The sequence below is a fragment of the Dromiciops gliroides genome, chromosome 3 (assembly GCF_019393635.1).
Source record: "Dromiciops gliroides isolate mDroGli1 chromosome 3, mDroGli1.pri, whole genome shotgun sequence".
NCBI classification, from domain to species: domain Eukaryota; kingdom Metazoa; phylum Chordata; class Mammalia; order Microbiotheria; family Microbiotheriidae; genus Dromiciops; species Dromiciops gliroides.
The window spans coordinates 2067501-2118801 of NC_057863.1; the positions used below are offsets into that span (position 1 = coordinate 2067501).

Consider the following 51301-nt stretch of genomic DNA (forward strand, 5'->3'; position numbering starts at 1 on the left):
GAGTTCCGTAGTTGTGGGGACACACCCCCATTGGAGGGGTTAGGTCAAGCTTTGCCCAGAAGGTGGTCTTTGAGCTGAGTCCTGAGGCAAGTCTCCGAGGGGGAGGTTAGGAGGGACTGCATTCTAGGCATGGGGAATAGTTAGTACAAAGGCAAAGTGATGGGAGCTTTATAGTGGTGTGTGGGCCTCAAGGAAAAGGCTGCTTTGGCCGTACCACAGATTGCAAGAGAGGGAGCGATGCCTGATGGGGCTGGTGAGAGAGGTTGGAGCCAGGTGGAGCAAGGCTTTAAAAGCTCAACAGGGGAGCAAGTGGACTGGTGACTGATGAGGGTGAGGAGTCGGGGTGGGGCCAAGGGCTTTAGGAAGAGAGGAGGGTTTGGGTAGAGGGATCGTGGGGTCTGCTTTGGGTACAGTGAGTGTGAGAATGGGAGCCAGTCTGCGGTGGAGGTGGGCCCGAGGCCCCTGAAGCTCACATTTGGGCTGCCAGCCTCTCCAACCAGCCAGAGGCTGGCCCTGTGGGTCTGTTCTTGGCTGTCTGTGCTCCCCAGGGAAACAGCAGGTCCTTCCCCATAGAGAACAAGCCCTTTCACGAGCGTGTCCCCATACAATCAGGGCCGCACAGTCTGCGGCCTCTCCCCTTCAGCTTCTCCAAGGGCACAGGGAAAGAGGTTGGTCCCATGATGTCAGGGCTATGGGGAACTCTGAGGCGGGTGCATCTGCGCTGCGGCTTCTAGTCTTAAAGGGTCCCCTGCAAGTGAAACAAACTGCCAGGGATCGCGCAGCCAGTGGGTGTCAGAGCAGGGACTCAGGCAGGTCTTCATGGTGCTGAGGTTGGCGCCACTTTGTCCAGACGGATGAGCCAGAAAGTCATTTTCACGGACTTTGGAATGTGCTGCAATTTGCTCTTGGAGGAAATGTTCCTCCTGGATTCTTTTCTAAGATAGGCAGGAGTCATAGAATTTTAGAGGTGGCAGGGAGGTACCTGAGGCCATCATCAGGGGCAACTCTAACCTGAGCCCCATCCACTAACCAGCCTTTATTAAGCACCTCCTGTACACTTATTAAGTACCTCCTGGGCACTTATAGAATACCTCCTGTGCACTTATTAAGTACCTTCTGTGCACTCATTAAGTATCTCCTATGCACTTATTAAGTATCGCCTGTGCACTTATTTTATTTTTTCCCTGGGGACAATGAGGGTTAAATGACTTGCCCAGGGTCACACAGCTAGTAAGTGTCAAGTGTCTGAGGCCAGATTTGAACTCAGGTCCTCCTGAATCCAGGGCTGGTGCTTTATTCACTGTGCCACCTAGCTGTCACCCCCCCCCCCCCCGTGCACTTATAAAGCACCTTCCGTACAGTTTTTTGTGCACTTATTGAGTACCTACTGTGCCAGGCCCCGGGTATACAAATGATGAGGGGCCATCGAGCTTCTGCCTGCAGATCTCTAGCGCCTCCCTTTCCACACTGGGATGTCCGGCCTCAATGGGTTTCTGCACCTTCTGCTCTTTAGGACCCAGTAGAACCAGGTGGCTCCCTCTTCTCGTAAGAGCCTTCTGAGAGCTAAAGGCAGCCTTCTGTCCCTGCCAGTTGTAATGTAGACACCCCCTTTCTTTGACCAGTGAGCCCAGGTGACTTCAAAGCATGCTGACAAGTTGGTGAGGCCAGGATGGGATGAGAAATCTGACTTGTGTGATCCACAAAGCGGTGACCGAATAGGAATTTGCTTTCCCAAACCTCTCCCTCCTTCCCTCCCCCTAGCCCTTAGGATCAAGCTCAGTGGCCCTGGGGCCCTCAGTCTATGGGGGACACATGCCTTAACCCCCAGAGAAAGGGAACCTATTTAGGTGAGTGTTGAGGGAGTGACAGGAGCTTGTGGGGTGGGGTAGAGGAGGGGCCTCCCAGGGCCTCTGGTGGGAGGCAGCAATGTGAGTGAGGGCCCCGGGCAGGAAGAGTGAGGCAAGCTCTGGTGACAGGCTGGACGAGGGGGATGTTCAGGGAAGCTGAGATCACCCTGGGGGGCCTTGAATGCCAAGCCGAGCCTGATCCTGACCTCCCATGTGTTCATCTAGAGGGCTGTCGCCCTGTCCTCTGCAGTAACCACCTCATTTCTGCTCTCCAGCTCATCTTCCAGGTGACCCCACTGAGTGGGCAGCAGTGGGCGGTTGTGCTGAAGATGTCCTTGCCTGTCATCTTGCTGGATGAAGGGCTTAAGTACCTGTCCCGAAACCACCTGAATGGTGAGTGCTGTGGGGGCTGCTGAGGCATCAGGGCCCTTTGGCTCCTCACCAGGCACTGGGCCCTGCTGGGTGACCCCCACCCGTTGCCTGGTCCCTTGCTTGCTCTGCTCATGCTGCCTCTGTGCCCATGCCTGCCTCCAGCTCTGGCCGACGGCGGCTGCTAGAACAATTCCTCTCCTACCTTTGGGGAGCCTGGGGATCCAGGATTGCCTCGGGGACCCCCCATCTCCAAACAATGGTGCCCACAACCCCTTGCCACAGGAATGGCCTTTCTGAGTGGGGGGCCATGGTTGAAGGGGGGCTTCAGGCCCCGAGCTGGGCCTTCTGGACCTCTTTGGGAGTGGCCCTCAATCCCCCAGTCACCAGATTGGGGAGAGCCTGGATGATTGTCACCGGGTCCCCACTAAGATAGAGCTTGGCTGCTCAGAGAAGGAGAAAGATGGCAGGAGTTATAGAAGGGCCCTGGCCCAGCCCCCTGCCCACTTCGGCCTCAGCTTCAGGCAGGGAGAAAAGTTGTGAGTGGGGACCCTGCCCCACAGGACCCTTTATTGGCAAAGACCACGGAGCTGGTTCCAGGCAGCAGCCAGACTTGGGCGTCTGAGGAAGGCGTCCAACAAGGAAGGCTGGGATGTCTGACTCAGCCAGACAGACCTCTGTCATGGGACCATGGGCTTTCAAAGCTGGGAGAGGCCTCTGTGATGGTCTAGTCCAGCCCTGACCCTCACACACATGCTCAGTGTCACATACCCAGTAAGTGCTCATCCAGCTTCTTGGAGACCCTCCTGACGGGCAGCACCCCCTCAGAGCAGCCTCTCTTTGGGAGGAGTTTTGCCTGGCCCAGGGCTCAGGTTCCTCCCCCCCCCCCAGTCCAACAAACAGGACTAGACAGAAGGGTGGGGCTTCATCAGTGCAGTCAGTGGGGAGCATTTGTTAAGCCCCAGGCACTGAGCTAAGTATCAGCACAGAGTCACAGCCCACAAGCCTGCTCTGGCCTAAATTCCCTGCAGGCTGTTTGTTTGACACCTCAGATGGGGTGACCGGCCAGCTTTTGGGAGAGGGATTGCCCAGCAAGCTCCCCAGACCTAGAGGGCTGAGCTGACACCGGGACCCCTGGTCTCCCCCTCTCCCCACGTCTCAAGAGGAAGCACAGAAAGAGCTGAAAGGGGGTTTAGGCATCATGGAGCCCACTCTGACTCCTTGGGCCGCGGCCGGCTGTCCAGGCAGGCTTCTGAGAGATGGGGGGGGGGGTTTCTGCTGCTCTGAAGGACCCAGGGCCACTGAGCCAAACTAGGCCAGGGTCCCGAGCGCTGGGGGAAGAGGGGATGAAAATGAAGGGAGGAATAAAGGCGCTCCCAGCTGGGTCTGAGAGCAGGGTTCACAAGGAAGGAGGCTGGAGATGGAGAGGCCAGAGCTAGGAAGAGCCCCCTGGCCGTCCCCCCTCCCCTGACCTCCCAGCCAGGTCTGGCCTCTGGGCTCAGGGCTCAGCAGGCAGCACCACAGGAGCCCTGGGGCTGGGGGAATCGTGGGCACGAGTTTCAGGAGCCACGATCCCTGGGATCCTGGATACCAAGTGGGCCTGTGCTGCCCCCTCCAGCTCTGACCTGTGGTCAGGGCCTCCTGGCCATCGACTTTTGTGGGGATCATTGCTCTAAGTGTGGGATCCACGTGGAAAAGACAGGCCTGCCTAGAAGGGGCCCAGGGGTGGAGCCTCCCTGGGCCTGGAGTGAGTGTGTCTGAGAGAGCTCAGCTGTACCCTCCCCATCCTCCCCCAGGCCCTGCCCCACTCTCCTTCTGGGGTTGATTTGGGGGCCCCAGGCCTGATGGATCACAGTAGCTTGCTCACTGCCCCCACCTGCACTGCCACACCTCATCCGCCTCCCATGCCTGCGCTTGGACCACATCCTTACGGTCCCTCATCCTCATGGCCGCATCCTCGGCTCCTCTCTGAGTGTCCCTGTCTCTCACCAGGAATCCTCAGGACAGCCTCCCAGGCATGGAGCAGTCATCCTCCCCCAGGACCTCCCCTGGACACCCCACAAAACCCGGTTGGCCTCTGCTCTAGTTTTCTCCTTGTGCACTCTCTTCCCATGTGCCCCAGGTTCAGCCCCCAGACCCGAGGGTGCAGGGGCCTTGGGGCCAGCCCTGGGAAGGGGGCCGCCTCCTCCGGGGGCAGCAGTGGCCCATCTTGAGGCCTGTGGTCCCCTCCACCCACCCAGACCCAGGGAATGTGCAGGCAGGATCCAGGGCAGGAATGTCCCCAGAGAGCGGGCCCTTGGGGCTACACAGAGCTGCGGCTTCATTCCAGACGATGAAAATAACTTCCCCTCCCACAGTCCCGGCTGGCACGGCCACTATCTGGCTAAAAAATATTGACTTAAAACCAACAAAACCCTTGCCCGACTTTCCGCTCTGGCCTCTTTGGAGTGGTCTCAGCAGCTTCTCGGGGCTCCTCTGTGAACCTTCCTGAGCTTCATCCGGGGCCTGGGGTCATGTGGCCTCTGGGCAGGGTCCCGCCTTACCTGCTGTCACCCATCTGCCCTGGCAGCCCGCAGCACCATGGGCTCTGGGGAGGGAGGCCCTGGGGGACAACAGCCTCTGGGATGCCTGACTGGGGCCATGGGTGGGAGGACAGACTGGGCCCAGGTGAGCACTGGGCAGGAGTCAGGGGTCTGCCTTGAGCAGTGGCCTCCTCCTGGATTGAGCCAGTTCTGGCCGCCCCAGAGCGAGGCCTCTCTTGGGAATAACTCTGGGATTAATGGGGAGCCTCTCAGAGACCAGTGGGAGTGAGAGACAAGATACCAGTCTGTTCCCAAGCCAGCCACGAGGCCTTGTAGGGAAGTAAATTTCCCAGCATGCTGGTGACTGGTCCAGACTCTCTCAGATGATTTATAGGGGAGGAAAGAAAACAGAGAAGAGCTAATCCCCCAGACTCGGCGGAGGCCCTTCCTGAGTCCTCCAGGACCCCTCCTGCCTGCTCCTTAGGGGCGCCCCCCGCCCCCGCTCTGAAGAGAGAGGACCTGGCTTGACTGGAACTGAAGTGTCAGAGGGCAGAGGGCCACATTCCATCAGGCTGGGGTGGTTAGATGGGGGGGCCACAGCAATAGGGAGGGTTCTTGAGAAGAAGAGAGAGGAAAGGAGAGGAGAGGAAGGATAGAAGTCATGTTTAAGGACAAGCTGGAAGCTGAGGGGGAAGGAGGGGAGGCAGGTTCACTGTCCATGTGCAGTACCCAAGGGTGCTACCCAGGGGCCCTACCATTGATCTCTGAAACCCTGTGAAGACTGGAGTGTCAGTGAATTCAGAGGTCATCAAATGACCAGGCTTAAAGGGCCTGGCTGGCCAGGGAGGGCTGCGGGGCCCTGGATGGCAGTCAGGGTCCCCCAGGACTCAACAGGCTGGAAAAGGGGCCACATCCTAGAAGAGGAGATGGAGGGGAGGAAAGGAGGAGGGACCCCAGAAATAGGCAGCGGGGATGTGATGAGGACCCGGGGCTGCGCTGAGTTGTTCATAGAGGAGGATTGTCTGGGAAAGGTGGAGTTGGGCCACAGGCTGCCGTGTTCAGTTCTGGGCAGTGCGCTTTGGGAAGCGCGTGGGACCTCAGTAGCTTACCCACCAAGAACTGGGGTTGTTCAGCCTGGAGGAGAGAAGATTTGGTGAGGGTGGCATGATAGCCAAGACACAGAGCAGAAATCTTGGCCCTGAGGGAAGAACCCCAGAGAAATGTGGCTGCACAGGGAACTCTTGTACTGACCCAGATTTGGGAAGTTGCTTTTGGCTGAATTTAAGGGAAATTTTCAAGACACTTCAGGCTCTTCCAAAGTGGAGTGGGCTGCCCTGAGAGCTGGGGAGTCCCTCCATCTCTGGGCATCTTCGGGCAGAGGCTGAGTGACCACTTGGGCCCAGGATGTTGTAAAGGGGGGTTCTGAGTCAGAGAGCCAGGGATTGGTCATTACCCTTTGGTTTGAACTGCAGGTTTTCACCCCCCAACCTCAGGCAACCAGAGCTTTGGGTGAAGCTTAGGAGGAAAAACCCCTCTCCACACTGGGTTTATATATGCACAAAATAAAATGTAGAGGATTGTAGAGGAACCCAGTGATCTCACAGGAGGGTAGCCCCATGACCAAAAAAACCAAGTTCATGCATCCCAGGTTAAGGACATCTGAACTAGGTGGTCACTGAAGTCTCTTCCAATGTGAGGTTGGTGGTTGTGCGTGTGTGTGCATGTATGTGTGCGTGTGTGTGTGTGTGAGAGAGAGAGAGAGAGAGGGAGGGAGGAAGAGACAGAGACAGAGAGACAGAGAGGGAAGGACAGAGAGTGGGAGGGAGGAAGAGAGAAGGAGAAAGGGAGAGAGAAAAGAGAGGGAGGGAGGAAGAGAGAAAGAGAGAAGAAGAAAGGAGAAAGAGAGGAAGAAAGAGGGAGGGAGGGATAGACAGAGACTGAGACAGAGTGCACAAGTGCGCACTGGGCTTGGCATCTGAAAGACCAAAGCTGAAACCCTACGCTGGACACCTTAACTAGGAGGTCCTGTGAGCTCAGTTTCCCTGTCTATAAAACGGAGATAAGAGTGCCCACCTCACAGCAAATGCTCCAGTGAGATCATGTGTGTGAGGGGGGTTGCAACCCTTAATGCTCTGTGTAAGTCTCAGCTTAGGTCTGGTGTGTATTTTAACTCTGATTTGGGGGTTCTCCCCAAATACGTTTTTCTCTTAGAAGAAAAGAACCGGAAATGATGGATGCGACCCCTGCGCACTCTCACTTTCTGCCTGAAGCCTCGGGGGCTGGCTCTGCGGTCAGCGTTCAGTCGGGCAGCTCAGCGGCTGGCCAGTGAATGCCTGAAAGCAACATTTGGATCCTCTGGGTTCCTGCCCCTCCAGTTTTGTTTGTTTGGAGATTTTGTTCGCATGTGTCTGTAGCCCCTGCCCTCCTTAGGGCTCTGCCTCTCCCATGCTTGTGTCTCATCCGTAGTCTGTCTGTCTCTCCACCCCACCCCTATCTCTCTGATAGTCACCTTCCATCTCTCTGAGCCTGCTCCTCTGTGTTGCTCTCTCTGTCTCTCTCTGTCTCTTTGTCTCTCTGTCTCTGTCTGTGTCTCTGTTATCTTTGTCGTCTCTGTCTCTCTGTCTGTGTCTCTCTCTGCCTGTCTCTTTCTGTCATCTTTGTCATCTCTGTCTGTCTCTGTCTCCCTTTGTCTCCCTTCTCCCCACCCCACCCCCATCTCTCTCATTGTCCCTTCTGGTCTCTCTGGGCCTGCTTCTTTGTGTGGGTCTCTTGCTCTTTCTTCCTCCCTTGGAGGCCCAGGTGTGAGGCTGCTCATTCTCTGGGAGACCTGAAACCTTCCTGGGTTCCTTCTGCCCCCAGAGGCCTTTCCAGGGCTGGCTCGCCAGTGGGCGCACTGGTGCCAGACCTGCAGGCTCTCTTGGCCTTGAGGGGCCCGTCCCTGCAGACCCCTGAAGGTTAGTTTCAGAATTTTTACTCAGTATCATCGCTTCACAGCTAGAAGGGCCTCAGAGGGCCTCTGTGCCAGGCCTCTTTACAGGTGGGGAAGCTGAGGCTGAGGGAGGTGTCTGGACAGGAGTAGGGGCAGAGGCAGGCCGTGCACGCCCTCCTTACTGAGGAGCAGTTGGAAGGACTGGGCCGCTCCCACTCAGAATCTCCACCCCCAGAGCCAGCATGCCCTCTCCCCTGAGCCTCTTTGCCTGTTTCCTTTGCTCGGCCCCTGGAAAACCCCTTGTTTCCTCCCACCTTGCCCAGTGGCCAGGGTTCTCTTGAGGTCCTTGGGAGAACCCCCCCCCCATCCCCAACCATGGTCCTCCTGGGAGCTCCTTCCTGGAGCCCAGCAGAGGTGGCAACATCACCCATGAGACTCTGCCTAGCTGGGCCCTCAATCCCAAGAAGACCCCCCCACTCCCCCTCCCCAGAATAGCTGCTCCCAGCTCTTAAGGAAGGACCCCCCACTCCAGCTGGGGGGCTTCTGGGGGGCCTGTGAGTATAGAAGCAAAGAGACAGAGGCTCTCAAGCCCAGGCCTGGGGGTGGGGTGGGGCTGGTGTCTCACTCACCTCCACCCAACCTGCCCAGGTGAGCCCTGTGGCACCAGCCTCTGGCCTCTCCATCCCATGCCCAGCTCACCTCTGGTGTGGGAAGAGGGGGCCCAGTGTGAACCTAGGGACAACTGTACAGACTGGCTTAGGACAGCCCAATGGCCAAGGCCACACAGACCACCAGCGCGTGCCTGCGACGTTCTTTGTTCACTCACATGGGAAAGACTCAGCAACACCAGCCCCCGATCCTCGGGGGCCTTCTGGAGACAGCGGCACACTGCTCACCGTCCCTGGCCCAGCCTGTCGGTCTGTCTCTGCAAGCAGCTCTTGGGGGTCATGCCTGGGCTCTGCACTGCACCCACCACCATCTCCAGCTAAGCTCTAGCCCTTCCCCCCCACACTGCCCAAGGCCTGGAGCCTGACCCTGCTTCTGTATCCAAGCACTTTTGTGACCTTTGCTCCTGGGGCGCCATCTTGCCTAGCCGTGGGTGAATGGACGGAAGGAGGCCGGCAGAGGCTCCTGGGGTTTAGATTCTCTACAAAGCTGGGAGGGGAGCGGAAGAATGGAGAGGACGCCCAGCCCGGCTTCCTGCCTTGAGCGCCTCTGGCCAATGAGACCTGGCTTGTCCTCCTCCTCTGGGAGGCCCCTGTACCGTCCAGGGGGGTGGGGAGGGGCTTGGGAAGCCACCTGGGTGGGGGGGGGCATCTCCCCCTGCGCTCCCCTCCTGTGAGGACAGAGGCAGCTGCAGGGGAGGGAGCAGGAGGGGCAGCAGGCTGGGGAGGGGTATGGCTTCCATTCCCTTGGGCTTGCCCTCTGTCCCACCTGGGGCACCGGCCCCCCGCTGAGCCTCCCCACCAAAGCCTCAGAATCCCCAGGAGAGCCTGCTGCCTGCCCCCAAGACTGCAATAGCTGGTGTTGGAGGAGGAGCACGAGAGAGTTTGAGGGGGCAGGACGAGGAGGGGAGCCGACGGCAGGGTACAGGAGTGGGGCGCTTTTCGAGCCCGGGGCCCGGGCCCAGAGAGCTCCAGGCCTTTGCCAGGGGAGGTGGCATCATTCTGAGGATGAGGGCATTGTGCCAAGGAGGGCAGTCTCTTCCATCTGCTGAGGCCGGCGGTCCTCAGGAAGTCAGACTCCTGTCCCAGACCCTCAGGGCTGGGTGAGCCCTGGGGGCGTGTGTGGGGAAGCCCAGGGTCCAGCTGTGAGCAGTTGGAGAGGAGAGCCTGGGGAATGGGGGGGGATGGAGGACTAGGATCCCCGAGATCGAGTCCCCATCTGAGGTCCGGAGAGTGGAAGCAGGGCCCCAAAGCTCCAGAATCAGGTGCTGGGCGCTGGAGCAAGCAGAGTATTCCAAACCACCCCCACCGACAGGGAGGGGGGAGGGGGCGGGGCCTCCCACCGCCTCCATCGCCAGTGCTTCCCCCCTTGCTTGTGGGCAGATGTCTTTCCTTAAGCAAAAGAAGCCCCAACTTGACAAAGGTCACAAGTAGACTTTGGTCCTAGGCCTCCCGCCACTCCTCCTGTAAGCCCGGGCAGGGACCAGGCAGCTGCCCCAAGCTCCGAGCTAGGGCTCCCCGACGCTTAGCAGCCATCCCCGGTGGGCAGCTCCTTTGAGAAGGGGCCCAGGGGAGGTGTCCTACCCTGAGCAAACCCGAAGACCCCAAAGCTCTCTGCACCTCCTGCCCCTTCCCTGCACGGCCACTTAGACTGTAAATCAGTAGGGAAGTAGGAGCCAATTTGGCTGATTTCTTTACACACGTTCTTTGAGGACCACCCAGGTTCCATGGTGTGAGGATACAGAGACTTTTGCACAGCGACATGAATGAAAAATAGCACATTGGGTTCAAAAAGCCAACGGCCCAAATGGGCGAGAAGGGGCGCGTCTGGGCCGCTGCCGGCAGGGGTGCGGCATGTGGCGGTGGTGCAGGGAGGCCGGGGCAGCTGAGGGGACTCATGTGGGCACCAGAGTCCGGGGACCCGGGTCTGTGCGTACAAGGACTGGCTGAAGAATTTGGGCGTGTTGGTTCTGGCCCGCAGGGGCCGTTCTGTGCAGGACGGATCTTCTGTTCTGTGGCACCGAGCTGAGGAAGGACTGGCGGGTGACTCTCAGTTAGAGGAAAAAGAAAAGCTCTCCATGCCTGGAGGTCTTTGAGGCAGATGGGCTCCAGGGGGTTCCTACTCAGGAACAGTTGGTTTGCCATTTCCTTCTCTAAAGTCCTCATTTTACAGATAAGGAAACTGAGGCAGACAGGGTGCCGTGACTTGCCCAGGGTCACACAGCTAGTCTGCAGATCTGAGGCTGGATTTGGCCTCAGGGCTTGGGCACTCTTTGCACTCTGGCGCCCCCTAGCTGCCCCATGGTTTGCACCAGATGACGCCAAGGCTCCCTGTAGCTCTGAGATTCTGTGACCGCCACCTGCCCCAGGCGTGTTGGCTTGGGTGCAGGATTCTGGTTCTGAATTCCTTTCTTGGAACTCCAAGTTCAGGCAGCAATCCTTTCAAGGAATCTTCATCCTCTCATGGGTCTCAGGAGTCCTTTGGACACTGAGCAGGGAAGGGCTCTGGGATCACTGCCCCCAGTGTACCCCAGGTCTGGGAGGATTGGGGTGGAGAGCAGGGAGCCCTGGGGGGGGGCTCAGGGAGTCTGCCCAGGTGGACACTGCTAGCTGCCCCAACAAGAAAGGTGGTTTCCTATTTTCATATGCAAAAGTGATCGTTCCTGTCCCCTGCATGTGATGTCAGTAGCCAGCTGTGACATAATGTGGTGGGGGATCTGGGGCCGGAGGGGTGCTCTGGGTTTGCACAGTGATCGGCATATACTCACGGGGTTAGAGAAATAAAAGATATTTTGCTGGGAAAATGCGTGGATGTGCATTCCTGCCTTCTTGGGGTTCCCATTCTCGTCAGCCATCCCCCAGAGCGGGTGAGGGTGGCCAGATGCCCCTGGCCCAGGACCGGGCAAGGGGCAGCTGGAGGGACCCCAGCCTTTTCCCCCACAGGATCTCCTCAGCATGGTTCCCAGAGAGGGCGGGGCACCAGCCCCCGGACTCTGCTAGAAGAGGTCCCTTCACCAAGCCCCCCTTAGTGACTGAAAGAGGACTTTCCTTGGAAGGCTCAGGGGTCACCAGGGAGACCCTCCCACTTCCCTTTCCTATTTTGTCCCTCCTTATCTCAGCTCCAGCCCTCCAGGGTTCCCCCTTCCTCCTCCTCAGATCCAGCCTTGGCCCCTGCTCACTCAGGCTGACTGTCCTCCAGCCCAGGTGCCAGGAGGTCCAGGAGAGGCCCAGAGAGCTCACCTCCAGGTGAGGGAGGAGCTGAAGTCCTTTGCTGTGCTTAAAGAGACGATGGCAGTGTCATGACGGCCTTTGTAGGAAGACGGTGATTCCCAGACTTCCCAAACACAGGCATCCCTGAATGGTGCCCAGCGCACCTGGGTGCGGTCCTTCCTGTAGGGCCCCACGGGAGGGCCCTTGGCTTCTAGGGTGGCCTACCATGCACTCTCTGAGGAGAAAGGCCGCAGCAAGAGAAGAGAGGGGACAGCTCCCCCCTGGGTGTGTCTGTCTGGACACATACTGGGAAGCCCTCGGCACTACTCAGCAGTCTGCTTGAGCTCTCCGCTGATGACAAGTGCTCTTGGGCCTGGACTGAGCTTGAGGTGTGTTTGCGGGCAGTCGGGTGCAGAGCCCAGCGAGCAGCTGGGGTCCAGCAGGAGCTGGAGTCAAGGAGGGCAGTAATGGCCGAATGGCCAGCTGGGTAGTTCTACAAAATAAGTGAGCACGTGGTGGGGGGCGGGGAGAGAAGGAGAAGGAGGAGGAGGAGGAAGGGGATGGGGATGGGGAGAAGCAGAGATAGGAAGAGAGGGAGAGATTGAGAAAGAGAGTAGGAAGAGGGAGAGAGATTGAGAGGAGAGGGAGATGAGGAGAGCAGTCAGAGAGATTGAGAGGAGAGGGAGATGAGGAGAGCAGTCAGAGAGATTGAGAGGAGAGGGAGATGAGGAGAGCAGTCAGAGAGATTGAGAGAGGACAGAGAAAGGGGGAAGGAAGAGAGAGAGGAGAGAGAACCAAAGACAGACAGAGAGAAGAGGGACAGATGGACACGGACAGAGGCAGAGAGACAGAGACAAGAGGGAAGGTCAGGAGAAGACACTGTGTGACCACTCTCTAAGCCACCTCGGTGCTGAGGGACAGGCAGGCCACACAAACCCAGAGGAGACTAGCAGGTTATCTGGCTACTTGTAGACACTTTTGGGAGTTCAGACGTGATTTCCTCCAGGGAGGTAACTCCGGGGGGCGGGAGGGGGGGGAGACACACCCCCTTGAAGGTGGGCCAGCCCCTAATCTGCCGCTTTCAGAGGTCTGAGGAACCCCTGGGGCAATGAGACTAATGTTAAATGTCCCACCTGGGACACATCAAGGCAAGGCTGCAACTTTCTGCATGCTGGCCCCAGTGCTAGGCACCAAGGGGGCAAATACAAGCAGAAAGTCAGCTCCTGCCCCAAGGTGCTTACTTTCTAATTTAGGAAGAGAACACACAAAAGAAAGCTGGAAAAAAGGGGAAGGTGGTGGTGAAGAAACCCAGGGCAGGGCCATGGTGCTGAACTCACAACTCCACCAACAATGTAGAGGTGTGCCTATCTTGCTGCAGCATCTCCAATATTGACTGTTCCCATCTTTTACCACGTTTGCCACCTGGAATCCAGAGCTTCTGAGAGGCGGAGGTAGAATGTTCTAAGCATAGTGGGGAGGGGGAGAGGCTTGAGCAAAGCCACAGATGCAGGGCACAGAATGTTGTGGATTATGGGGCAGCTGGGTGGTGTAGTGGACAGAGCACTGGGCTTCCAGCTGGAAACTCCCTAGCTGTGTGACCCTGGGCAAGTCAGCCTCGGTTTCCTCATCTGTAACATGGGGACAATAACAACACCCCATCCCGCCAGGGTTGGTGTGAAGATAAAATGAGATGTTTGCAAAGCGCTTTCTAAACTCAAGACACTATATAAATGCCAGCTATTAATTCACACGGCAAGCTTTGGGATTTGTGTTTTATCCCCAAGCTAATAGAATCGCAGAAACTCTGGGAGTGACAGAGTGACCCAGTCAGACCTTTGCTTTTGGAGTCTCCCTTGGGCAGTTTGGCAGAGTGGACTTGGCAGGAGGTTATTGGTTGTGAGGGTCTGAGCTGGGGCTGCGACTGTGGGACGGACGTAAGGGGTCGAGGACCTAGAATCTACAAGAATTGGCTCAGGCTGAGGGAAAGGGGGGAGTAGAGGAAGTCCCCAAAGCTGGGACCTGAAAGGATGGGGGCCGGCTGGGGGAAGCAGACCCGAACTCTTCAATGCCCCCAGGCTCCTTTCAGGCTGTTTCTGCTAGACTTGCGGGGGGGTTCCAGCGGCTCAAGGAGCAAGCAGCTCCCCCATCCCTCAGCATTCCCTCCCAAGGCTGGAGGCTCTTTTGGCTCTGCAGGGCTTTCAGAGGGAGTTTGAAGAGTCCGCCCACCCAGCTCTGAGCGGTGCTGACAGGCTGCCTGGGTCCTTGGGGAGGTCATGAAGGTGTCCTGGCCGTGGGTCCCTGGCACTAGAAGAGTGAGGGAGACCTGGTCCTGCTGTGAGGTTCTGACCACCTCCGACCAGAAGCAGGATTCCAATGTAAACAGTCAGCCTTCCCAGGCAAACCAAAGGTCCATGAGGGAATTACCACGTGCTTATGAGAGAGAGGGTGGGGGACTCCTGGGAAGAACAGGTCGCTAATGTTGATGCTGCCAGGGAAGCCTCCTCTATATTTGCCCATCCCCCCCAACAGCCTCACCTGAGCCCTCCCCACTCCCATCAGGTGCTCCAGCAGCTGGCAGCCTCCCCGCTGTGCAGGGTGCTGCCAGCATGATGCCCTACAAAGGGCCCTTGGCTCACAGCCCTCCTCAGCTCCAATACGTTCCAGGCTCCCTGTGGTCCTCCAGGCCAAGGCAGGGCCCTCAGCCTGAGTAGGAGGGGGGTCTGGCCCTTCCAAAGCCCCTTCCCTCATTCCCTGCTCTCCCACTTCCCAGTTCCCTGCACCCTCTGCTCCTCGGCCCTCTTCCATTCCTGCCACTCAGCACATTTAGACACGGCTGGCTTCTTGGTACCAGCTAGAGGGAAACATTGGCAGCTGTGTGCAGTGGCACAGGGGGAATAGGATGTGGCATTGGCAGGGACCTGGGCTTTATGAGACCGGGGTCAAAGAGGGGGCATGTGTTCCAGGCATTGGTGAAGGCCAGGACAAAGGGCTGGTGAGAAGGGAGGCACAGCCAAGAAGGCTAGTCTGGCTGGAGTTTGGCAGGTGGGCCAAAAGAAGGAAGAATATGGCTGGAAAGGTGAGTGAGGCCTGCTTGGGAAAGGCTTCCTCTGCCAGAGAATCCACAGGGAATCCCAGGGCCTAAGTAAGATGTGACAAGGACTGGCCCAGGGACGCTGCTGGGTTAGAAGGGGTTGTGAGGGCAGCTAGGTGGTGCAGTGGATAGAGCACCGGCTCTGGAGTCAGGAGGACCTGAGTTCAAATCTGGACTCAGACACTTAACACTTACTAGCTGTGTGACCCTGGGCAAGTCACTTAACCCCAATTGCCTCACCAAAAAAAGAAGAAGAAGAAGAAGAAGAAGGGGGTGTGGATGGAATAGTTTATCTGTCAGATTTATGGACAGGGGAAGAATTTAGGACCAAAGAAGATATAGAGAGCAAAACAAAATGTAAAATAGATCATTTTGATTATATAAAATTAAAAAGTTTTTGCACAAACAAAACCAATGCAACCAAAATTATAAGGAAAGCAGAAAACCGGGAAAGAATTTTTGCAACAAATGTTTCTGATAAAGGCTTCATTTCTCAAATATAGAGAAATGAATCAAATTTATAAAAATACAAGTCATTCCCCAATTGATAAATGGTCAAAGGATATGAACAGGCAGTGTCAGTGTCAGCATCAGCATCTGTGCCTGTGTCTATGTCTATGTCTGACCATGGCTGTGTCTGTGTCTGTGTCAGCATCTATGCCTGTGTCTGTGTCTGTGTCTGTGTCTGTGTCTGTGTCTGTGTCTGTGTCTGTGTCTGTGTCAGCATCAGCATCTGTGCCTGTGTGTGTGTCTATGTCTGCCCATGGCTGTGTCTGCGTCAGTGTCAGCATCAGTATCTGAGCCTGTGTGTGTCTATATCTGCCCATGGCTGTGTCTGTGTCTGTGTCTGTGTCTGTGTCTGTGTCTGTGTCAGCATCAGCATCTGTGCCTGTGTGTGTGTCTATGTCTGCCCATGGCTGTGTCTGTGTCAGCATCAGCATCTGAGCCTGTGTGTGTGTCTATGTTTGCCCATGGCTGTGTCTGTGTCTGTGTCTGTGTTTGTGTCTGTGTCTGTGTCAGCATCAGCATCTGTGCCTGTGTGTGTGTCTATCTTTGCCCATGGCTGTGTCTGTGTCTGTGTCTGTGTTTGTGTCTGTGTCTGTGTCTATGTCAGCATCAGCATCTGTGCCTGTGTGTGTGTCTATGTCTGCCCATGGCTGTGTCTGTGTCAGCATCAGCATCTGAGCCTGTGTGTGTGTCTATGTTTGCCCATGGCTGTGTCTGTGTCTGTGTCTGTGTTTGTGTCTGTGTCTGTGTCTGTGTCTGTGTCAGCATCAGCATCTGTGCCTGTGTGTGTGTCTATGTTTGCCCATGGCTGTGTCTGTGTCTGTGTCTGTGTCAGCATCAGCATCTGTGCCTGTGTGTGTGTCTATGTCTGCCCATGGCTGTGTCTGTGTCAGCATCAGCATCTGAGCCTGTGTGTGTGTCTATGTTTGCCCATGGCTGTGTCTGTGTCTGTGTCTGTGTTTGTGTCTGTGTCTGTGTCTGTGTCTGTGTCAGCATCAGCATCTGTGCCTGTGTGTGTGTCTATGTTTGCCCATGGCTGTGTCTGTGTCTGTGTCTGTGTTTGTGTCTGTGTCTGTGTCTGTGTCAGCATCAGCATCTGTGCCTGTGTGTGTGTCTATGTCTGCCCATGGCTGTGTCTGTGTCAGCATCAGCATCTGAGCCTGTGTGTGTGTCTATGTTTGCCCATGGCTGTGTCTGTGTCTGTGTCTGTGTCTGTGTCTGTGTCAGCATCAGCATCTGTGCCTGTGTGTGTGTCTATGTTTGCCCATGGCTGTGTCTGTGTCTGTGTCTGTGTCTGTGTCTGTGTCTGTGTCTGTGTCTGTGTCTGTGTCAGCATCAGCATCTGTGCCTGTGTGTGTGTCTATGTTTGCCCATGGCTGTGTCTGTGTCTGTGTCTGTGTTTGTGTCTGTGTCTGTGTCTGTGTCAGCATCAGCATCTGTGCCTGTGTGTGTGTCTATGTCTGCCCGTGGCTGTGTCTGTGTCAGCATCAGCATCTGAGCCTGTGTGTGTGTCTATGTTTGCCCATGGCTGTGTCTGTGTCTGTGTCTGTGTCTGTGTCAGCATCAGCATCTGTGCCTGTGTGTGTGTCTATGTTTGCCCATGGCTGTGTCTGTGTCTGTGTCTGTGTCAGCATCAGCATCTGTGCCTGTGTGTGTGTCTATGTCTGCCCATGGCTGTGTCTGTGTCAGCATCAGCATCTGAGCCTGTGTGTGTGTCTATGTTTGCCCATGGCTGTGTCTGTGTCTGTGTCAGCATCAGCATCTGTGCCTGTGTGTGTGTCTATGTTTGCCCATGGCTGTGTCTGTGTCTGTGTCTGTGTCTGTGTCTGTGTCAGCATCAGCATCTGTGCCTGTGTGTGTGTCTATGTCTGCCCATGGCTGTGTCTGTGTCAGCATCAGCATCTGAGCCTGTGTGTGTGTCTATGTTTGCCCATGGCTGTGTCTGTGTCTGTGTCTGTGTTTGTGCCTGTGTCTGTGTCTGTGTCTGTGTCTGTGTCAGCATCAGCATCTGTGCCTGTGTGTGTGTCTATGTTTGCCCATGGCTGTGTCTGTGTCTGTGTTTGTGTCTGTGTCTGTGTCTGTGCCTGTGTGTGTGTCTATGTCTGCCCATGGCTGTGTCTGTGTCAGCATCAGCATCTGAGCCTGTGTGTGTGTCTATGTTTGCCCATGGCTGTGTCTGTGTCTGTGTCTGTGTCAGCATCAGCATCTGTGCCTGTGTGTGTGTCTATGTCTGCCCATGGCTGTGTCTGTGTCTGTGTCTGTGTCAGCATCAGCATCTGTGCCTGTGTGTGTGTCTATGTTTGCCCATGGCTGTGTCTGTGTCTGTGTCTGTGTCTGTGTCTGTGCCTGTGTCTGTGTCTGTGTCTGTGTCTGTGTCTGTGTCTGTGTCTGTGTCTGTGTCTGTGTCAGTGTCTGTGTCTCTATCATCCACACCCGTGAGAATCATCTGCACAGAGATAATAACTGAATCCATGGGAGCCGCTGAGATCACCACATGAGAGAGGACACAAGAAGAGAGAAGGGCCCAGGAGAGAGCCCTAAAGGATACCCTCAGGGACTGAATGAAGATCTAGCAAAGGAGACTAAGAAGGAGCAGTAAGAGAGGGAGGAGAACCAGAAGACAGGAAGGCGGGGGCTAGAGTGAAGAGAGGATCCAGGAGGAGAGAGTGACCAGCGGTGTCGTGCGTAGGGAGCTCCCCACAGGTGCCCCCAAGCTGCTTAGCTGTATAGGGGCAGCCTCGGCTGGCTCATGATGGGTATCAGGGAAAGGACCAGAAGGGAGGGGGCAAGTGGCAGCCGGAGAGAAGGGGAGAAGAAGATGGGCGGCAGTGTCCGGGCCGCTCTGGGTGGGGAGCCCATCTCTGACACCATCTTGGCTATTAAGTGTACCATGGTCTCAGCTGTCCCCCCCACCCCATATGCCCTTGGCTCCTTCCCTACTTAGCCCCACTGACTGACCTGAGGCCAGAGCTGGAGGGGGCCTCTCAGACGGTGGAGACTGACCTTCATTTGAGCAAGAATCCCCCTAGGACATGCACAGCTGTGATCATAGAACCTGTGCTTACAGACCTCAGGTGAGGGAGAAGCTACCACTTCCTGAGCCAGGCCCCTCCATGCTGGGACAGCTATGGGTGCAATTCCTCCCTTCCCCCACCGCTCCCCACTTGGGGCCAGGAGTGCAATCCCCTTGCAAACATCTTTCCATCCTTGAAGATCCTGGCCCACTCTCCTCCCCCGCTCTGCCCCAGCTTTCTCTTCCCCAAGCTCAGTGGCCATAAGCCCTTCTCCCAGCCTTGTATGGTGGGGACTCGAGGCCCTCCAGGAAGATGTCATCCCTCTCTGGACGTCGGCCAGCTTCTCGGGGGCCTCCCTAGAAGATGAGACAAATGGGAGCCAGAGAGGCTAGGGCTTGAAAGTGGGGGCGGCCAGGCTGGTGCCAAGGACAGAAGCAGGGTGGGCAAAGAATGGAGGCCGTCTGGGGAAGAGAGAACGAGCCACTGGGGCCTCCAAGCAGGGCCCCACAGAGGAATGTCGGGCGCTCCCACTGCCGGCCCCTGACCCACTGTGGGAAGACTGGGATTGGCTCCCTGGGGGGAGGGAAGGCTGACAAGGTTGGCGGCCCCCAGGCCTGAGGCCTGTTAAATTTAGCCTCGCGCTCCCAAGGCCCCGACCATTGGCAGTCCCTCCCAGCCTTCCCTAAAAGGACCTCTCGGGCCGAGCTTGGCTGCCTGCTCTTCCCCAGGCCCTTGGGCTTAGAAGGCCCAGCTGCTCTGTCCAGGAACCAAGCTTAGTGCCGTTGGGCCCTCTGCACCCAGACCGCAGACGCCTGAGAGGGGCAGAGCCCCTGAGCTTGCATGGAGCGCAGTTATTTAGGAGAGCAGCACGAACGCCATCTCATAGAAACTGCCTGTGAGCTGTGACGTGAGAGAACGGGAGCCTTTTCTGAGCTTAGAGTCTGGAACCGGGAGAAGGCGGGAAGGGGAGGCTGAGGAGGATTTCAGGAAAACCTTCCCAAGAGTGAGAGGGGCGCCCAAGCAGCCCAAGTGGTCCCTGGAGGCAGCGACCTCCCCTCTTTGGAACTGGGGACCCCTCAATTACAGAGGAGGAAACTGAGGCTTCTCAGGGAGGGCTGCGTCCAGCGCACGCTCTGTGCTGGGGGTGGGCCCGTCGGATGAGGAGACAGCCACCTCAAGCTGTTTTCTTGTTGCTTCAATCTGGGCTCTCCAGCCCCTTCCAGCAAGTGGCCCAGAGGGTAGAGGGAGCCACCTTCTCCTGCAGGGGGCGCTCGCTGTCCTTTCTCTTGGGGGCCAGTGTCCCCTTCCAGCTCTTGACCTGTGTGCAGGCCCTGGTTTGCTCCTTCCACTCTTCCGAGGTGTTTCTACAATCGTGTCTCCCCAGGAGTCACAGGAAGGCTGTGCTCTGTCAGAGGTGTTGGCAGAGGAGCCAGCCGTGAGACAGGCAGGAGGTCCCCCAGACTGCTCCTGGGTTCCCACTCTGGTTCCCGGGGAGCACAGCAGGGCATCTGGGGGGCAGACATGGCGCCCCAGGCAATCTCTAAGCCCAGACTGCAGTCTGCAGTCCCTGTCTGCACAGGGCATGACTATGCACATTGGTCAGTGCCTCCTCCCTCCTCTGTGCCGCCTGACTTCAGGCTCACCCAGAGAACAGGGGCATGGGAGGCCACCGAGGTGGCCCCAAACCCACCTAAGCAGGACAAGGGGAACTTCCTGTTTGGCAGAACGGAATCTAGAAGCTCCCGGGGCTTGAATGGGCTGCACACGGGCAAGTAGACAGAGAGGCCGGCCAGGGCCCAGAGCAGACCTCTGCCTGCTGTCCTCAAGAGTGAGGCTGGAGTCATCCTCCACCTGCGGCCTCCCAGTGAGGGGCAGGGCAGGCGCTGAGGTCGAGCAGTAGGGCAGATGCCAACCTGGCAATGGGCACCAGGCTCATGCCCAGAGTAGTTTGTGCCAGGCAAGGTAAGGCCTGCAGAGATAACTTCCCCCATGCCCCAGACAGGTGGAGGAATCTGGTCAAGGTCCCATGGCTCCACAGTCACAGGATCTGAAGCCAGAAATGTGGATTCTAAATCGACAGCCTTAGGCACAAGGCTCAGGAGGCCCCTGGGAAGCCTTGTGCTCCATCTGATAACCCGGTCCTTCGGCATCAGACCAGGGCTTAGGAAACCTCCCCACTTCCTCTCCGAGTTAAATGCAGAGGCCTAGGTCCAGACCGTTGCGGGGCGGGGGGGGGGGGGGTTGGTGCTGGGCCCGGACCAATGATGGATGGGTGGGTGGCATCAGGCTCTCGGGCCTCTGGCCCCGGATGTTCCTATTTTGGGGACAAGCTTATCTTGCCTCAGCTGCAAAGCCCCACTGACCTTTTCCTGTGTCTGACAACCCAGGCTTCCTGAGAGGCCCAGCCCTCTGGGCTGCTGGGAGACAGGAGCGAGCAGCCCCAGCTGCTTCAGCAGGGCCTGCGTGGCCCCAGGAGGGCTGCCCCCCCCCACCCCTGGCTCCACCCCCTGTGCCTATAGATGGAAAGTTATTTGTCCGACAAAGTGACAAACCCCCAGGCTGTCTACATCTGTCCCTCAGTCCCGGCCCGAGCGAGGAGGGCACACGGGCTGGCCAAGGGTCCCCCCAGGCTCCATCAAGCTGGGCCCCAGCAGGACGGGCCCACCAGGTCAGCATGCAGGGGCGGATCGGGACCAAACTGTCAGCTTTCTTCTTCGAATATGACACCCCCCGCATGGTGCTGGTGCGGAACAAGAAGGTGGGGGTCATCTTCCGCCTCATCCAGCTGGTGGTCCTCATCTACGTTATAGGGTAAGGACCAGGGGCCCCACTCGCCCAGAGCTCAGCTGCTCTCCAAGGAAAGGTGGGCGTGACCTCTTTCTGGGCTCCATCCCCCCGCTGGGGGTCTGACCAAGGAGCACCTACCTCTCTTTCCATCTGGCAGCAGCTCCTCTTTCTGAGAGACCCTGGGGTGGCTGAGCTGGGAAGGAGCCATGAAGGGCTGCCTGGCCCAGCTCCTTCATGGGTACAAACTAGGAAACTGAGGAAGGGGGGCACTCATCTCCCACGCCAAGCCTCCTGCTTGTCGGAGGGGCCCCTCTGTGGAGCCCAGGGCTTCCTTCACTCCTCGGACATGACCATCCAAGGCCTTTAGAGTCCTCAGATCAAAGCGCTGCTGCTGGACCATTGGCCGGGACCAGAAGTGGGGGCACTCATGGGGGTCTTTGCTTGTCTGGGGCCAGCTCTTTGCTGGTCCTGAGCAGGACGGGAGGAGGCATGGGGGCTATGGCATCTCAGGCTTAGCCTAGAGCTTCCTGATGCGGAGACCTGGGAGAGGGGAGGCCAGCAAAGTTTGGCTCAGCTGCCCTGGGCCAGCCCCCCCCCCCAGGTGCTGACTCATGTGCCTCACTTTGTAGCCAAGGGCTTCACAAGGGCACAAATGGACCATGGATGGGCTGCCTCCACCAGCTCTGGCCCTGGTGACCCAACGGGACTGCCCAGTTCAGCTCACTAAGCCGACAGACTGACGTCTGAATAGGGCTTTCCATGATCTCATGGACCCTTCACAGCCCCATGTGTGGGTGTGGGTGTGAATGTGTGTCCCTGTGTGCATGCATGTGTGTACACACACACACACGGACCTGACAAACATTTATTAAGCGCCTACTATGTGCCAAACATCTCTTTATTTGCCCTTCCCATCCCCCAGGAGCTGGCTGATATTATTCAGCTTTTAAAGATGAAGGCATATGGTGAGCAGGGAAGTTAGGTGACTCGTCCACAGTCACACAAGATAAAGGCTGAGAACAGGAAACTGAGGCCCCCTCTGCAGCCTAGAGCCCTGCAGAGTCCTGAGAGGTGACACAAGGTCCCATGGGCAGGAGGTACCCAAGGCAGGACTCCCACCCAGGTCTTCCCCTCAGGGGTCCACATAACTCTAGGTGGCAGAGAGGAGGCACCTGCATGGGTAGAGAGAATGTCCTCACTCGGGAGTTCCTGATACCAATGGAAATCCCAGTCCAGTCCCGATCCCTACAAGAAGTAAACACTGCCCAACACGTTGGACTTGGGGGTTCAAGACGAGTCTTGAGGGAGACCAGGGAACAAGGTGGTAGCTTCCCTCCCCTGGGTCCTGACAAGGAGGTGCTGGCTCCTGCCCTGATGACACTAGGCTGGCCATTGGCTGTCTCGGCTGCAGCAGTGACCTGGCTGTTATCTTTTTTTTGTGGGGGGGGTGAGGCAATGGGGGTTAAGTGACTTGCCCAAGGTCGCACAGCTAGTAAGTGTCAAGTGTCTGAGGCCGAATTTGAACTCATGTCCTCCTGACTCCAGGGCCGGTGCTCGATCCACTGCGCCACCTAGCTGCCCCCGTCTTAACTTTTTAACCTGCCAAGTTCCTGCCGGGGCAGGCACAAAGGTGGCAGCCAGAAGCTGCCCTGCTCCTTGGGGGGGGGACCCCCAGAGCGCCACGCCAGACCGGGGTGGGGCCAGGAGCAGCAGGAGATGAGGCAAAAAGCTAGGACTGGGCGAATGCTCGGGGACAGCCATCCCGTGCCCCTACCCCCAAGGCCGGCATCCGTCTGTCTGTCCGTCCGTCCCGTAGCACAGCCTCACCACTACACAGCCTGGAGGCCCTCCATCCCGGCGGCCGCGCTTCTCAAACCTAGACTGAAGGCAATCGTCCGGAGGGGATGTGACGGGCGAAGGACAGCCGGGGGAGCCACAGGGAGAAGAAGCTGCTGCCCCCTTCCTGCCGGTCCCCCAGCTCCCTCTGCCTCTCTCTTGGGCTCCTCTCAGAAGGAGGCTGTCCCTGGGAGCTGGTTCCTCTCTCGCAGCAGCCCCCTGCCTCTGATCTCAGCAGCACAACAAGGAAGCCACAGTTCTGCACAGCTGACGGCAATTTCCTGGCACCTCGAGGAGAAATAAGCCACAAGGCGAGAGAGCTTTCAGCTTAACCCCTTCCCTGCTGCATCCCCAGCCAAGTCACAGGGAAGGGGCAACCTGACCACCACTTCCCCAACCCCCTCATTGCACAGAGGAGGAAGGCAAGACCCAATGATGGGAGCGAATTTGTCCAGGGTCACACAGCCTGAAACTCGGGTCTGCTGCTTCTACAACCCTACCTACTCCTTTCTCTTGTCTGGTCCTTGAGGCTCTGGGGAGGGTAGAGTTAAAGATCTGATTGCCCCCCTGCCCTGCTCTGGGCAGGTTTTCCCACGGCTGTGTCCTTCACCTCAGGCAGCATCATCTCCAGACCCATTCTTAACTTCTCATCTTCACTTGCACTGTGACCCTCACAAACACACCCCTAGAGTGAATTCTCCTGGACTTTCCACATACCCAGACCCCCTCCCCAGGGTCCATCTCACCTCACATCCCACCTCCTCCAGGAAGCCTTCCCAGGTCCTTCAGTCCTTGCTAGTCTTTCTCTCCCATGAGCTTCCCCAAATCTTGGGGTCTGGAACACACAACTGAAAATTGTGTCCCTAGGTCATTGATTCATCAGCTGTGTTCCCTCTGCCCAATAAGTGGAGCGAGGAGAGAGTCAGGGATAACATCTGGAGCTTCTCATCACCCACCAGCTGTGTGAGCTCATGTGTCACTTCATTTTGTTTAGCCTGGGTTGCTTTTAACCACGAGGGGGAACACATGAAGGTGTTTAGTCATTAGGACCTTGTTTCTCTACATCAGTTCTTCCTCCACTCAGCTATCAAAGTGATTTTCCTAAAATGCAGGTCTGACCATGTCACCCTCCCCCTGTCCCCCACACTCAATAAATGTCAATGGCTCCCTATTACCTCCAAGAGCAAATATGAACTCCTTTGTTTGGCTTTTAAACCCCATCAAATTCCTTTTCATACTCTCAGTAATCACTAGAGATCTAGCATATTTAACTTTACTAGAATTCTACTCAGATCTTTAACATGCTTGTGTTTCCTTTTTTGTTAGATTTTTCTAAGTCAGAAAGAGATATTAAGGTACCCAGCTTTATTGGTGGGTTTTTTTGCTATCTATTTCTCCCTATAATTTGATTCTTTTAAATATTTAAATGCCATGCTATTTGGCAAATATATATGTGTATATATATACACATTAGAAAGTATTGATATTCCATCATATATGGTGCCTTTAGGTATCATGTGGTTTCCCTGCTTATCTTTTTTTTTTTTTAACCATGCCCATTTTTGCCATGGTCTTGTCTGAGGTCATGATTTCCAACCTTGCTTTTTCAAATTCACCTATGGTAGAATACATTTGGCTCCATCCCCAAGTTTTAACCTCATGTGAATATTTGTTTAAGGTATGTTTCTTGTTGGATTCTGCTTTCCAATCCATTGTGCTACTCTCCGCTATTTTGTTGGTAAATTTATCCTATTGACATTCATTGTTATGATTGTTAATCATAGTATTACTTCCATCATAGTCTCTCATAATGTTCCTTTTTTTTTTGTCCAGACCCTATTCTCTGCAAAGAAGAAAATCAGGAAAGAGAAGAAATAGTGTCAACATGAATAGGATTAAACTGGACCTTTTCCACATCACTTTCTCTCCTCTCTTCACCCAACCCAGATCTTGATGACTGTTTCTTATGCTTTTTTCTTTCCTATTAATCCCCTTTTATGAACCACGCTCTAAAGCTGGTAGCATTTGTTTGATTGCATTGCTTCTCCAGCTCTACCGTTCTTAAAACACCATCTTCTCCTTTACTGCCCTTGTCTGTTTCCCGGTTGAATTTAATACATCTCTACAACCAAACTCTCTCTATGTGTAGTCAACCCTCCTTTCCCAGTTCAGAAAAGAGTCAAGTTTATGTTTCCTCTCCTCCCAGCCTTCTCCATATTTGTATACTTCCTGGTGTGCCTCAGTTATGAGAAAACGAATTCTCCCCTCTCCTAATTTCTTCTCCAGCATTCCTTTCCCCTCCCTTTCTATTTCTCTCTTAAAAGCAAACAAAATGGAGCAAAACTATCCTTAGGTCTCTTTTTAACCCTCTCTGTGATCCTTGAAGACAATGGGATTCTAAAGGGACACTTTTTCTTCTCTAGTTAGAATGTGAGCCTCTGGTCATCATTCAATTATTCAAGTGTATTTGTTCCAATTGTTCAAATATATTTTCCTTTCTAGGTTTCTCTTGTCTCCTCTGTTTACATTTCAGAGTCTGCCCAACTCTACTCTTTTCATCCAGGGTGCCTGGAAGTCCTGGATTCTATTAAAAGTCATTCCCTGGGACAGCTAGGTGGCTCAGTAGATAAAGCACCGGCCCTGGATTCAGGAGGACCTGAGTTTAAATCCAGCCTCAGACACTTGACACTTACTAACTGTGTGACCCTGGGCAAGTCACTTAACCCTCATTGCCCCGAAATAAACAAACAAACAAACAAATAAACAGATAGATAGATAAATAAATAAATAAATAAATAAATAGGTAAATAAATAGAAGTAATTCCCCACTACCCACAACCACAGGATTATAATTCAGTTTTACAGGATGAGATATTCTTGGCCGTAAAGCTTTTTCCCTTTGTCTTTTGGTATCATATCACAATATTTCTTCTTCTTTATGGTGGTTGCAGTATGGTCTTGTGTGATTTTGATTCTGGTTCTTTATATACTTCTATTTTTTTCTGACTCCTTGCAGGATGTTTTTATTTGCTCTGTAAGCTCTGGATTTTGGCTAAGACTTTCCTGAGGGTTTTCATTTTGGTGCTTCTTGCAAGAGATGACTTGTAGAATCTTTTCATTTTCACTTTGCGCTCTGGTTCTAGAAGATAGGGACAGTTTTCTTTTATGAATTCTTGGAATATGGCATCCTGATTTATTGTTTGGTTAGGGTCTTCAGGGATTCTGATAACTCTTAAATTCTCTTCTAGGCTTCTTTTCCATATCAGTTGTTTTTGATAGTAGATACCATACCCATTCTTCTCATTTTCCAGTCTTTCAACGTTGTTCTAATATTTCTTGTCTCATTGAATCATCTAGTTGTTTGTTTCATTCTATTTTTAGGGAGGCCACCATTCGGGTCAATTTTCCATCTTCTGTTCTAAGCTATTTGTTCTCCTTCCAACTTTTTCCTCAAGAGCTCTAATTTAATTTTTTTATCTTTTGATTTATTACTTCCATTCTTTTTTGGGGTCCTTATGTCTAAGTCCCCCCTCCTCTTTTTCCTCTCTCTTTCCCTCCTCTCTCCACCTCCTCCTTTTTTCCTTTCTCTCCCTCCTCTCTCTCTTTCCTTCCTCTCTTTCTTTCTCCCTCCTCTCTCTTTCCCTTCTCTCTTTCTTCCTCTCCCTCCCCCCTTTCTCTGTCTCTGTCTCTTTCTCTGTCCCCCAATTCCCAACTTGAATTATTCTAGAACTGTGTGGGGCAATGAGCGTTAAGTGACTTGCCCAGGGTCACACAGCTAGTAAGTGGCAAGTGTCTGAGGCAGGATTTGAACTCAGGTACTCCTGACTCCAGGGCCGGTGCTTTATCCACTGTGCCACCCAGCTGCCCCGAACTGTGCTTTTCTGATTTTACCTGGAGGTTTCTCTTAACCCACAGTATTTCTTCATGGTGTTCAGGATTTTCTTCTGTGACTCAAATCTCTAGTCTGAGTTCCTGGACTGGGACCTTGTGCCAGGGCCACCCCCATTGCATGGTAGGATTCATGCTCTTCCTAGTGCCATCTTCTCTGGGGACCAGATGCCCCTGCTGCTGCCCTGGGCCAGTTCTAGATGGGGTGATTGGGATCTAGCCTGCCCCCTGCTGCACTGCCTGGCTTCTGCCTTTGCTTAGGGACGGCCCAGTACGGGTGCTCTCCTCAACCGTATCTCTTCCTTCTCCTCACACAGTCACCAGCCAGTCGTTGGCTTTGTTCCCTGCTGAAGCCCTGGCCAGATCTTGGTCTCAGGCATCTTGGAGGGCCCCAGTCTTGCCTATATTGCCTGGCCCTCAGCTCCCTGCAGAGTGACTCACTGATGGTTCTGACCCTGCTGTGACTCCAACAGGCCAGTCTGGATATCTGATTGGCTTCAGGCTCAATTGATTTTAAATCCAGCTGGTTTTAGGCCCTTAGGAATCCCCACTCAGAAACAATAATATGGTGAGATTTAAACAACAACAACAACAAAATCCCAGACTTAAATATAAAGAAATACAGAGGAGAGTCAAGTAACTGATGATAACTTTGGTGGCTGGAGGGAGGCTGGAGTGCGGAGAGAGGAGAGGCAAGCTGATCCCTGAAAGGCTATTGCGTTAATCCAAGGTGATGAGGGTGTGTACGGTGGAGGCCACCCCAGAGTATTTGCAACATCAAGATGAAATGGACGGGGCAGCTAGGTGGCGCTGTGGATAAAGCACTGGCCCTGGATTCAGGAGGACCTGAGTTCAAATTCGGCCTCAGATACTTGACACTTACTAGCTGTATGACCCTGGGCAAGTCACTTAACCCTCATTGCCCAGCGCAAAAACAAACAAACAACCCCCCCCCCCAAAAAAAAAAACCCCAAAATGATGAAATGGACCAGAGGTGCTGCCGACATGAAATTGACAGGTCTTGGCACCATATTGGATCTGGGGGTGAGATAGTGAGGTGTCCAGGAGGGCTCCTAGGTGAGGATCCCAGGGTCTGGGAGGAGGGTGTTGCCCTGCTCAGTAATAGGGAAGGGGGAGGTGGAGGGTGTTAAGGGAAAGAGGAGTCCTGTTTAGGACACGTTGAGCTCAAGATGTTTGAAAGTCAGCGCTGGAGATGCAAGAATGGAGGTCAGCAGGGGGAGGGGCAGATTTGAGGATTGTCAGCATAGAGATGGTCATTAAATCTGTGGGAGCTTAGGGGCAGCTAGATGGCACCGTGGATAGAGCACCGGCCCTGGAGTCAGGAGGACCTGAGTTCGGATCTGGCCTCAGACACTTGGCACTTACTAGCTGTGTGACCCTGGGCAAGTCACTTGACCTCAATTGCCTCACTAAAACAAACAAACAAAAACACAAACAAATCTGTGGGAGCTGGTGGCAGAGTCTGGAGGGAGAGCAATGCCCAGGGATGGAAGGCGTGACATGGGAAGGACCCTGCAGCCCGAGGAGCGCCGGTCTGTGCAGCAAGTGCTCAGTAAACGTTGTGAGATGGGAGCTGCTTGGTGGGAGGAGGGGCGTGCTCAGGGAGCATGCGATGTCCGTGTCGGGGCTCCCCTTCCAGGTTGACCTGAGGAGAGCCCAGGTCTCACCAGCTCATCTGAAGAGAGTCTGGGGGCGGGGGAGATAATCAGAGCTAACATTTCTATAGCCATTTCGAGGTTTGCAAAGCACTTGTCTCATTGGATCCTCACCACAACCCTGGGAGGTCACATGGCTAGTGTCTGGGGTAGGAATTGAACTAAGTTTAACAGAGGAGAAGGAAACAAGCATGCATCAAGCTCCTACTATGTGCAGGCCCTTGGTCCTCACTATAACCATGGGGAGTAAGTGCCATTATCACCACTTTACAGTTGAAGAAACCGAGTTAAGCAGAGGTGACGTGACTTGCCCAGGGTCTTGTTGTTTGGTCAATTCAGTCATGTCCGACCCTTGGGGACCCCATTTGGGGTTTTCTTGGCAGAGATCCTGGAGTGGTTGGCCATTTCCTTCTCCAGCTCATTTTACAGATGAGGCAACTGAGGCAGACTGGGTGAAGTGACTTGCCCAGGGTCACACAGCTAGGAAGTGTCTGAGGCTGAATTTGAACTCAGGGCCTCCTGATTTCAGGCCCAGCAGTGACCCTAGCTTCAGGGACATGGGATGTAGTCCTGGCTGCTCCTCCTCCATGCCTCCACAGCTGCCCCCTCAGGACTCCATTTCTCCATCAAGGATACATGTTCTGGAAGGACAGTGCCCAGGGTAAGGGGCACTTGCATGACACCCACGGACACGTTCCTGTCCCCAGATGGGTCTTTCTCTTCGAGAAGGGCTACCAGACAGCCGACAGTCTCATCAGCTCAGTGTCAGTGAAACTCAAGGGCCTGGCGGTGACCAACATCTCTGGCCTGGGCCTACAGGTCTGGGACGTGGCGGATTACGTGTTCCCAGCACAGGTGAGTGAGAAAGTCTTTGAGGGGCTGGGGTTCATGGGGAGGACCCCCGGACCCCCCAATTGACCATGTTTGTTCCTGGTGCTTCCCATGAGTGTGTCCTCCAGCCTCTTCTGAGACTGGGGAGGAGGGAGAGGGACCCCCTAAAGAAGGGGGATAGTCCCAGTGCCCAGGGCAGCCCTGAGCCCAAGCAGGACCCCAGTCCTAGCTCTGGCCACACCCTGGATGATGCCTTCACCGCCCCCCCCCATCCCTGAGTACGAACCTCTCCTCCCCAGATGGGGCTCCACACCTGACTCTAGTATTTGCTGGGCAAAGGAAGAGGGAAGGAGGAGTGTGTGTGGCTTGTGCCCTCTCTGGGGGGAGGGAGCAGAGAAACCTGCCCCCCATGTCCTGAACCCCCTTCTCCCTTAGCACCCCTTCCAAGCCCAGCTGGCCTGTTTGCTCTCATGTCAGGGGCTCCCATCATCGGGGCCGTCTCTGGCCTTTTTTCGGATGGGCCACCAGAGGGAAGGCCGAGAGACGCAGCAGCCCACTCCTTCCTCCCTGGCTTTCTCCAGGCTCCATGCGGCCCAGCCATCCTCTCTCCCCTTCAGAGCACCCCCTCTTCCAGGGTTGGGCATTTTGGCTCGATTTGATTGCCCAGGAGCCTTGTAGACAGGCCCCAGCCCCAGCCCTGGGTTACCAGCCTGGCGGCCTGCTCCCTGCTGCTTGCACTGGGGTAAAGGGAAGGGGACATCGGCTGAGTAGGGCCTTCTAGGCCTGGGCTCAGCGGGAAGGGAAAGGGGAAGGGGAACAGGTGGAGGGAGGGGCTCCCATCCCCCAAATCAGGGCATTCCTCCCCACCAGCAGAGCCTCTCCACACCTCAGGCCCCAGATCCCCAAATCTGCAAGCCCCAGGAGTTAATACTGGCCGTGGGACCCAGGATCCCCCCTTCCCAGTCCACTCTCTTCTCGGGGGGTATCAGAGTGACAGCCCCAGCACCCCAAGCCCCAATCGCATTTTCTCATTCCTAGGGGGACAGCTCCTTCGTGGTGATGACCAACTTTATTGTGACGCCCAGGCAGGCTCAGGGATACTGTCCTGATGTAAGGACCCTCCTGGGAGAAGCGGGCTATAGGGCTCTCCTCTGGGATCCCAGGCTGTCCAGGCCTCGACCTGCACACTGACCCCCAGAGGGGGTTCGGTCTGGGGGACCCACACCTTGGATCGGAATTCTCCAGTCCGAGAAGCCTGGATCTAAGTGGGCTGGGGGGGCACCCCATCTTACCTGAATCCCTGGGACTCCTGGGGGCTGGGACCTCATTGGCCCACAAATTAACCTACCACCTTGTTTGCAGTGGAGGTGGAGAGGGCACAGGATGGGGGTGGGGCAGGCTCTGTCCCTCACTGACTATGGGACCTTGGCCGAGTCATCTCCCTTCTCTGGGGGCTTCAGGCTCAGCAGGAGAGTCTCTTGTGGAAATCCCCGCTAGGAGTTAAAATGCTGGCCATGGAGTCGAGAAGGCCTGGGTTTGAATCCTGTGTTAGACACTTACTAGCTATGTGACCTTGAGCAAATCACCTAACCTCCCTCAGGCTGTTTTCCTGTCTGTAAAATGGTGAGGTTGAGAACACCTAGCTGACAGGGCTGGTGTGAGGCTCAAGGTCACATGCCAAGTCCTTCCTTTGGCCCAGATGGCCAGGCTGAGGAGCAAGGTGCAGTGAGGGGGGCGGGGCAGGAGCTGGGACCCACCAGAACCTGCCTGAGGCTAGGGGTTTCCCTGCCTCTGCCCCAGGGTGACTGGCCTACATATATTTGGGGTGGCCTGGGGTGTTCCCTTGGGGACGACAGACCCTCAGAGCCAGCGAGAACCTCGTGGGCATCTGTTTGGGTCGGAGTCCCCTCAATACCATGTCAGGCAAGCAGTCACGCGATCTTGACTTGAATCCCTGTCAGGATGGGGAGCTCACTATCCTACTCTCTGGGGCAGTTCTCAGGAATGACCCCCAGAGGCCCCTGGGGGAGCAGAGGGAGGGCATTCTTTCCCTCCTAATCTGGGCACTCCTCGATGCTTCCAGAATGCAGATGGAGGCGTCTGTCAGAGTGATAGCGAGTGCCCACCAGGGAAACCCAAACGAAAGGGCCAAGGTAAGGGAGGTCCAACGAGGCAATGCGGCTCAGGCCCAGCCCCAGGCTTCATGTTCCCAGGAATCCTGCCTTGGCAAGCTCTCCCAGGGGGTCAGGGAAGGCTAGCCTGGACCTGGGAGCACATCGGTCCCTCAGGGAAGCGCATGCACTGTGGGCAGCTCACCCCCCCTCCCCAGTCCTCCTGGAACATTCCTGCTCCCTCCCCTTCTCCTCCTCCTGATCCTCCCTTGTCCTCCCTCCCTCCTTCCTCTTCCTTTCCCTCCATCCTTTTGTCATCCCCAGGAGGTCAGGCTCTAAGAGCTCTAAGGGACTCCATGTAGCCCAAACTGAGCCTGCCTGAGAAGCTCCTGCACAGAGTGTGAGGGGGGGCGTGTCCGGAGTGTCCGGAGTGACCCGAGGCTGGGATGAAGCCCCACCTCCTCCTGGGCCCTGGGTGAGGTGGAGAGTTTGAGGAGGGGGAGTGGCCCCCCATAACCTCTGGCTATTCAGCACAAGACCTTCACCCCGCCCCCCACTTTGCTGCAGGCATCCGGACAGGCAAGTGTGTGGATTTCAACAGCACGGTCAAGACCTGTGAGATCCAGGGCTGGTGCCCAGTGGAGGTGGACGATCACGTTCCCAAGTAAAGACCTTGGACGAGTGTGGGGCTTGTGGGGAGGGCCGGGAGGTCTGCTTTCCTCTAGGGCTTAGATCCTCATCCAAAGTGGCCCCTCACCTGTGTCAGGAGGAGCCAGAGAAGACCAGGACATTGGGAGGAGCCACAGGGTCTGAGTTCCAATTCTGCCTCTCTGACTGATTTTCGGCTTCCTTCTGAAGGGGCCACAAAGTGAGCCCTGGGGCCCAAGGAAGGCTCTTCTGTGACCCCTGCCTGTCACAGCACGGCAAATGCCATCATGATGGGCCCATGTCTTTGGCTTCACTGGAGCCTTTTGGACTTCTCTTTTAAAAAGGAAGGAAGGGAGGGACAGAGGAATAAAGGGAGGAGGGAGGGAAGGAAGGAAGGAAGGAAGGAAGGAAGGAAGGAAGGAAGGAAGGAAGGAAGGAAGGAAGGAAGGAAGGAAGGAAGGAAGGAGGAAAGGAAGGAGGAAGGGAGGGAGGAAGGAAGGAAAGAAGGAAGGAAGGAAGGAAAGAAGGAGGAAAGGAAGGAAGGAAGGAAGAAAGGAAGGAAGGAAGGAAGGAGGAAAGGAAGGAAGGAAGAAAGGAAGGAAGGAAGGAAGGAAGGAAGGAAGGAAGGAAGGAAGGAAGGAGAAAAGGAAGGAGGAAGGGAGGGAGGAAGGAATGAAAGAAGGAAGGAAGGAAAGAAGGAGGAAAGGAAGGAAGGAAGGAAGGAAAGAAGGAGGAAAGGAAGGAAGGAAAGAAGGAGGAAAGGAAGGAAGGAAGGAAGGAAGGAGGAAAGGAAGGAAGGAAGGAAGGAAGGAGAAAAGGAAGGAGGAAGGGAGGGAGGAAGGAATGAAAGAAGGAAGGAAGGAAAGAAGGAGGAAAGGAAGGAAGGAAGGAAGGAAAGAAGGAGGAAAGGAAGGAAGGAAAGAAGGAGGAAAGGAAGGAAGGAAGGAAGGAGGAAAGGAAGGAAGGAAGGAGGAAAGGAAAGAGGAAGGGAGGGAGGAAGGAAGGAGGGGAGGAAGGGAGGGAGGGAGGGAGGAAGGAAGGAAGGAAGGAAGGACGGAAGGAAGGAAGGAAGGAAAGAAGGAAGGAAGGAAGGAGGGGAGGAAGGGAGGGAGGGAGGGAGGAAGGAAGGAAGGAAGGAAGGAAGGAAGGAAGGAGAAAAGGAAGGAGGAAGGGAGGGAGGAAGGAATGAAAGAAGGAAGGAAGGAAAGAAGGAGGAAAGGAAGGAAGGAAGGAAGGAAAGAAGGAGGAAAGGAAGGAAGGAAAGAAGGAGGAAAGGAAGGAAGGAAGGAAGGAAGGAGGAAAGGAAGGAAGGAAGGAAGGAAGGAGAAAAGGAAGGAGGAAGGGAGGGAGGAAGGAATGAAAGAAGGAAGGAAGGAAAGAAGGAGGGAGGAAAGGAAGGAAGGAAGGAAGGAAAGAAGGAGGAAAGGAAGGAAGGAAAGAAGGAGGAAAGGAAGGAAGGAAGGAAGGAGGAAAGGAAGGAAGGAAGGAGGAAAGGAAAGAGGAAGGGAGGGAGGAAGGAAGGAGGGGAGGAAGGGAGGGAGGGAGGGAGGAAGGAAGGAAGGAAGGAAGGACGGAAGGAAGGAAGGAAGGAAAGAAGGAAGGAAGGAAGGAGGGGAGGAAGGGAGGGAGGGAGGGAGGAAGGAAGGAAGGAAGGAAGGAAGGAAGGATGGAAGGAAGGAAGGAAGGAAAGAAGGAAGGAAGGAAGGAGGAAAGGAAGGAGGAAGGGAGGGAGGAAGGAAAGAGGGGAGGAAGGGAGGGAGGGAGGGAGGAAGGAAGGAAGGGAGGAAGGAAGGAAGGAAGGAAGGAAGGAAGGAAGGAAGGAAGGAAGGAAGGAAGGAAGGAAGGAAGGAAGGAAGGAAGGAAGGAAGGAAGGAAGGAAGGAGGAAAGGAAGGAGGAAGGGAGGAAGGAAGGAAGGAGGGGAGGAAGGGAGGGAGGGAAGGAGAAGAAAGAGGGAGGGAAGGAGGGAAACACTGATTGCTTTTCCTCTGTGCCAGGCTCTGTGCTAAGTCCTTTACAAATAGGATTTCATTTGATCCTTGCAACAACCCTGGGATGCGAGTGCCATTATCATTCCCCCTTTACAGCTGAGGAAACTGAGGCAGGCAGCAGTTAAGTGCTCTACCCCTCAGCCCCAAGTCAGGCCAGCTGGGCTATGGCAGGTTGTAGGACAGAAGAGGGGCGAGCCGTGGTGAGGAGGGGCTCACAGAGGCCGATTTCAGCTTGGCGGGCTGAAAAGCTTCCTGGGAGTAGGGGAGGCCGCCCAAAGTGGGGTGGGCCGCTTCGAGAGGCCGGCCTGTCTTGTGTGGGTGGAGGTGGGGTCCCTGAAGATGAGTCTGGGCTTGGGGGAGTGGTCCTTAGGGATGGGCAGCGGTGAAAGGAGGGCCATTCTGCCTGCTCCGCCCGAACCCAAGGCCAAGGGATTTGTTTTCTAGGTGGCCCAGGTCACAGAGGATCCTCAGCCCCTCCCCTAAGCCCTTGGCCCTTGGCCTTTCTCAGCTCCTTCAGCCCCCAGACTCCTGGGCTAGGGAAGGGGGTGCCCAGACACACCCTGGCCTGTCTTCCCTTTGGTGAGGTTGTGAGAAGCCTGGCTGATATCAGCCTTGCTGCCCAAATTTGAGTGCTGGGAGGGTGAGGCTGTAGGGAATAAGCACTGGCCAAGGGAGTTAGGAGACCTGGCTTCAGGCCTGGCCTCACCATGAAGGGTGCACCCTTGGGCTGGGCACATCATTTGTTCACTCACTCATTCACTGCATTCATTCACTCACTCATTCATTCACTCACTTCATTCATTCACTAACTCATTCATTCATTCACTTGTTCACTTCATTTACTCACTCACTCATTCATTCACTCACTTGTTTACTCCATTCACTCACTCACTCCATTCATTCACTCACTTGTTCACTCCATTCACTCACTCACTCCATTCATTCACTCACTCATTCATTCACTCACTTCATTCATTCACTAACTCATTCATTCATTCACTTGTTCACTCCATTCACTCACTCACTCCATTCATTCACTCACTCATTCATTCATTCACTCACTTGTTCACTCCATTCACTCACTCACTCATTCATTCATTCACTTGTTCACTCCATTCACTCACTCACTCCATTCACTCACTCACTCATTCATTCACTCACTTGTTCACTCCATTCACTCACTCACTCCATTCATTCACTCACTCACTCACTCACTTACTCACTCATTCATTCACTCATTCACTCACTCACTCATTCACTCACTCACTCACTCACTCACTCACTCACTCACTCACTCACTCACTCCATTCACTCACTCACTCATTCACTCACTCACTCATCCATCTATCCATTCATTCTCCATTTACAAAGCACCTGCTTTGTATACAGTGCTAAACTCAGCGCTGGGAAAATGCTTTCTAAGATGAAATGAACCAGTCTCTGTGCCCCAGAACAAGCAGAGTTGGGTTAGAATGGGGACTCAGGTGCCTTGTGAAGCTGCCTCTGGGTGGCAGTGGGGGCTTCGGGACAGGAGAGGGAGGGGGCCTGGTTAGCCCAGCCACATTAGAGAATATCAGTACATTCTCTGGTACCTTCCCACTGTCTAATTGCTAACAATTTGGGCCTTCAGGGCAGCCATCTCCCCAGAGCTGGGGGTGAGGGTGGGGTGAGAATGGGGAGTTCAAACTGGGGGGAAGGGGCAGCAAGAGAGGGCAGTTGGGACTGGGTTATTGATGGGTCTGGGTCTGTTCTGTCTTTTTTTTTCTTTTTTAGTGAGACAATGGGGGCTAAGTGACTTGCCCAGGGTCACACACCTAGTAAGTGTTAAGTGTCTGAGGTTGGATTTGAACTCAGGTCCTCCTGACTTCAGGGTCAGTGCTCTATCCACTGTGCCACCGAGCTGCCCATATTATTTATTTATTTATTTTATTTATATTTTTTTGTGAGGCAATTGGGGTTAAGTGACTTGCCCAGGGTCACACAGCTAGTACGTGTTGTGTCTGAGGCTGGATTTGAACTCAGGTCCTCCTGAATCCAGGGCCGGAGCTCTATCCACTGCGCCACCTAGCTGCCCCTGGGCCTGTTCAAAGTGAGGCAAGGCAGGAGGAAGGGAGTGACCCGCAGGCTGCTGGCTGGGGTCCCAGTGTAGGGAGAAAACAGGAATGGAAAGAGGGGTCAAGCAGAGACAGAACCCAGCAGTGGGGAGACAGGGTCAGGAGTCTGGTGCCCGAGTCCAGTAGACTAGAGGCTGGAAACACAGGGGGCTGAGGGTTTAGTGGCAAAGGCCCAGCCGACAGGTGGAGGGCTGTCATGCCCCCCCCATTCCCCACCCCTGCTGGGGCTCAGGTAGGATCAAAAGGACACATTTCAAAACAATTGGAGAGGCAGCGTGGGGGACCAGGGTTCGAATCTGACTAGTACAAATTGTGTGATCCTAATCCTGTCAGTTAACCTCATTGTGCCTCAGTTTCCTCGTCTGCAAAATGGGGAGGTAAGGCCCCTTCCAGATCTAAGCCTATTCTCCCATTGACATTCAGAAGGAAAGCTTTAGCCTGAAGAGAGCACAGGGTTCCGTCCCAATTTATTTTCAGGGGGCTGCTGGCCGGGGCCCAGTAAGCTCCGGGCATCCTGGGCAGCTAACAGAGAGATTCTCCTGCTGCCTGCTTCCTTTCCTGGCCAGTGATGGCAGATTCCACGGTTCTCACACCCAACCAACACTCTCCACAAACAGCTAGTGTAGACAGCCAGTGTAGACAGCTCCATCAGTAGTTTGGTTGAGGAGGGGAGGGGAGCTGGAGGATGATAGCTTGGGGCCATTAGGGTCTAGGGAGAGCTCTTTAAGGACAGAGGGGACCTGGGCCCTTTTGAAGGCAGTAGAGAAGGCAGGAGCTAGGGGACAGGGGGTCCTGCTCAGCCATCCCCTCCCTCTACAACAGTGCCCCCCCAGTAGCTATCTAGCTTCTCTGCCCAGAGCTGCCTCCCCAGTCTGTGTGTGTTCTGTGGGCAGCAGCAATCTGAACCATTTGTTAAGGATGAAAAAGGAAAGAGGAGGAAGAGGATGAAGAGGAAGAGGAGGAGGAGAAGGGGAATAAATAAGGGGGAGGAGGAAGAATGGGGAGATGGAAGAAGAGGACAAGAGGGGAGCAGGGAGAGGAGGAGGAGGAAGAGAAGGGGGAGGAGGAGGAGGGAGAGGGGAGGATGGAGAGGAGGGGGAGGGGAGGGGAAAGAGGAGAAGGGGAGGAGGAGGAGGGGGAGGGGAAGAGGGAGAGGAGGGGAGGAGGGAGAGGAGAAGGGGAGGAGGAGGAGGGGAAAGAGGGAGAGGAGGGGAGGAGGAGGAGGGAGAGGAGGGGAGGGGGAGGAGGGAGAAGCAGGGGAGCCGAAGGCCGGGTGGATCTCTTGCAGCCCAGCACTCCTGAGGGAGGCAGAAAACTTCACTCTCTTCATTAAGAACAGCATCAGTTTCCCCCGGTTCAGAGTAAACAGGTAACTGGATGGGTTTTCTGGGCAAGGGCCTGCAGCCAGGTGTCTCTGGGCTGGAGGGAGGCTGCCCCCGAACAGAGGTGGGGCTGAAGGGGCCAGGGGAGGGACGAGCGGGCGGCCAACTGAAGGGGAAGCCTCAGTTTAGATTCTGGGGCAGAGGCCAGGGCTCTGCCCGCAGCAGCCTCTCTAACCCACCTTCCTTAAATTCCCCTTCAAGGAGGTTGAGGAGGACGTCCAAGCCCCTGCTCCCCCTCCCATGCTGTCCCCCGAGCCCTCTCACTGAGGGGCCTGCGGGGGAAGGGTCCACTCTCCTGGGGGCTCCTCGCCATGACCAGCCTCCCTCTGCTCCCTGGGCCAGTGCGGCGTCTTTTCTCCCTGCAGACGGAACCTGGTTGAAACGGTGGACAATCGGTATATAAGGACCTGTGTGTACCACAAGAACAGGGACCCCCTGTGCCCTGTCTTCGAGCTGGGCTCCATCGTGAGATATTCCGGCCAGAATTTCAGCACCTTGGCTGTGAAGGTACACAGAGGTCTGGTGGGTGGGCTGGGGGCTGCTAGAGACAGATAGAGACAGAGAGATGGAGGCAGAGACAGACAGAGACAGAGAGAGACAAAGACAGAAATAGAGATCGATTCAGAGAGACAGAGAGATAGAGATAGAGACACAGATAGACACAGAGACAGAGAGATAGAGATAGAGACAGAGACAAAGAGAGATAGAGACAGAAACAGAGACATAAAGAAAAAGAGACAGAGAGAAGCAGAGACTGAGACAGGGAGAGAAAGAGAGAGGGAGAGAGGCAGAGAGAGAGGCAGGCCCTGGGCAGGCTCAGTGAGAAGGCCACCTCCTTCAGGAAGTCTGCCATCCCTCCCGCCTGGTTCTTTCTTCCTCCTCCAGATCAGGTAGCCGCCCCCATTCTATGCTGAGCAGGCCACTGAGCCCAGTCACTGACCTATTTGTGCAGGTGGCTCATCCCCAAGCAAGACTCTGGGGAGCCCCGACCCTCCTCTGCTACTGAGGGAGGGCAGAATCCAGTCCGAGGACCCTTCCCTTCTGGGGCCTTCTTTGGTTTCCTTGTTTGGACAATGAGGGTGTAGGACCAAAGTCCAGAACCCAGAATCACAAAGCTGGAGCGTGGGAAGGGGCTTCAGCTGCTCCTCAGTCCATCCTCTGGCCCAGAAGGAGCCCCTGCTGACAAAGGGCCTCCACTCGGGCCTCCAGGGGCCCTGGGGCAGGGTCGGGGTCCCATCCCCTTGGATAGAGGAGCACAGGACCAGGCACATGGCAGGGGCCAGGAGAATCCTTAAATGCCTAGAAAATGCCTACAGCCTTTAAGGGACGCCTCGCTGGCCTCTCTGGTGCTCCCCACCTAACCCAAGCACGCTGCTTTGGGGCTCAAGAGGGAGGCCAGGAGCCCCCAGGCAGGTACTAAACAGGATGCCTGCAGAGGACCCCTCCCCCCCCCCTCCCCTCCACCATGACCTGCTCTGAGGAGCCAACCTTCACTGGGCAGCAGAAGCAGCCACCAGACCCCCCCACCCCCGGCAAAGGGGCTGCCTCCTCCTGCCCCACAGCCTAGGGCTCTGGGGGCTCAAAGTGGAGGGGCAGGTGGGGGGCACCGGCACTCCCGGGCGTTCTCTGCATGAACCACAGCAAGATCCAGAGGCCACTGTCTGCTGCTCCAGCTGGTTCCCCCTCCCTCCTTCCTCGGTCCCGCCAGCTTGGGCTCTGGTCTCTCTTTTTTTTTTTTTTTTTTTTTTGGTGAGGCAATTGGGGTTAAGTGACTTGCCCAGGGTCACACAGCTATTAAGTGTGAAATGTCTGAGTCCGGATTTGAACTCAGGTACTCCTGAATCCAGGGCCGGTGTGCTATCCATTGCGCCATCTAGCTGCCCCCGTGCTCTGGTCTCTTTTAAGGAAAGAGCCTCTCCTCTGGGTCTGGTCTCTTTTTCTCATCTCCCTGTCTCTGTCTCTCATCTCTCCTCTGGTTCTGGTCTCTCTTGTTCTCATCTCCCTGTCTCTGTCTCTCATCTCTCCTCTGGGTCTGGTCTCTCTTTTTCTCATCTCTCTGTCTCTGTCTCTCGTCTCTCCTCTGGTTCTGGTCTCTCTAGTTCTCATCTCTCTGTCTCTGTCTCTCATCTCTCCTCTGGGTCTCATCTTTCTTTTTCTCATCTCCCCGTTTCTGTCTCTCATCTTTCCTCTCGTTCTGGTCTCTCTTGTTCTCATCTCTCTGTCTCTGTCTCTCATCTCTCCTCTGGGTCTGGTCTCTCTTTTTCTCATCTCTCTGTCTCTGTCTCTCATTTCTCCTCTGGGTCTCATCTTTCTTTTTCTCATCTCCCTGTCTCTGTCTCTCATCTCTCCTCTGGTTCTGGTCTCTCTTGTTCTCATCTCCCCGTTTCTGTCTCTCATCTCTCCTCTGGGTCTCATCTTTCTTTTTCTCATCTCCCCGTTTCTGTCTCTCATCTCTCCTCTGGTTCTGGTCTCTCTGTCTCTGTGACTTTGTCTCTCTGCCTCGGTCTCTGAGAACGGTGCTGAATCAGTATCACTGAACACTAAGATTCATGTCTATGTTTTAGAAAACAGACACTAAAGTGACAAGAAGAAACTCAAGTAACCTTGGCCTGTTGGGATGCACGGCTACTTTGTCTAACTGCCAAGGAGGGTGGGTGAAAAACAGGAAGTTTTTTGGGGGGCGCTTCTCCCTGGAGGGACAGAAAAGGGGGAAGGAAGGAAAAGGAGTTAGCCCGGCCCAGGGCTGCAGGTCACCCACCCTCTCTGTGCCACTCGACCCAAGCCCACTCTATACCAGGCCCGGCTTGAGGCCTGGTGGGGATGCAATGAAGAAAACCAGAGACAGGCCTGGCCCTGAGACAATACCCAGAAGGAGGCAGGAGCAGGTGGGGGGCACCGGCCTCTTGTTACACGGAGATGCAGTAGGTGGGGGGGGGTCGTTCCTGTCCTCTCCAAGGAAGGTGGTGGGAGGAGTTGGCGCACGGGAGGCTGGGGGCTAGAGTCAGCGGCAGCAGCGCCTCTGCCCACCGGCCCTGGCACGGCCGGCTGAGGCCAGTCCGCATGGCATCTCCCTCGCTTCTCTGCAAACACTGGTGCCGTCTTGGCCCTTGGGAGCTCTCGCAGGGGGCTGAGCTCCACGTGACCGTCCTAGCCAGTGTGGCAAGTGTGCCGGACCACATTTTGTGACCCCATTCCCATGGGGCGGCTGCCCTGACCTCGCGTCCACTGGCCTCTGTGTGGAACGTGGAGCCAGGAACCCTGCAGGAGTCTTCTGGCTTTCCTGACAGGGAGGAGTGGTCGGGATCACCATCGACTGGAACTGTGACCTGGACTGGGCAGTGCGGCACTGCAAGCCTGTCTATGAGTTCCACGGTCTGTACAATGAAGAAAACAATGTCTCACCAGGCTTCAACTTCAGGTGCGGGTCGGGAGGGGCTGCACAGGCCATGAGCGTGGGCAAAGTGGGAAGCTGCATGCTGCGGTGCCAGGGCAGCTGGGCGAGTCACTGTGCTTGATCCTCAAGTCCGGTGAAGGCTGTGAAGACGCCGTGAGGCAGAGAATTGGCATCGGGAAATGAGGGGGTGTTTTTCACGTCCACCAGCTGACCCAAGGAGAAGAGGGAGGCTCCCCGCGTGGGCGGGCATCCTGGAGGCCCCTCCTGAGCGCTCCTCCCCCTCCCAGGTATGCCCGCTACTACATGGAGAACGGGACTCACCGCCGGCACCTGTTCAAGGTGTTTGGAATCCGCTTTGACATCCTGGTGGATGGCCAGGTGAGTCTGCTGGGGATGGCTCACAGAGAGGCAGTGGAGGGGGGCACCCCTCCTGCCTGTGTCTCAGTGAGGGGATTATGGCACTCAGTCTGCCCCTGAAGGGGAGGGAGAAGAGACTGGAGGGGCCTCAGCGTCAAGGCCAGCCAGGGACCGTTGGGGCTTCTGACCCACGAGTGCTGGGGCAGTGAGGGTCATAGCACCATTGTTGGCAGGGCCCATTGATGGGTTCCAGTCTAAGCCACCCATTTTTTTGGTAAGGCAATCAGAGTTAAGTGACTTGCCCAAGGTCATACAGCTAGTAAGTGTCAAGTGTCTGAGGCTGGATTTGAACTCAGGTCCTCCTGAATCCAGGGCTGGCGCTCTATCCACTGTACCACCTAGCTGATCCCTTCAGAGGTCTTTTTTCACCTTCGACCCTCTTCTCCACAGGCGGGCAAATTCAATATCATCCCCACGATGACAACTATTGGGTCCGGCATTGGAATCTTTGGGGTGGTGAGTGCAGTGGCAGGGGAGAGGGGAGGATGTCACATGCCCCCATTTAACCAGGAAGCAGGAGAAGGGTTAGGAGAGGGAGCCTCGTGAGAGCTGAGGGCCAGATGCTGGTGGTGCCTGACTCACAGGTGCCTGGGTTAAGTGAATTGGACCAGTCAGAAAGTGCCCCCCTGAGGGTAGAGGCCATCTCTGCCTCCTCTTGAGCCGAGCTCCCAGCTGGGCCTGCGGGGGTGGGTACTCACTCGGGGGCAGTGCCCCCTCCCTCCTGGGCAACCCTGACCCTTGCTTCGGGTCAGTAACACTCCCCAGATACTGGGTCTGGGGCAGGGCAGGGTCCTGGGCTGGGAGCTGAGGGCTGAGAGCCGAAGGAGCCTCCCACCACCAAGGGGCTGCTTAGACAGGCCTGGGCTAAGGGCTCCGTGGGACCTGAGGGAGAAGGTTGTCACTAACCGGGGGTCAGGGCAGGCTTCCTGGAAGAGGTGGCCTTGGACTCAGCACAGCCCAAGGATGGAGAGGAGCTTGATGGGGGTGGGGGGGCTTCCAGGACTCCTCCCACCCCCAGGAGTCATGCTCTGCTCTGAGGACCAGGGGGATAGAGGTCTTGGGGCTGGGTGAAGGAGCTCTTCGTGAAGGAATGCTCAGCGGGGCCGTGTGTAGGGAGGAGGGGTCAGCCCTGGTCTGCTTGGCCCTAGGGGCCAGGCCCAGGAGCAGCACGGGGGAGACAGAGCAGAGTGCAGCTGGGTGTCAAGGTCAGAAAAAACAGCTGCCTTGGGAAGGGATGAGCTCCCCGTCACTGGAGGGCTCCAAGCAGAGGCTGACCCAGCACTTGCTTCGGAGGCCCGGGAAGATCTGACTAAGCCTCTGAGGATCTCGCCCAGCACAGAGGGTGTGGCATCCCAGGAGTGTAGACAGGACCTTGGCAGGGTCCTGGAAGAGGGCGACTAGGCATGGAGAGGCCACTGCTCAAGCTCTAGGGGAGGGTGAGGGGGCTAGATAAGGCCATCTGGGCAGGAAACTGGGGGGAGGGGAGCACAGGGGAGCAGGTAGGGGAGCACAGGAGCCAGATGGGGGGAGCGCAGGGGGCAGATGGGCATGGCAGCTTCCTCAGGGTCTGCTGTGCCCATACCCTGAGCTTTACCAAGACACCTGGGTCCTTCTCCCAGAGGACCCAGGAGCCCGGGCCCAGCTCCAGGCTCACGGCCCCCAGACTGCTCCTCTTAGGGTGTCCCAGGCCCTAGTGGAGAAGACGGCCTTTCCCTGGGCCTGGGTGAGGGGCTCCCAGTGTCCTGGGCACGGAGGCCAGAGACCTGTGGCCACACTGCGGGAGAGGCCCACCACTCAGCTGACCTTGCTTTGGTGCCGGGCACTGGATCCCCAAAGTGCCTGCCCTGAGGGGGCTGCCAGTCTGTGGGAGTGGGGGATTTGGGGAAGGGTTTTGAATTAGCATCTGAACTGAGCCCTGAAGGAAGCCAGGGACTCCAAGAGGTGGACTTGAGGAGGGCGAGCCTTCTTTTTCTTTCCTTTTTTTTTTTTTTTTTTTTGCGGGGCACTGAGGGTTAAGTGACTTGCCCAGTGTCACACAGCTAGTAACTGTCAAGTGTCTGAGGCTGGATTTGAACTCAGATCCTCCTGAATCCAGAGCCAGTGCTCTATCCACTGTGCCACCTAGCTGTCCCTCGAGGGTGAGCTTTCTGGCCATGGGAGCTGGGCTGTGGAGAGAGAGCAGAGAGGGAGCAAAGACAGGCTGAAGAGAGATGGTGAAAGGCTTCGAATGACAAGCCAAGGAACCATGGAAGCTTTTGGCAGCTGGGGGGGGGGAGGGGAGGGTGTGGGACAGGAGGCAGAAGATGGGGGGGGGGAGAGAGGGGAGGGTCAAGGGTGAGGCTGAGTTTGGGGACCTGAGGGCCCAGAAGGATGGAGAGGGGGTGACCCCTGGTCATGCTCTAACCCTTGGGCTTATTGGAGACAGGCCTACGCCTCGGGCAGCTCTTAGAGACAGGGGTGCGCTTATGTCCAGGCTGCAGCCCCCCTGGCCTCTCACTCATCGCCCAGCCCCCCACAGCCCCCAAGGCTGAGAGCTCAGGGGCTCCTGGCTTCCCACAGGAGGCTCTGGGAATCCTGCCATCGCGGGCGCCCACTACGTCCACAAGGGGGAGCGCTGCCCCAGGAAAATGAGTCAAGCCCTCTAGTGGGCTCTGGGATCCCTGGGAGCCTCCCAGTCGCCTAGCAACCACAGTCTTCCTCCTCTCAGGCTTTCTGCGGCTCCGGTGGCCTCTGCCAGCATCACTGCCCCCACTTTACAGATGAGGCCAGGGAGAGGCCCTGCATGCCCCCAGTCACATAGCTAGGAGTTCTCCAGTCAGCCGGGGTGGGGGCAGAACCAGGAGTGGCCCATGGGGGAAGGACGAGGAGAAGCAGAGCCCGATCCCCCCAACCCCGAGGGCAGGCTGAGCCCTTCGCGGAGCAGAGACGCGCTGCTGAAAGCTCCCCTTGGGCACTCCCTTCACGGGCCTCGCCTTGGCTGAGCTCAGCCGAGCCGCTGCGTACCAGCTGTGCGACGCTGCCAGCCTTGCTTTCCTCATCTGTGAAATGGGGATGAGGACATGAAACGCCACTTAAGGGTCAGCGGCCTTGTTCACGCTGTCTCTCCTGTCCAGACCGCCTTCCACACAGCAGCCAAGGCAGTCTTCCAGGGCACAGCCTTGCCCGGTCACACCCCTAGGAGAAGGGGGGATATGGACCCATGGGAACCCTGAGGAGCTGGGGGCTGAGAGCTTCAGACAGCTGGGAAGCCAGGCAAGGAGTCAGGGGCCACCAAGGAGTCTCTGGGTTCTGGTCTGCCCCAGCTCTCAGTGCCCAGGATTGTTGTACCCACTGATGCCCACGCCTGTCTTCTATGCCCACCTCCCAGGCCACCGTGCTCTGCGACCTGCTGCTGCTACACATTTTGCCCAAACGTCACTACTACCAGCAGAAGAAGTTCAAGTACGCCGAGGCAGACACGGGCCAGGGTCCTGTGAGTGCCTGCCCACCCCCTGCTCCTGCTCCAGCTCCCAGCCCTCAGCCCCTGGTCTCCAGGTCGCTTCTGTAGACACACATGCACACCCATGCACACTCGCCCGCGTGTGCACACACCCATGCATGCTCACACAGACATGCAAACACTCTCACAAATACGCACACTCACACTGCACACATAGGTTCCCACTCACACACACACAAGCTGGAGATGAGGGACAGAGCCCCTAAGGGAGGAAAGAGCCATGCCCAGAGCTACCCCCGCCCCTGGTGCCCCTGCCATCCCCCAAGGAGGATCCCGCCTCTTTCCCACCTCCCCCCCACACCTTGCACCTTTCTGCTGTCCCCTTCCTTCCTTCCCCGGTGCCGCCCCTGGCCCTGAGCCTCAGAGCTGCCCCGTGTGCAGGCACTGCTGGGGGAGGGAAGGGGGGACACCCCTTCTAATGGGTTCCCTGTCCCCCTCATTTTGGGGAGCCTGGACTCCAGGCAAGGAACAATGAAGACACCTCCAGCTCCACCATGGTCCTCCAGGAGACTCTGAAGGCGCCCTGAAGTGTGGCAGGTGCCCATGGCAGGGGGGGGCAGGCATGGGCCGTTTTCCTCTTTAGCTTGGGGTGCCTCCCTGGGGGTTAACTCTCGATGTCACGGGGCGAGGTCCTTGACTGCAGGGTCTCTGAGCTACTCCTCCAGCTTTATCCCTCCTTTCCTGGGGAAGGGAGAGAGTCAGCACAGGGCCATGGGAGCAAGCTCAAGGACCCGAGATGTTGAGCTCGAAGGACCTTGGCAGCCAGGGAGTCCAACCCCCTCATTTTACAGAGGAGGAAACTGAGGCAGGCAGAGGTTGAATGAACCAGAAGTGTTGGCAGGATTTGAACCCAGGTCTCTCTGGTTTCAGGTCTATCTTTTGGGGCTCATGCTTCCTCCTTTCCTCCCTTCTCTGTCTCTCTCCATTTTGAGCTCACTCGGCTTCTCAAGCTCCTCGTTATTTTCCAGGTCTGTCCTCTTCCTTGTGACCCTGGGCTGGGCCCCAAAGTGTCCGCAGGACCTCTGCAGTGTGCCCTGGGGTCCTCACCACAGGAGGCCTCAGCTATGAGTCTTTGGCCAAAGGATCAGGCTGGGCTGGGCTGCCCAGGGAGGCCAGAGCTGCTCTCTGTGTGTGTGTGTGTGTGTGTGTGTGTGTGTGTGTGTGTGTGTGTGTGTGCCAGACAGAGACAGAGAAACAGAGACAGAAAGACAGAGAGAGAAAGACAAAGACAGAGACAGAGAAATGGACAGGGCTCAGCTGCCCAATGAGGCCAGAGTTGTCTTCTGGGGGAGGTGGCAGGGCTGGGGAGACCCCAAGCCAGGGATATCTGTCCTCCCTTGATTCTAGCTTCCCAGAGTAGACCAGTGGCTCCCCATGAAACCCAGGGCTCCCAAGGGCTGATGCTGCCCTTTACCCTCTGCCCGGGGCAGGCCTTCCCCTGGGAGCCCTCGGCCCATGGGGCACCAACCCCATTCCAAACTCATGGTTGGCCCATGGGCCCCTGGATGCCCCTCAGACCATTGCCCCTGCCAACAAAGGAGGAGGAGCATCCAGGCTTGGCCTAGGACAGCCGGGGGGAGGGGCTGGCCAGAGGGCCCCGGCCCCCAAACCCTCTGCCCACCAAAGCCATCCCCTCTTCTCTCTCCAGGATGTCCCTTCTCCTCCCTCCATCCCCTGATCCAACCTTCTCAGTCGTGCTAGAACACCTGGGTCCCATTGCCTGCTGCTGACTTCATCCCAGCTCCACCATGGGACTCAGAGAGACCCTGTGTTTTGTCTTCTTTCACATGGGAGATGAGTGTGCCAGCTGGGCACACGCCTGTTGTGCTCTTGAGTACTCACCTGTGCCCATCCCTGCGAATGCGTGTGCCTGTGCGCACACACGCACGCATCCATGCACACACACACACACACATACCAAACACACCCTTGTCTGTGTTCCCCTATGATCACACCTGCTCAGAGATGCCCATGCATACTTAGCCCCCACATGTGCTAGAGTGTCCATGAAGACACACCCAGAGCCCAACCCTGCATCCCTTCTGCCCCACCCCAAGGCTGCTCTGCCCTAAAACTTTCATTGAGCTGCACTCCAGCCCCCACCTGAGCTGTGCCCGACCATGTGGCTGATGGCTCCCTTCCCTACCTTCCCGGAGGCTTGGACATTTTCATGGACAGACATGGACAACCGCAGCCTGGCTGGCCTGTGCCCCCTGCGGGGGCTGGCAGCTGGAAAGCTCGCACCAGCCTCTGGGACTCTACCCACCATGGCAGCGCTGACTGGAGAGGAGGCATGAGCTGCCCAGCCTTTCCCCGGGGCTTGGGTTCGTGTGCCCTGGAGTAGGGAGAGGTGCACAGCAGAGGCAGCCTCGGGGCTCCAGCAGGCCCCAGGTCGGTGCTCCGGCTAAGGAGACCCCAGGGGCAGACTATGGGATTGTTCCAATAAACAGCCTCTAGTTTGGGTGCGTGTCTCCCCTGGCATGGCCAGGCTGAGCTGGGAGTCGGGAAGGGTGCCCCCAGAGGCAGGAGTGGCTCATTCCAGGAGCACCTGGGCAAACTTGGGGCCTCTTCTGTGCATGGCACTGGGCCAGCCCCAAAACATACAAAGAAAGTAAACACGCCCTGTTCTGCAGAAGCGTCCTTCCGTTCTTGGAGGGAATGGGGCAGACACACAGAGAAGCGACGCATTGCACGGAGATCTGAGGAGGGGAGCAGGAGGCCAGGAAGGATTCACCCACAAAAAGCCTCCTGTGAGTCAAGCCTTAGAAGAAGCCGGGGACCCCAAGGAGGTGGAGAGGAGGAGGCAGAGCATTCCAGGGGCAGAGCACAGCCTGTGCAAACGCATGGAGGGCAGAGATGGACTACAGAGTCCAGGGAACGGCCAGAGGCCCCTTTGGCTAAGGGGATGTTCATGAGTTTGAAGAGGTGGGCTGCAGGACCAGGCTGAGCTGCTGTGGTAGCAGATTGCTGGATCTTGGCCAATTGGGATCCATGCTGAGGGCGGAGCTCCCAGCAACGGGGGATGGGGAACTAGGTTGTCTAAGATGGGCCAACTGGTCCAGGTGAAAAGGAGCAGGTTTGACTTCCTGTGCCAGCCAGTAGGAGGATGGGGCCCATGAGGAGCCGCTGCATTTCTGGGAGGGGGGACTTAGACTTTAAAAATCCAGCACTTCTTAAGAGACAGGCTGAGACAGGTGCATTTTATCCAAGAGGTCATAGGGAGCCATTGAAGATGGCAAAAGGTGTTCCTGAGCAAGCCTGAAAATTTCCCTCCCAGGCTTAGTCCTGGTCATTTATGGCTGAGGGTGTCCTCTGTCTAACCCAGCCTCCCAGGCCTCTGTGACTCTGCCCAAGGTATTGGTCATTCCTCCACGATAAAGGGGGGAGCTTAGCGGGCAGAAGCACAGATGATGTCTCCACAATGGCTCTGGGAAGGAGGACCACAGGAGGCTGGCTGGCTGTCTGCCTTTACAAACCAAGCTAGGCCTGACCCCCAGGAGATTCTTCCTGCCCACAGCAGGGTCAGGGACTCTGGGGAGGGCTCCATCCCCCAAGGGGAGGGAGGAAGGGGCTCCCGCCTAAGACAGATGCAAAGACATAAAACCTGTGGACAGCCCGGGCTCTGGTTCCAAAACCTCCACTCCTAGAACTGGGTTGCTCACCTGAGGCTTCAGAGGTAATGCAGCAGAAGGTGTTTAGCAAACCCTGGCTCACAGAAGGCTTGGTTACTGAAGCATGTCTTGGAGACAAAGCCTGAGGATAGAGAAAGGCTACATCTGTCTGTCTGTCTCTGTCTCTCTCTCTCTGTGTCTCTGTCTCTGTCTCTCTCTGTATCTCTGTCTCTGTCTCTCTCTGTCTCCCTCTCTGTCTCCCTCTCTGTCTCTCTGTCTCTGTTTCTGTCTCTCTGTCTATCTCTCTCTGTATCTCTATCTCTGTCTCTCTGTCTCTCTCTCTGATTCTCACAGGACTTTAGGGGTAGCCCCTAGCAGTCAGAAGTTATTTTTCAATGATGTCTGCTAGAGGCCCCACTGGTATTATCATCGAAAACCATCTAGTCCACCAGTCTTAAGTAACTTTTATAGAGAGGTATTTATTGAGGCGATACAGTAGGAACAATGGGCAAGAAGCCTACTGCCCATATGTCTGTGACACCCCCTCCCACAGTCACATACAAAGCCCGAGGGAAAGGGCTTAGACTCAGAGAGTATATGGAGCAAAGGGGAACTCGGCTTGGTTGCTAGAAGTCCTTTTCTCCTACTTGTGGGACACTGAAGATGTCCCCCTCAGGCGTGGGATAGTTTCTCTTCTGGAAAGTCACCCCTTGGGAAGCTGTGAATCTGTGTTCAGTCTGTCTTGGGGTACACCCTCCACTCAGCTGATGTAAGGATGGGAGCGAAGATGGGAAGTCCACCATCCTCCTTCTAAGTGTGCAAGGTCCTCCTCTGGCAAAAGGGAGATGGGGGAAGGAGACAGTCCAAGACCTTCCTGCCTTCTCCTCAGGGGGTTTACCAGACTGCCATCCTTGCTCCAGCCTCTGGAACGACTCTTGTCATCATATATAAAAGCCCTCGAGGGTATGACCGAGTTTCCTCAGCCTATCCAAGTGTAATTCCTTGACAACTTTATTCTAGTTCCGGGGGGGTTCAGTCAACAATCCATGAATGAATGAAAATGAAGCCTGTCACTAAGACTGGTCGTTTTCACCTGGTTAAGATACTGGGTCTTATCCCTGGGTCTAAATGTGGCTGGGTGAGGAGGTTGAAGAAACCCATCAGCTCTGCCCTTCCAGGAGAATAAACAAGAGGAAGCCCATGTGGTAAACCTATGGGCCTAAACTCATGGAGGGGTTGGCACTAGATTGTGGGCGAGAGTCTGGGATCCCCAGGATCCCCCTGAGATGCTCATAACAGGCCCAAATCCTCAAAGAAAATGAAGCACCACAAAAAGATGAAAGAAAAGCTCCCACACAATGGAAAAACCTGACAGGGCAAGGAAAGAAAGAGGAAAACCATCAGGGAGAAGCGGCATCAGTCATTGCCTCAGAAAGACCAGGAGGAAGCCTGGAAATGGAGATGAGGAGGATAACAGACACTTAAGGGACTGAGGGACAACTGAGGCCGACTCTCCATCTTGGGAAAACACTATTATTATTGTTATTGCTATTGTTATTATTATTAATTTTTTTTGGTGAGGCAATTGGGGTTAAGTGACTTGCCCAGGGTCACACAGCTAATAAGAGTTAAGTGTCTGAGGCCGGATTTGAACTCAGGTCCTCCTGACTCCAGGGCCGGTGCTCTATACACTGCTACCCCTGCATTTATCAGTATCCTGTCTATACTGAGGTGCCCAGACCCGGGCACTCTAAGGATGACTGAGGATGGAAGGAAACTCCCTCTCCTCTGTCTGGGAGCTCTGCTCTCCTGATCTGTGACGTCACACCTGCTGGCTGGCTCACACTGGTCGGGTGCTTCTGGCCTTCCTCTATGCGCTCCTACCCCTGCCTTGTACCTAGGGAATCAATTTTCTGAGCCTCAGTGTAAGACATTTATCCCTGGGTGAGAGACACCGAGTTCCACTCTGACCACGGACCAAAGTCTCCCAGAGCTTCCTTTATTGCTTAAGTCAAAGCACCAGCCTGGAGAAGCGTCATCAAGGCAAGAGCTCTGCCTGATCACCAGCAGCTCTCATCAGGTATATGCAGCGTCACAGGGAAGAGAACACGTCAAAGCCTGATGAAGCTGGAGGGTATGTGGAGACTAACTACGAGAATGCTTCGAATCTGTTCTTGGACAAGGGTCGAGGAGCAGCAGGTCTGTCCCAGCGAGAAGAGGAACACTGATGTTGCTGAGAACCTGGGGCAGAAGTCTTGGTTAGCAGCTTGGGTTTACAGGACCCCGAGGTGGGCTTCTTCAAAGTCTATGCCTATCCCCATAATTGGAACCTTCAGCTCTAATTGTTTAACTGGGGCCTCTTCTGTAGAAACACGCCTCTTAAATTCCATCTTCTTACATTCAGCCTCATGGTCTGTTGAGATCTCGTTTAGATACTGACTCTGTCATGCAATGCTAGCGATCCTCCCAGTCAATCTTTAACAACTCTATGTCAAAAAAGTTACATTGTTATCCTCATTTCACCGATGAGAAAACTGAGCCTGAGAGAGGCTACGTGATGTTCCCAATCTCAAGCCCTAGAAAATGCCTGAGGCAGAATTTGAACTCAGATCTTCTTAATTCTGAGTCCTTTGCTCTGTTCACAAGAGAGATGGGCCCATTTCTGGTCCTGTTGTTAGATGACTGAGGAGGGTGCTGAGAAGATGGCCAGCGAGTAAGGATTAAAGCGAAGCCTGGTTGGGGACTACCTGAAATAAGGATCCAAATGAGGATCTTGCCTAGGGCCAGAAAGGCTGAAAGAGTAAAATCCGTGGCTGGTCTAAGTGTTAAGGTTGTATGGAAGTTGTTCAGGACATAGAGTAGATGTGTAGTAAACTATGTACTATGTGCCTACTGTGGAAATTTATTTTGATTTGGGGACCCTACCTTTAGGCTGAGATTAGAAAGCCTTAGGCCCTCAGGGTC

General features: G+C 55.6%; 2 protein-coding genes across 4 annotated transcripts in view; both read left to right on the plus strand.

Annotated features, from left to right (window-relative positions):
• Window positions 1–11127, plus strand: part of ATP2A3 (ATPase sarcoplasmic/endoplasmic reticulum Ca2+ transporting 3) — a 92207-nt gene extending 81080 nt beyond the window's left edge. Inside the window, exons 20-22 of one of the 2 annotated variants that reach the window (XM_043993072.1) lie at window positions 2123–2240; window positions 4209–4285; window positions 6950–11127. In XM_043993072.1, the coding sequence (XP_043849007.1) occupies window positions 2123–2240; window positions 4209–4285; window positions 6950–7006 (252 nt within the window). In that variant the 3' untranslated portion in view covers window positions 7007–11127. The remainder of the gene's footprint in view (window positions 1–2122; window positions 2241–4208; window positions 4286–6949) is intronic. The other variant, XM_043993073.1, reaches the window with a different exon arrangement.
• A 9634-nt stretch (window positions 11128–20761) lies between these two features.
• Window positions 20762–47476, plus strand: P2RX1 (purinergic receptor P2X 1). Of its 2 annotated transcripts, XM_043998767.1 has the most exons (13): window positions 20762–20965; window positions 29049–29196; window positions 30211–30282; window positions 31256–31325; window positions 31851–31947; window positions 37323–37403; window positions 37782–37923; window positions 40704–40834; window positions 41098–41188; window positions 41618–41683; window positions 44595–44699; window positions 45188–45263; window positions 46375–47474. In XM_043998767.1, exons 1-12 carry the CDS (start codon window positions 20829–20831, stop codon window positions 45251–45253), a joined length of 1206 nt encoding a protein of 401 aa, XP_043854702.1. In that variant the 5' UTR covers window positions 20762–20828; the 3' UTR covers window positions 45254–45263; window positions 46375–47474. The 2 variants fall into 2 exon arrangements, with proteins under 2 accessions (XP_043854702.1, XP_043854703.1); XM_043998768.1 differs by lacking the exon at window positions 45188–45263 and having other exon boundaries at window positions 46375–47476.
• The last annotated feature ends 3825 nt before the right edge of the window (window positions 47477–51301 follow it).

Coding starts and splice junctions, on each gene's coding strand:
- P2RX1 (XM_043998767.1), top strand. CDS start 20,829: ATGCAGGGGCGGATCGGGACCAAACTGTCAGCTTTCTTCTTCGAATAT. Junction 31,326..31,850: donor ACCCAAACGAAAGGGCCAAG/GTAAGGGAGGTC, acceptor ACTTTGCTGCAG/GCATCCGGACAGGCAAGTGT. Junction 40,835..41,097: donor TCACCAGGCTTCAACTTCAG/GTGCGGGTCGGG, acceptor TCCCCCTCCCAG/GTATGCCCGCTACTACATGG.